This window comes from Oryx dammah, unplaced genomic scaffold, assembly GCF_014754425.2.
Source record: "Oryx dammah isolate SB20612 unplaced genomic scaffold, SCBI_Odam_1.1 HiC_scaffold_9, whole genome shotgun sequence".
Classification (NCBI taxonomy): domain Eukaryota; kingdom Metazoa; phylum Chordata; class Mammalia; order Artiodactyla; family Bovidae; genus Oryx; species Oryx dammah.
This window is the reverse complement of record NW_024070193.1, coordinates 54,431,758-54,503,846: the sequence shown is the minus strand read 5'-3', so window position 1 is coordinate 54,503,846 and position 72,089 is coordinate 54,431,758. Positions and strand designations below refer to the sequence as shown.

Here is a 72,089-nt window from a genome sequence, read left to right as displayed (position 1 = left end):
CATTGAAATAGGTTCTCAGGACACTATGGAATACGCAAGTGGACTGTAAAACAAGATGTATGGGCATATCAGGGGATTATATTGTTATTAAAATACTGATCAACAGGAGCATATGAACCCAGGTTCATATAAAGGTGTAGACATAGGTGGAGTCAGGTACAAAGACACTCAAAGATGTGGACACAGACCAAATGTTAAGAATGGTTACCTCTGTGTTGTGGAATTATACACTGTCATTATTTTTCTTTTTTCCTATCTCTATTTATTTTTACCAGAAACATAATTTTTTCAATAAGGAAGGATTAATTGTCGCCCAAATGTGTTGCCATGGAGCGCTGCACCTCTATGAGCGGATGCCCTGCTCACCTCTGATTGTCTGCTGAGCGGGCTCTCTCTGGACCAAGGTCCTGGGAGGCAGGTCCACCCTCTTCTCAGTGCAGACACAGTACCGCCTGCTGAGCTGTCAGTGAGGACATGTTTGCAGAGCTCAGCTGGATGCACTGGATTGTCAAAGGACAGACGCTGGGCAAACAGACATCTAGGCAGTTCCCCAGGAGAGAGAAAATGTAACTGATTCTAATTGACCTTAGTTGTTATGGGCTTCCTCAACGGCTCAGTGGTAAAGAATCCTCCTGCCAAAGCAGGAGACCCTGTTCGATCCCAGGGTTGGGAAGATCCCCTGGAGAAAAAAATGGCAACCCACTCTAGTATTCTTGCCTGGGAAATCCCATGGACAGAACAGCCAGACAAGCTACAGACCATGGGGTAGCAATGAGTCAGACACAACTAAGCACATATTCACATATAATTGACCAGGTTTCAATCTGACCAGAGGACAGAGACTTCAGGACTCATTTGCCCAATGAAGCAGGAATTGCGGGTGTTAAGGAAAAGATGAACAAACCCTTGAAAGCGTTCCTGAGGCTTGATGGCCACTTCTCCAGGCGGTCCTCCTAGCCTACTGGTGCAGGTGTAGCCCTGATGATTTATCCAGCTGGCATCAATTCCTTTCAGGCAATTCAGAGGGAGAGTTTTTCATGAAACTGTTTGGGGAATGGAGCAAGTCTCCAGATGGGCATATCAACAGAAATTATTTTTCACTTTATCCCCACATGTTCGTGTCTTTCTATAATAATACTACTCTCTGAAACGTATACGCTGGCTTTTCCCTGAAGACACATAGTTCTTTCACACATATTGAGCCTAGTTTTCCCATTTTTCAAGTTTCTCTCTGAGAGTGAGATCTTTGAAAGACATGTTCGTTCTGTAAAGCATCTAGACGTTTATTTACTTACAGATGGCTATTGCTGAAGGAACGAAGGCAGCTTAGCACCGTCTGACTGTTTGGGCTTCAAGAAGCACACAGCCTCCCTGTGACTCATATCATCCTTATAAAACATGTGCGAAAGAGCAAGTAGCAAGTGGAACATCACCCTGATGTCGAAACTGAGGGTTGTGAACTGCGATTCCTGCCTAGCGCCATGAGCCTACGTAGTGTGTTGAATGGTGACCTCCAAAACGTACCTCCACCCGAACCTCCCACGTGTCCTCACTAGGAATAAGGTCTTTGCCAATGGAATTCAGGTAAGAATTTCAAGACCAGACTGTCTTGGATTTGAGTGGGCACTAAATCCAATGACAAGCTTTTAGATGAGAAGGAAAAGGGAGACTGACCAAGAAACACACGGGAAGAAAGTCGTGGGAAGACAGAGGCAGAGACTGGAGATGCACTGCCACAAGCCAAGGGATGCAGGAGCCACCAGAAGCCAGAAGAGGCCAGGAAGAATTCTCCCCAGAGAACCCTGGACGGAACAGGGCCCTGCTGACAACTAGATTCTGGTCTCCAAAATTGCAAGAGAATCAATTCTGTTATTTTAAGCTACCAAGTTTATGGTAATTTGTTGCAGCAGCCCTGGGAAATGAGTATCTCCCTAAAATCACAATTCCAGAACACAGCAGACAGATTTGAACCAGTCATGGGAGCTGATGGGACTGTGTGTTTGTTCACAAGCAAGTATATGCTTAATTTTTCAGCCCTGACTTTTCCCTCTGTATGCCCCCAAATTGGTGACATGTGCAAGACAAGGCTGAAAATGTGAAAAGCAGGATTTAAGTTTGGAAAGCATGCTTCTTTCTCTTCTAACCCATCTCACCCTGAGACACTACCCAATGTTTAACCACATCACCAATCTTGGGAAATAGGAATGTATAAGAATTAAGAACATGTGCTACAGAGTTGACCAGACCTATCACTCCTAGAACTGTGTGACTTTGGCCAAGTTGCTTCACTTCCCTGAACTTCAGTTTGTCTGTAAATTTGAACAGTACATGCAATAAGCTTAGCAGAGGGCCAGGCACACAGTACTCAAGGTTGAAAGTGTTTAGTCAGCATTGAAATGGATATGTAAAGACCAAGAGGTAAATACAGGGATTGAAAGCAAGAAGAAGCAGATAGAAGAAAAGTACAATGCAACTCTGACCACCACTCTCCGTTTCCCGTTTGATTCATCACTGAGGCTGAAGGTGAGTGATCAAACTAGGGAAGATAAAAATCAGGACTTCCTTGACAATCCAGTGGTTAAGACTCTGTGCTTCCAACGCAGAGGGGGAGGGTTCGAGCCCTGATTGGAAGCTAAGATCCCACATGCCAGACAGTGGCAAAAAACATTTATGTAAAATTTTTTTAAAAAATTGGAAAGTTGGAAGAGTGGATAAATCTGATGGGAAAAGCAAGAAGAACCACTACCAAGAAAAGAATCCCAAGGAAAGGCACCTAATAATCCTTAGTTATTATCATTGGTGCTGTTCAATCAAGATATACCATTGCTGACCTTGGCTTCAACAAAGAAACTCTGGCACAACTCAATAAGAAGCTCGGTCCAGAGACAGAGCTATGAAAAGGGAGTAAATTGAAGAGCAAACGAAACTTATTTTTAACAGAGTATCTTGAAGATGATGACAGAAAGGACTAGGCTTCAAGGACCACCCTTGGTGCGAGGTAGTAATATGACCTTCGACAAAGTCCTAGCCCCTGGGTTAGTTCTCCCGTCTGTGAAAGGGGGGAATTTATTCTCTCCTTCCTCCTCTCCCAGGAGGGATGGGAGCAGATCCAAGATAGAATTTTGTGCGACAGGAGCTCTCTTTGAGAGGAAAATGCTCTCACAATGGTAGGTAATCTGCACCTTTCTGATGGCGCATCTTCTCCACAATGAGAAAGCCTCCTTCTAAAGTGCTGCTGGCTGTGGATTATCACAGAGCTGGGTTTTCAGGTCATTTCTCCCTCCTGGTATCAGGCGCTGATCAGCAAATGGGTTTATGAAGAGGGACTGCTTGCCTGCTACTGTTCATAATTTCCCAGGCAGGAACAGCAGCCAGAAGTGACAGCCAAGCCTCCCAGGAGAATTGCTGAATTTGCCAAGGAGCTAAAATGCACTTCGTAGTTTACGGATTAAACCATTATGTTCCCTGCTATCACTGTCTCCATTTACAGACCCTCAGAGCTGCTGAATGTTAAGACCTTCTGAGGATCCTGCAGGCTGTAAACCCTGAGCAGCCCCTCCCCTCCCTCCTTCCCCTCCACCCACAGTGTAACTACCATCAATACATGTGCTATACCCAGTCACGGAAAATTTACAGTGGGGCAGTCACCCCTTTCAAATGTGGACACCGGGGTCCGGAGACGTGAAAACCTCCAGCAAGATCACAGGGAAGATTAAAGGGCAAGGCCAAGGACCCCTCAGCCGATGCCTTCCCTTGGACACCCCCAGAAAATGACCTGTGTTCCTGAGTTTGATCTCCCATCCCCAGCCCCCTCACGCTCACAACCTGAATCACTGCAAGGAACTCCGAGCTCCAAGAAAGACCAAGACTTCACAGGCACCTGGGTGATCCCAAAGAGAGGCTGCCTTCCTGTGACTGATTATTCGGTTCTGGCTTCTGGTTGCGCAGCAAAATTCATCTTAATTACCTTCCCTTCAGCCTTCCCTCTCCCCTGGAGTCAAGGTGAACGTACAGACCTTCCATAGCTCTTTTCTCATGAAATATGCTCATGGGAAGCAAGAGTCCAATGATATACTCTGGTGAAGTATTATTTGTTGGAGAAATATCAAACTGAACTGGAAGAAATGAGGGCCATCTGTGACCCCAAACATTTTCCCCAGTGGGCTCTTCCACGAGAGTGGAGGTTTTGGTATCTTTCTGGAGTCTACTTCCCAGTAACCCTAGCAGTCACCACCATCCACCCTCTCTTCTAGCATCTGTCTTGTGTTCCATGGAGCTTAGTCCTTCACCTTGAAATGCCCAGGCCTGCCACCTGCTCTAAGGCTAACAAGAGGACTATGTCCTGTCTTGCTTTATCCACAGCCTCTCTTCTGGATTCTTCTGTCCTGTTCTTCCCAATCAGCCTCTCAACCTCCTCCTGCTCCCAAACCTCCTACCCCTCGGACACTAATGCCCAGTGCTGTGATTCACTCTGAGATTCACCTCAAACATCTTTTATTCAAGTAACCAAGAAACAGCGATCGTTTGCTATATTAAGTGTTCGACTAGACAGTATTCAAGGGCAAGCAAAATAGACATGGTCCCCATAATCTCTTTCTGTGCCTCCATTTCCTGATCTGTAAAACAGGGGTAGAAGACAATTACATCAACTTCGCCCAGACCCTGAGAGGATCAAATGAGTTAATTTGGCCTTAAAAGAGGGCCCGGCACAAAGAAAGTGTCTAATACATGTTAGCTGTCATTGTGATTGTTCTTATTGTTGTCTATAAGGACAGAGGTTTATCAAGGCATCATAGAAGCAAAGGTAAAATTCTAAGTGGTTCTATATCATGCTAGAAGGGTGTCTGCCAGGGGAGGTAAGCTGCTCAGGGAGATCAGAGTAGACTGTCTGGAGAAAGTGACCTGTAAGCTAAGATCAGAAGGAAGAGCGGAAAATGGTGAGCACAGAGAGGGGAGGAAAGGCCTCGAGACAATAGATGGTGCAAAGGTCCTGACATGGGAAAATACATGATGAGTTCAAAGCCCTCCAGGAAGGCATGTGGGGCTACTACAGAGACAGGATGCAATGTGAGACTGGGGAGTCACATAGGGTCAGAGCAAGCAGAGCCCCTTGGAACATCTTTGGGAGTTTTTTTACCCCAAGTAACACTAGGAAATACTGTGATATTTAAGGGGTAGAGGTGACACGGTCAGATTTGCACGTTGGAGAAAAATCAGTCTGTTCGGAATCTTTTCCAGCATTGATCTTAGAGGCTCTCCTCAGCTGTCACTTCTACTGGGCCAAGGCTGCTATGGACGATTATGCAGGCTGGCCACTGCGAGACACCACTCTCACAGACACTTCCGTAGACCTAGACGTGTGCAGTGTCTACTCTGCGCGTCACAGGCGGCAGCCTTCCATTTATGCTCTTGGATTTAGTTTCTCCCCAGAGCTCTAGTTACACCCTGCAGCCATCAGACCCGGAGTGGGAAACGCTGTTCAAAACCTGGGTGAGGAACTTTAAATGAAGGAGCTGTTTACAGGGGTGCTGGCAGGCTGGCAAGCCCGCATGTGGTGCTGCGGCGCTCAGAGACCAGCATCAGCTGGGTGGGGGGTGGTCATCGCACCAGCCTCGCTCTCAGGGCTCCAACACCCCGTGAGAAACTCTGCCTGCACACTACCTTCGTGCTCCCCTCCCCATCTCCTCCTCCCTACCAAGAGCCAGCATTTGGATCTCATTCACGAAGGCAAGATTCTCTGATGCCCTACCCCATATCCTTTCATACTCCAGTGTTAATTCTCAGATCTGAGTCCTCTGGCTCAAACTAAGCGTATTTCAAGCTGTGCCTTTTTGGAGACACAGAATAAAAGTCCTTTTTATCTCAAGTGCCTGGTTCACAGCAATCAAAATCAACTAGGCTTTCGGACTATTGTTGCAGGCGTGGACTCACAAAACCCTTAAAAGTCAGAAATAACAATGATCTCTTTGTTCTATCCTGTATCCAGCCGCCTTCCTAAAGCAAAGAAATACTATTCACTTGGATGGAGGGTGTGGGGAGAGGTGAAGGATAACCAGAAGCATCTGGGGATTCCTGAAGTGAAAATACATCCTTTAAAAAACCCCAACTTGAAAAAAAAAAAAAACCCCAACTTGCTCTGTTTGCAAGTCTGAAAGGCGCCACTTGATAGGGAAGCAGGAGGGGCTGAGGGGCTCACACTAACCCTCTTCCTGGGACTGTTTGCTTCTTAAGAAGGATAAGACACATGATCCTGTTTAAGCTCCCTTAAGAACAGTCCCAGTCTAGTCCTGCTTCCTAAAGAGGAACTATCAGCCATCACCTCGGCCCAATCGAAACATCCCCAGAACTTCTCAGCAAAAAGTTTTGCAAGTAGTGTCCTGAATTACTTTTAGAGCTGGGTAACTCCTCCAAGATTTTTTAATGTCACTTATTTATTTCACGGAGGGTCACTTTTCCTGGTCTGCTGGAAATCTGTGATGCAGATGGCCTCGAAGTTAGCCAGAGACATTCAGGGCCCGGGAAACAACCTGGTTACCCTTAATCCTGCAACCAGGGATGAGAACGCCACCTTCTGGGCCCTAGCCCTTTATGAAAGGCATGAGTCGTGTTCACTGGATGCAGAGAACAAGCGAGAAAGAACTAAAATTGCTCACCCCTATCCGTTTCTCATTTGCACCGCTGGCCACAGGGGAGAGAACCTCACCATTTGGGTCCAAGGTAGTGGACCTTGGGGACACATTTAATGAAGCATCTTGGGCAATGACCATGGTGTTGGCCCCCTTAGAAGGTTATTCTAACAATTCATGGTTCACAAAAGAGTCACACTGGTCCGCTTCCCCAAAGGCTGTTGTACCAGAATGAGACACTTTCTCATTGACTAATTAGCTCCTAAGACCCACTCTTCGGAAGCAGATGCCTAATTACCATTGGCTCAACTGTCTTACTCCAGTACTCTTGCCTGGAGATTCCCACGGACAGAGGAGCCCGGTGGGCTGCAGTCCATGGGGTCGCTAAGAGTTGGACGTGACTGAGCGACTTCACTTTCACTTTTCACTTTCATGCATTGGAGAAGGAAATGGCAACCCACTCCAGTATTCTTGCCTGGAGAATCCCAGGGACAGAGGAGCCTGTTGGGCTGCTGTCTATAGAGTTACACAGAGTTGGACACAACTGAGGCGACTTAGCAGCAGCAGCAGCAAACTGCCTTATCTTATTCAGGGAGGCACAGTGTAATAACTCCAGGAATTAAAAGGGTATCAGCCTCTCTCTTTGATGTCCATGGGGCTTTTGTGTATAGAAAGGAAAAGGCACTTGTATTTGTATTTTGTTTAATGCTCAATTCATTCAACTCATATACCTAATAAAGGACATTTTGAAAGCCTTTTATTCTTAAGCATTTATTCATTGATTACAAGTTTGATGAATTTAATTCCCTCATACAGTTTAAACTGCAATTACCAATGTTGTATGGGTGATTCTTCTAAAAGCTTTTAATGCATTGAAGAACAGAAAAAACAAAGTACACTGATTTCAAAACTATTTAAAACTCTTTCACCACAAAAAAAAAGCTCCCAAGTGCAAAACTCATGAATTTAATCTTTTTTTTCCCCTTGTAAATACTATCTTTTTCAGGGGTTTCAAATTCCATAGCTTCCTAGGGCTTCAGTAATCCTAACAGATACCATTTCAAAAGTTTCCTAGAGTTTTCATGATTTTACTGGACCCAGAAAGAAATGAACTCTATGTCAAATAAGCTTAGAAGGCAGGTGTTGGACTGATAACCTGGTGGCCTTTAGCCAGAACATAGGATTTGTCTGGCAGTCCTCTGATGATCAGGTCAGATACATTTTCCCCATTTTCACTTATGGGAAACTTACACCCATGCTTTTCATTTCTGAGGTTGAGTCCTCTCCCAAAATGAGAGTTTCTTTAAGTCTCGACATAACAGCCAACCATTCTCATTGCCTTATCATTATGAAATATTGACTGGGATTGTTTGTGATGTTGAAAATATATTTCCACCATTTTGGAAATTTAGTTGGGATTTCTCATAGAGTTAAACCCACACCCACAATGTGACTCTGAAATTCACACTCCTAATTATTTAGCCAAGAAAATAAAACCAGGTTCACAACAAAACTTGAATAAGCATGTCCACAGCAGTTTTATTTATGACAGCCAAAAACACTATCCATCAATAAGAAAATGGAATAGCAAATTGTGGTGTATTCATATAATAAACTATTACTCATAATTAGAAAGAATAAACTGCTATATATATATCAATCTGAATTAATCCTCCAAATACTATGTTTAAAAAAAAATAGGGGTATAGTTGCTTTACAACATTTAGTTTCTGCTGTACAGCAAAGTGAATCAGCCACTTAAAGTGAAAGTCGCTCAGTCGTGTCTGACTTTGCAACCCCCATGGACTGCAGCCCACCAGGCTCCTCTGTCCATGGGGATTCTAAAGAATCTGGAAGAATACTGGAAGAGATAGCCATTCCCTTCTCCAGGGGATCTTCCCAACCCAAGGATGGAACCCAGGTCTCCCGCATTGCAGGCGGATTCTTTGCTGTCTGAGCCCCCAGGGAAGCATATCACCCCCATCTTGGACCTCCTTCCCACCCACTCCCATCCCCTCTCCAGGTCCTCACAGAGCACTGATCTGAGCAGCGTGTTATACAGCAGGTTCTCACTAGCTACCGACTTCGGGAGCTCATCTTCTGGTGTCCTATCTTTTTGCCTTTCATACTGTTCATGGGGTTCTTGGGACAAGAATACCGTGGTGGTTTGCCGTTCCCTTCTCCAGTGGACCACGTTTTGTCAAACTCTCCACTGCAATCTGTCCATCTTGGGTGGTTCTGCATGGCGTGGCTCATAGCTTCACCGAGTTACACAAGACTGTGATCCATGTTATCACTTTGATTAGCTTTCTGTGACTGTGGTTTTCATCCTGGAGGCTGAGGAATTGTAGTTCTTGCTTCTTCTGTCTTCCCACTAGCTATCTGTTTTACACATTGTATTATGTATATGTCAATCCCAATCTTCCATTTCACCCCACTTCCCCATCACAGATCACCACACACTACACGCAAGAGACAGTGACATTTTTAGCCAGGGCTGAGTTTCCTGCCAAGGGATATAATGGTATTGTCTGGACACATGTTTGATTGTCACAGCTAAGTGGGAGCAGATCTGGGGGGTGGGAGTGAGGAGGAAGTGAGAGGGTGACAAGTAGGCTGCTGGCATCTTGAGGGGTGAGGTCAAGGATGCTGCTAAACATCATACAATACCCAGGACCACTCCCCACAAGTGGACGTTTGACCTCAAATGTCAGCAGTGTGGAGGTTGAGAAACTCTGATCTGAGACATATAATCAAAATCCAAAATTTAAAAAAAAAATGCAAAAGAACAAGATCTTTTGGAAGGTGTAAGAGTTTTAGCCCCTTCAAGGATCACAGTCTTGTCATGGCCAAGGGGGTTTATGTAACTCAGTGAAGCTATGAGCCAGGCAGGGCCACCCAAGATGGGTGGATCATAGCGGAGAATTCTAACAACACGTGGTCCACTGGAGGAGGGAATGTCAAACCACTCCAGTATTCTTGGCTCAAGAACCCCATGAACACAGGATCACAAAGAGTTGGAAATGACTCAGGGACTGAATAACAACAAAGAGTTTTCCAGCTGCCAGTGTGTGAGCACCCTACTGCCACTGCTCTGAGGCTGATACAAAAGAATAAGGTCAAGTTCAAATCTGTAGTATACAAGCTCTCTCACCATCTTGCCGTCCCTTTCTTATAATATGTGGTTTTCTGAACCACTGAGACTTTCTCCTACGTTGGCCGAAACATTTTTGTGTTCAAGTCAAGGGTGACCTCTTTGAGGTAGATTTCATGTAACAGTTCTAATGGTTCTCATGAAGACAACCTTTGTTCTCCTTCCGTTATCCTTCAGGGAAAAATAATTACAAAGAGAACTCAAAGAACTTTCAGAAAACTCTACTGATAATCTTTCCACAGATTAATCATACTGCTTAGATACCTGGTTTCTTGGTCAGCGGACAGCACTCTGGCTATTTCTTCAAGAAAATGTCACGTATGTATCGACAAATTCCTACCTTTCCAATTTTGACAAAAAGGAAAGAAATATGGCCTTTACTAGCCTTCTGAAAGACAGTTCTAACTGGGAGAATCAGGAAAGTTGAAAGCCTTTATTTGTGGTATAATAATCTTTCAGACAAACCAGTAAACTCAATCTCCACCCAAAATAAGTTTGCCTGCCTTTCTCAAAGTGCACAAATACATTCATTCACACCTGCAAACATCCCTCCCCATCTCAACCACACTTAGAGACACACGCAGGCACACACACATACACAGTCCACGTACATTTCCAGTCTTTAAAGTTTTTGAGTCAAACATTCTACAGAACAGATATATTTTCAGTCTTCCCTAAGTTAAAGGGTCAGCAAGGAACCCAGTTCGATTCAAATTCACTGTTGAAAACCTATTTCAAGCCAATTGACTTGGTAACCAAGCCACTGTTACAGTTTAGAGCTCTGCCCTGAAAAGATGAGTGGTTGGAATAAACCTCTCTGATAAGCATCAGGATTGTTCCTTTAGGCAGCAGGTTCCAATTTGAAGTATGAAGACTGTGTTCTTTTACTTCCTTCAGATTTGCATTTTTCCATCAGAAGACTGAAACCAGTGTTTATCAGCTGCACCTTCAGCATCTTAGATGGAAGAAACAAAGGCTGCAGATGAAAGCAACCTAGCATCCTGCCACAGATAAACATAACAGTCAATATTCACCCATGGAGACTTCCCTGGTGGTCTAGTGATTAAGGGACATGGGTTCAGTTCCTGGTCCAGGGTGGTCCCACATGACTCAGGGCAAGTAAGCCTGTGAGTGGCAACTACTGAGCCCACGTGTTGCAAGTGCTGAAGCCCTGGAGACTAGAACCTGTGCTTTGCAACAAGAGAAGCCACCTTGTTGAGAAGCCCATGCATCACAGCAAAGAACAGCTCCTGCTCACTGTAACTAGAGAACATTCACAGGTGGCAACAAAGATCCAGCACGGCCAAACTAAATAAAATGAAAAGAAATAAACAGAACCAGCAGCATTAAAAAGAAACAATATTGACCTATGACTTAGGGCCAAGATCACTTTTAAAAAGTATACCCACAGAATGGTAAAAAATATTAAGAGCAGGAAACAAATCTAAGCTACCCTTATTTTTTTTTTTTTTTTTTGGCCTCACAGCTTGTGGCATCTTAGTTTCCCAACCAGAGACTGAACCCACATCCACAGCAGTATGGAGTCTTAACCACTGGACTGCCAGGGAATTCCCAAACCTAAGCTACCCTTTGTCACTTACATATCATGGTGGAATGTACTCAGTCACATATCATGGTGGAATGTACTCAGTCACAACTGTTTGCACAGAAAACAACCTCAATTCAAAGTGTGAGTTAGATATTAGATAATTAGGATGAGAGGGATACATTTTCAAAGGTCATCAATTCCAACTATGGAAAGGACAGTGAAACCATTTATAAAGCAGTTACATACGTGCCCTGGAGGATGATGTCAAACTGTCTGATGGAGAGAATCTCATGGAATTCTTACAGCAACTGTGTAAGGTAAGTTTTGGTATGGGAAAACTGATACTAAGAATTAGGATAACTTGGCTCAGAGCTTAAATTCAAACCCCTATTACTCTGACTCTAAAGCCATAAGCCTATTACTGTGTCAGGAATCCACAGCAGAAATCTCAGTGGGCATGGGGAGTTCAACCTGGTGTTCTGTGATGATCTAGAAGGGTGGGATGGGGTAGGGTGTGGGAGAGAGGTTCAAGAGGGAGGGGACGTATGTGACCTTGTGGCTGATTCACGACGTTGTATGGCAGAAGCCAACACAATATTGGAAAGCAATTATTCTCCAATTAACAATAAATTTTAAAAAACCAATCCAGATGAAAAGTATACATTCTGGAGCAGATATGTGTATACTGACATGGACGTAACACATGAAAAGGCATAAGAGCCTGTGTTCATAAGGAAGATTCTTCCAAAGGGAAACAACATTGGCAAATACCACCTCTTTTTATTTACATAACTGAATTTTGAATATTAGAATTAATCAGAGTGAATAGAGAGAGGAAATGGTAGATTTCATATGGAAATGACGATAGACTTCATGTTGTAGAGATAATATAATTGCATAGAAACTGAACTAGTTCCTAATTTTAATGGAATAGGTTTCATCAATGCTCTAGAAATCCAAGTACTATATGAGAGTGACATTTGTGGGAAAAGACACTTTTAGTGTTAAATTTTAGTCACTGATAGCATATTTAGTCACTGACACCAACATTTTCCAAATTGTACTTCATGGACCTTTCCTCTTAAAATAGACTCCAGGATTCAAACCATTTGAAGAAACACTAGTTTAACAACACAGGGAATTTCTTGCTCTCCAAGAAAGAGGCAAAGTAGGCTAGGATGACCAAATGTCCTTGTCCATGGGAAGCTTGTTTCACTGAACACGTAGCAGAGCATGTTTTTTATAAGGAAAAATTTGGGAAATGTTTGTCTATACACACTTATGGGCTAAGAAAAAAGTTTGGAGGGAGTTGAGAATAAGAAAGTTGAATCATTTCACTGTTCAATAACCTTCACAAATCATTACCTTACTTTATTCTTCCACCTTCGGGCCTGAGAGGACCTGCCTCATCCTCAACAGCCATTAACATGAAATTCCCATTTCCTTCCACATCTGTGACTTTACTTCCTTGACCTTCATTAGAATGAAAAGCATTCAAACTCAGGACGATTGACCTTACAATTACACGTGGCTTAATGTTTCCTTTTCCCCTCAAATTAAAGTAGCAGGCCATTTCTTCTACCTGATTTCATTTTAACAACTTCCTATTGATCTTTGGGGAGGTCCGAGGAAATCATGGGGAAAGGATTTTGAAGCTCAGTTGGCAGAAGGGTAGATTTAAATCTGTTCATCATGATGGTTTGGGGGCAGGGTTTTTTAACATATATAAATTAATTAATGTATTTATTTTTGGCTGTGCTAGGTCTTCGTTGCTGCGCTGACATTTCTCTAGTTGCGGGGAATGCAGTCCACTCTCCAGTTGCTGTGCACTGGCTTCGCACTGTGGTGGCATCCCTTCTAGCAGAGCACGGGTTCTAGGGCGCGTGGACTTCAGTAGTTGAGGCATGTGGGCTCACTGGTTGTGGCTCCCGGTCTCTAGAGCACAGGCTCAAGAGTTGTGGCTCACGGGCTTGGTTGCTCTGCGGTTTGTGCAATCTTCCTAGATCAGAGATCGAACCCGGGTCTCCTGCAATAACAGGTGGATTCTTTACCATTGAGCCACCCGGGAAGCTCTGGGGGCATGTTTTATGCATGTGATTTGAGTTCATGGCTGCTGCTGCTGCTAAGTCACGTCAGTTGTGTCTGACTCTGTGCAACCCCATAGAAGGCAGCCCACCAGGCTCCCATCTCTGGGAGTCTCCAGGCAAGAATACTGGAGTGGACTGCCCCCCAAAGTGTCCAATAAATGATTTGGGGCGACATAAGGTGGACAGATAAAACATCGCTGAAGTAGTGCGTGCAGAGGTATGGAAAGATAGAATTTTGCCTTCAGATTTCTTTCCTCTCATCATAATCTTGAAAGGATTCTTTATCCTTCATGATGAATGTTGATAATTCTCAGAGAGCAGCTGGGAGTTGTTTTCTGCATTACACAGGCAAGATAATGAGCCTCATTTCAGAGTGGAAGTGTCCATACAATTGGGAGGTGGCCTATGAAGCTGCAGGGAAGCGCCACTTCCTGGAAATTCAGTCATGTCACCAAGCATGTTGATGCTGATTATGGAAACAAAATAGGTGAGAGAATCTGCACTGATTGCGCACCTACAGGATACTAGGCTCACTATGCCAACTGCCTCTCCAACATTAGAATTTTAATCCATGTTACAAGACTACAAAGTAAATAGCACTGACCTCACTTAGACCCAGAGGCAAAACAACGACCTGAGCTACAAAGCTGGGAGTGGCAGATTGCAATCTCTAAACTGTGTAATTCTGGAAGTCCACATTCCTCTAATGTAAAACACTGCCTTCAGTGAAAGGGGCAGGAGGTTTCACTCTCCATCTTAATTTATACATGATCAGACCAAGAGCATTTTGGGCAGCCCCATCCTTTTCTTGATGCTGTAAGAAGAACACGATTTGAGAAATAAAACTATTCATTTTCTAAAAAGAAGGAACATGGCAAAAGTCAACTTCTCTTCAGCCCAGGTACCCAACAAAAGCAGAAGTCAGGGCCTAATGTTTAGCCAAGGTCTTCAGTGGGCACATCACATGTTAAGATACTGAGGATTCAGACATGAAATTAAATACTCCCAGCCTCAAATGCTCATAGCACAATGGGACCACACAGGGAAGTCTCCTTTTCCCAGAAAACACCAGTAGACTCAATTTGCAGTCATCTAAAGCCAAATGGTTTTTTTTTTCTTTTTGATTGACAGTAAGCACAAATGTAAAGTATAAAACTTAATAACTCTTACATATGCTTACCCATGTGTAACCACCACTTCATTTGAGATGCAGATCCTTTCCAACATCCCAGAAGGCTCCCTCATGCCCCTCCCAATCAGTACCATTCCCCAAAGCAACCACTGGCCTTATTTCTAGCAGCGCAGATTCATTTTGCTTATTTCTGAACTTCATATAATGAAATCGCACTATACAAGCTCTCTTGAATCTGGCCGGCTTTACTCAGCATTCCATTTGATAGGGTCCTCCATACTGCTGCATACGCTGGTGCTTTGTTTATTCCTATCTTAGGTGGTATGTAAATGTATCGCAATTCATTGAACGCTTATACTGTGAATGGGCATTTGGGTTATTTCCTGTTCGGGCTGTTATGAGTAAAGATGATACGAACAGCCTTACACATGCTTTTAGTGGAATTGCTTAGGCCATAGGACAAGCCTGTATTTAACTTTAATACACCTAAAGGCGATATTCCAAGAACATCTGTACAAAGTCACTTTTAACCAGTGTGGACTCCTCTCAGCTCTGAAGGAGAGTTCCCATGGCTCCACATCCTCACTCACATTTGGCATGGTTAGTCCTTTTCATTTCAGCCATGCTAATGGGGAAGGAAATGGCAACCACTGCGGTGTTCTTGCAAGGGAAATCCCATGGACAGAGGAACCTGGGGGGCTGTAGTCCATGGGGTCACACAAGAGATGGACATATCTCAGCATCCAAACAGCAACAATAGGAATGAAAGAGTAGCTTTTGTCATTTAAATTTCCATTTCCCAGTGGTCTGATTATGGTAGGCACCTTTGCATAATCTTATTGTTTATTTGGAGTTCCTTTCTTGTGTAGTGCCTGCAGGAGTTTTTGGAAATGAGTTTGATGCAGCTTGTGAAGGGCCAACTTGATTTCCAACTGCACACTGCATAAGATTTACAAAAAGCAAGGCTTCCTTGGTGGTCCAGTGGCTAAGACTCCACGCTCCCAGTGCAAGGGGCTCAGGTTTGATCTCAGTCAGGGAACGAGATCCTACATACAACAATTAAGAGTTTGCAAGCCACATTGAAGATCAAAGATCCCACATGCTGCAGTCAGATAAATACATGAATAATTTTTTAAAATCTAATGTTAAAAAAAAAAAAGATTTACTAAAAAGCACTTTCTTCTCTCCAGCCCTTCCCCTCTCTCCAGTCCCCCCGCCCCCGCTTTCTCCTCCACACTTGCTCCCCCTCCCCACCCACCCACTGTGGAGAGCTTGTGTTAGCTAGAGATGGGAAATTGTATTTTAAGCTCAATGGGAAAACCCAATTTCATTTAGAAAGCTGAAAGAGATGATGACACTTTGGAAGTGTTCATCTCTGCCTGCTTGTTTTCTGCTCGGTGCCCATTTCACATCTCTATTACAGCTCTGTGATTTACCGTATTTCGTCAGGAAAGAGCCCAGCACACACTCTATCTCCCAGCATGCTAGAAATATGGCATTACATATATTTAAAAAACCTAAATCACTGTGAGGCCTACAAAAGATAACCCAGGTATTGATTTAAACATGTCTTTTTGCAACATGCCCCCTGCACACTCCAGGGAACATAAAGTGCCATAAAGCTTCCAGAAGGGCCACTCATCTTCTCTTCTGCTGTCACCCTCAGCCACAGAACCATTCCTTCCTGGGTGCTCCCTAGAGGTGAAATCAAGGGGCAGGTTGGCTGAGAGAAGAAAGCTCTGGCTGCAGTAGATTGCTGCAGGCCGTCTGCAGACAGTGCTGTCTGATCTCCCTTTAGGCTATTTCTAAAAATAATAAGCCATGGTTTCTCTTTCATATCACCTTTCTCCCACAGTGGAGAGTTCAAAGAGGTTCTAGCTTAATTCATTCACTCCTCAGCACCTTCCAAGGTAAGGAAAAATTTGCTCTCCCAGGTTTTGTAGAAGGATTTTAGGCTCTGGGTGTATGTATGTTCCAGGTTCTAGAGGAAAAACAAGCAAACACACAAACAAAAAACACAGATGGAGATTAGCTGCCTAAAATCCATCATCACTGACCTACAGAGCTAGGAGAGTTTGGAGCCCGAAGGAGCTTCTAATAGGAACAACTACGTTCAACCTTGCTCAGGGGCCATGCTAATCTCCATCATTCCAGTTTCAGTATATGTGCTGCTGGAGTGAGCACTAAAGGCTACTATTTTCAGATGAAGAAGCTCAGACTCAAGGGGCCTGGGGGCTGCCCGAGGTCACACAGAGAAGAGGTTGGAGGTCCCGCCCAAGATCATAGAAACGCTTCCTGACTGAGAAGGATAAGACCCAGTTTTCTGACTTTCAATCCAATGATCCAAGAGATTAAACATCAGCAACATCAAGAAGAATGAGCCTGAGGAAGAGAAGGGGAACCATTTTCATCCTCAAGATTCCAAAGGAGTGAAACCAAAGTTTAGCTCAAGATTTTAGAGGAAATTTGCCTCTGGTAGGGTCAAACAGGGAATAAGCAGCGGGTTAGAACCCAGATCTGACTGATGCCAAAGTCCTCTCTGAACCACTCTCTCCCTACTAGAAGGTAAATATTTGAAGTGCTTTATAACGTTCTAAGAAAGTACTCGGGAATTTTCTTTAAAAGATGCCAGAAAACTAGACAAGTGGTTTAAGGGCGAAGTGGAACAGAAAACCTTTTTCTTTTCATCTCATACCCTTTTTGCTGTTTGAATACTTGTTAACCATTATGCATTTATTACTGTCATTGTCTGAAAAATGAGAAGTGGTTGAGATATTTTTAAGGATTTTCCTGAACTATCACATATCATTTAATTAAACAAAAAGAAAATATTAAATTATTCTCCTTGCTCAGAATGTGTGCCCCCATTAGAGCATTATTTTATCTTCTTTCTACCCAGAGTCCTCTCACCCCATTTTCTCTGACTATATTTTTCATGTATCCTGTGGGTTTGTTACTTGACAATTACAGCTAAAAATATGCTTGCTTCTGCCCACTCCCAATTTATTATTTTTGTGAGCTCTCACTCCATACAATCTCTCATTATAAAGACTCAGCGTAGGGCTTTATAGTCCTTGTTAACTCAAGAGACACTTACTGGTCACTTTCTGTATGCTGAGCAGCTGTGACCCTGCCAACCAAGAAGTCTGATCCTTGAGCAAAGTGCTACCATGGCATCAGGAGAATACAGAGGCAAGCTAAGATAAGCTCAGCTAAATTAATCAGCTAAGATAAGCTTAGAGGACAGAGAAGAAAGGAAAGTGAGTCTGTGGAGAGAGGCAGGGAAGGGCAAATAGAGGAAGTGACCTCTGGGACTTTCCTGGTGGCCCAGGGGCTAAGACTCTATTCTCCCAATACAGGGGGCCCGGGTTCAATCCCTGGTCAGGGAACTAGGTTCCACATGTCACAACTAAAGATCCTGTGTGCTGTAACGAAGACTGAAGATCCCACATGCCAAAACTGAGGCTTGGTACAGCCAAGTTAATAAAAATAAATGTTAAAAAAAAAAAAAGTGACCTTGGACTTATGTCTTAAAGGAGGCAATGAATTTTCTAGAAATCAAAGAAGAAACAAGTTACTCCAGGTGTGTACAGGGGAAGGAGGTGGAGAAATTGACTCACCAGAATGTTCAGGGGCTGCTCCCTAGAAGGAACAAGGCAGTCAGGAATGAGAAAGCAGAGAATGCCAGCCAGGAGGCTGTGGGAGAAGGGGAATCATAGGGCAGCATATAGCATGAAAGCAGAAGCATAAAGAGGCCAGGCAAGGGGCAGGTGAGGACAGAGAAGGGAGGCAGGGCTGCAGGATGTATCCATGGGGGTCTGGATAAATCCCAGCACCATCCTCCAAAAGGGAAATCTGTTACCGGCCCAGGGACGCCCCCTTTGGTGACAAATCCATATAAAGTCACTCAAGGATGTGATGCATATAAGGGGGAGAGAGGACACTTTGGTGGCACGAGGGGTAGTGATGGATGAGGGGACGTGGGAGCCTCTGGGGTGGTCAGCCTGTCCTGTTGGTTGTCCTGGGCAGGGGTGTTTGTCCTTTTTAGGCTGTTTGGTAGCTTCCGTGTTTATGTTTATTTTACAGTGTGAAAGGTGACAGACAGCTGAATTAAAGACGTGTCTCCCTTCTCGTGGCCTCAGGATGGAATGTGGGTGCAGGGGAGGTGAGGGCAAGCCTTGGCGGGCCTGGCCACGCCCCAGTCACACGTGCGCATGGTCCTCAGAAAGGCACTGAGGTGGAGAGGGGGGAGGGGGCCACAAAGAGGCCCAGACTCGTGACACAGGAGGAGGAGGGGCCCGTGGGGAGCCTAGGGAGACCCAGGGAAAGTGGGTCTGTCCGAGCCAGCATCACAGCCTCCCGAAGCTCAGGTGACAGCGACGGCACCCTGTGCTCAGGGGCAAGGAATTCTGAACCACGGGAAAACTCAGCCCCCGCCCCTCTCCCTACTTCAGCATCACCCGGGGGGCACCTCCCCAACCCAGGGCTGGTTCTCTTTCCAAAAGGAAACAGGAGCCACCCCATCTGATCTTCCTTTGCGGCTGGGACAGGGCGTCCGTTCCAGCTCTCTGGCTCAGAACCCTGGAGCTGCTGGCTGGGGGAGGGAGGTACACACAGTCCTGTGTGGGGAGACACAGGACACCGCCATCCCCCAGCGGCCGCCCGAAGGGCACGGCTGGATTCAGAACACCCTTCCTGTTCTGCTCAGGATCCCATTTCCCTGCTTCATCCTGACCCTGCGGGGTCAGTACCACAGGGCAGGGAAATGAGCACTTGCATCTTGGCGTCACACTGAATGGACCCGAGGCGACCAGGGTCTCACCACTTAGGACTTCCCTCCGCAGCCTCCACCACACCCAGTCTCTCTGGTCTTCCCCTAGCGGTGAGGACACGCCTGGACCCAAGGGCTCATTTGTGGACTGAATGAAGTATTCTCTACCTGACTCAGGGTCTGGCACTTACTAGATACTCTGCTTATTGATTTTAGAGTTAGGTAGAATTCAAGAGCAATTTTTTTAAAAGCCAGAATGAGATAACCTCCAGAAGTGATCGGTAACATCAAAGGGTGGGAAGGATGGGGAGGATCCAGAACTGTTAGATGACCTGGTGGGAAGGTGAAGTGGTCCCATGACCCTGGGAAGCTGGTCACCAGAATTTACCAAGGGTAGAACTCAGCACTTCCACCCCTAAGTGTCTATACACCCAACACAACACAGAGTACACATCCTGAGAGATAAGATGGTCATTGTGGCGTCTTTCACAGCAGCCAGAAACTGGAAATTGCCCACATATGCAGCATCTGCAGAACAGATACATAAATAGTGGTGTACACCCACAATGGACTATTGCCCAGCTGTGAGGTTAAATAGATTCCGATTTGACTCAGCAACATTAATGAACCACCTTAGCCAAAGGTTGAGCTAAAGAAGCACACACACGAAGGGGCACGTCTCCAGTGTCCACTTATGTGTGTCTTTCAAGAAAACAGACAAAACTCACTTGAAGGTTAGGAGTCAAGAAAGCTGTTCACTCCTGGGGCTGACACAATGGGTTGGTGATGGGCATGGGCAGGCCAGACATCTCTGGAGTTCTGGAAGATTCCATTTCTTGACCTGGGTGGTGGTTCCTAGGTGGTCTCTGGGTGTGTTTACTTCATGATAATTCAAAAAGCTATACACCAGTTGCATGCGTGCATGTGAGCCAAGTTACTTCAATTGTGTCCAACTCTTTGCAACCCCATGGACTGTAACCCCCCAGGCTCCTCTGTCCATGGGATTCTCCAAGCAAGAATACTGGAGTGGGTTGCCATTTCCTCCTCCAGGGGATCTTCCTGACCCAGGGATTGAACCTGCCTCTCCTGTGGCTCCTGTATTGCAGGTGGATTCTTCACTGCTGAACCACCAGGGAAGCCCTATACACTCGTTATATGTATGTTTTTCTAAAGATGTTATATGTCAATTTTTTTAAAGGTTAAAAAGAAAAGAAGTGTAAAAAAATCAGGCCATTAAATCCTGGTGCACCCCAAGTTATAAACTCCATCCCATATAATCAACTATCCATCTTTTCTCAGAGTCTTCAGAAAGATTGCGTCTTATCAGGAATAGCTGGCCATCACTGAGCACTACCTCTGTGTCAGCATGCTTCTCAGGGAGTTACATGCATTCATTTCTTTAATATTCATTGGAAGGACTGATGCTGAAGCTGAAGCTCCAATACTTTGGCCACCTGATGTGAAGAACTGACTTATTGGAAAAGACCCTGGTGCTGGGAAAGATGAAGGCAAAAGGAGAATGTGGTGGCAGAAGATGAGATGGTTAGATAGCATCCAACTCAATGGACGTGAATCTGAGCAAACTCCAGGAGATAGTGGAGCACAGGGGAGCCTGGCGTGCTGCAGTCCGTGGGGTTTCAGAGTTGGACACGAATCAGCAACTGAACGACAATGTCTTTACCTCTTGTAATGCTTTATGAGTACAATGACCACACTTCTCTAGATTCTGGGTGGGGGCCCAGTTTATTCCTCTCACCCAAACAAAATTATTAACAGCACCCATCCCCTCTTTTACTACCCAAAATGCCTGGGTTTAAAGGGTAAATTGCATAGCCATCCTGCCCATGAAGTGGGTCACATTATTCTCATCTTTTGTTTGTTTGTTTTAGCAACACACAGATAAGTTTGGTAGTTTTCCCAAGGACACAGAACTAATAAGTAGTAAAGTCAGAACTGAACTCAGAGTCTGGCTCCTCATCACTAGGATATATTGTCTTTTTGGTTCAAATATCATTTTCCCTGAGATTCAGAAATTTCTTGATATCTACATTTTCTTCTGTTGCTACAGTTTTAACCTATTCTCTGTGGCCAGGGATTTCCTGAAAACAGGAGGAGAGCTGCCCATTTCCCACAGTGAGCCCCATGGCTGGTCCACCTCAAATACAGTGGCCTTTCCAGATGCCTGAAAAATGAGAGGAACTCATTTTCCTCCATTAAAAACTGTTTTTCATCTTTTTTTAAAAATGATATGAATATACTTCTTTTCACGTCTATATTTTGCCTCGCAAAATATATTTTCCAATGCGTTAGCTGTGTCTGTAAATCTGTTTCCCACTTTTCCATTCATTTATCCGGCAAATTACTCAATGAGCCCTGCTCTGTGTCAGGCGACTGCCAGCCTAACTGGCAACAAAATGGTCGTAAACAAGATAGGGGCAGCCTGTGTTCCAAGGAGCCTGTGGTCCAGTAGGGAAAATGCCACTAAAGAATTGATGGCAGGAACAGTTATCCACTAGAACCACAATAAGGGCAGGGAAGGGTGTTCTGGGGGATTTGACCTGACGGGGTTAAACAGCAGCAAAGGCTTCTAGAGGGAATAACATCTGGGTCAAGTCCTAAAGGCTAACTATGGGCCCTGGCCTGGGAAAGGAAGCAGGGAAAGGATTCCAGCCAAAGGGAAAAGGACAAGCAGAGACCCTTGAGGATGGAAGGAGTGTGGCCTGTTCAAGGAACCCAGGATCAGTCTGAGAGCCTGGAAAACCTTTAACATGTATTATCTGACCATTTGCCTTCATCTCCTCTGTCCTCATCTGTTCTTTGGAAAATGCAATAATCCGCACATGAAGTGGACAACTGGATAAGTACAGCCTACGTAACTGGCACCATACCTGTATCACAGCACAGAGGAGCATCGCCCCAGGGAGGCAGGTATAACCGGCAGGGGAAGCTGGATCTCACAGCACCTGAGACCAGCGAGTTCTCGCTCAGTGGGAAGCATTTGGACCCATTCAGCAGAGACGCCCATCCCCGCCTGCCCACGTGCTTCAGGTCCTGGCTTTCAAATCACTGCGCATTCCAGCTAAATGAGCAGGGAGGCCACCTGCACTCCCCCACGTATCCCGAGAGCAAAGACTATTTTTAGAATGTTTTTGAGGACAGTTTTACAAATGAAAAGCCTACCCCCAAATGCCCTTGGTTACCAGAAACTTTTTCAGAAACACACTGCCAACTGATCCACAGAGACTACGTGTGTCGGGAGCCCTGGATCACTGACCCCAGGGGCCTGATTCCCCTCTCCCTTCTGGTCTATGTTGTGCTCAAAGACCATGATCCCCACAAACAACGAGGGTAGAAGCCCCTGAGGTTGGGTGATGTGATTCAGCGTCTGTCTGATTCAGCGTCTGTCTCTAAGACATGGGTATCTACTTGTCTTCATATTTGCATGTTTATTTACGAGTCTGTGTGCCTACCTTATTCTAAAAATGATTTAAAGAGGCTTATAAGGATAGAGAAAATAGAACAAGATTACAGAAAGGGGACATAAATTCAAACAAGGAGGAAAATAAAAGGAAGAACTAGAGGAGGGCCATAGAAATGATTCAGGAATGAGATTATTACAAAAATGCATTCTTAGAGTTCTGCACATTTGCTGCTGAGCATTCTTTTTTTAAATCTTTTTCTTTTAATTTATCTACTTATTTATTTTTGGCTGCACTGGGTCTTGGATGTGGGGCATGAGTGCCTCATTGCTGTTCACAGGCTTTCTCAAGTCGCAAAGAGTGGGGGCTACTCTCTAGCTGTGGTGGCTTCCCTGGTTACAGGACACCGGCTTTAGCACAGGCAGTCTTCAGTAGCTGCAGCTCACGGGCTTTAGAGGAAGGGCTCAGTGGTTCTGGCATGCAGTCTTAGTTGCCCCATAGCATGTGAGATTCCCAGACCAGGGATTGAACCTGTATCCTCTGCATTAGCAGGTGAATTCTTAACTACTGGACCACCAGGGAAGTCCCAGCTCTTGAGTTTTCCAACAGCCAATATTGTTGGAATTTGAGGGCACTAATTAATCAGATCCTTCTTTAGAAGATTCAGAGCTAATTAAACAAATAGAGCTGGGAGACAAAGCACTGTTTCTGTTTTCATGCTGGAATACCTGGATTGGAAAGCTGGACTTGGGTCTGAGGTCCAAATAACCTTCCCCCGGAAGCATATTGACCAGGGTCCACTGCCCCAGATATAGTTGTGGACAAATGCTGACTTCCCCTCCCCAAGGAGCAGAACCTGCCTGGACCACCCGTGACCTGGAGAGGATGAGGACACCCTTGCCCTTGCCCTGAGGGTTGGCCCCAAGGGAGCGCTGAGAGATGTCAGCGGCAGCCGTGGTCCCAGCGCCACCAAATGGTTCAATTGTCTTCCATCGCAGGAAGGAGGTTATAAAAGGCAGAGAGAAGGATAAAAACAAATTTGCATCTAGACTTTTCAGTCCTGTTCAAGAACACAGCTCTCTGTTGCTTTGACATCACGAAACATCTGTTTTGCATGGCTTGTCAAGTTTCTGTGTGCACACAGATAGCTCAAAGATTTTTGTTGAACTGTGGATTCAGATTACGTGGGTCTGGGGTGGGGCTGAGATCCTGTATTTCAACAGCATCCAGGTGATGCCAATGCTGCCGGTCCACATCAAGAGCACCTAGAACCAGGGTCCCTGACCTGTGTCCACACAGAATTCTTCAGCTCATGGAGTCTGTGAATTTGGATGATAAAAAGTATGTACATCTGCGTTTTCACTATCTTTGAAACTTACCAATCCTGGGACTTCTGGTGGTCCTCTGAGCTTCCACTGCATTGGGTGTGGGTGGGATCTCTGGTTGGGGAACTAAGAGCCTGCACAACCAAACTAAGGTCCTGTGCCTGTGTGGCACAACCAAAAAAAAGAGAAATTTATCATTCCCTTCTGTTACGAACATAGATAACAACTAGAGCCGTAGGAGGAATACCTGTAATTTTGTCCCAAATAGAAACCTTAGGTCTCTTCAATATCCCTCCATCACTCCAAATTTCCCTTTATGATCTCTCCAAATACTACTGATGACTGGGAATTACAGTAGGATTAGGCCCACCCCTGGAGAAGGAAATGGCAACCCACTTCAGTATTCTTGCCTGGAGAATCCCATGGACAGAGGAGCTTGGTGGGCTACAGTCCATGGGTCGCAAAGAGTCAGACACGACTGAGCGACTTCACTCACTCACTCACTTAGGCCCACCGCTAGTTCTTATTGTTTCATAGGTTAATAAAGAGCCATGTACTTTATCATAACACAAATGAACACCCTAGGATAATTTTTAATATTCCAGTAGCCATATTTCAGTAAAATTGGTTTCCTTTGTAATCCTATGCATTTTTTTATGTGCAATTATTCCAGAAAACAAACAAGCAAACAAAAATTATCATGCCAGGAAAAAGTTCATAGACATCCCCAGAATTCTAGAGGCACATGGTAATGTAAGAATCCCAGATTTCAGGACTTCCCTGGCAGTTCAATGGTTATGATTCTGAGCTTCCACTGAAGAGGGCGTGGTTTCAATTCCTGGTCAGAGAACTAAGATTCCACATGCCCTGTGGCACAGCCAAAAAAAAAAAAAAAAATCCTTGATTTGGAAGGAAGGTTCTACCAGAAGGGCCCCTCTCCAATGGCGCGTGCCTGTGCTCGCAGTTGCTCAGTTTCGTCTGACTCTTTGCAACCCCAAGGACTATAGCCTGCGAGACTCCTCTGCCCATGGGATTCCAGGAAAGAATACTGGAGTGGGTAGCCATTCCCTTCTCCAGGGGATCTTCCTGACCCAGGGACTGAACCCACATCTCCTGGGTCTTCCGCATTGGCAGGCGGATTCTTTACGGCTGCACCCCCTGGGAAATCCCCTCCCCCAGTGGTGGTGGGGACATATTCTTAGGACCGATTCTGAGCTGATAGCACGGATCTGAATCCTCCCTCCTACGAGGTTTAAGATCCATTTGCCTTGAGAGCATGTAATTCAAAATAGGATGTCAAAGAATTAAAGGAGGGGGGAATGGAATGAATTGGGAGATTGAGATAGACATATATACACTATTGATACTCTGTATAAAATAGATAACTAACGAGAACCTACTGTATAACACAGGGAACTCTACTCAGTGCTCTGTGGTGACCTAAACGGGGAGGAAACCTAAAAAAGAGAAGATATACGTATATATATAACTGACTCACTTTGCTGTACAGCAGAAAGTAACACAACATTGTAAAGCAACTATACTCTAAAAATTTTTTTAAACAATAATTAAAGAAGTTACTGTTTTCAAGGTGTAGGAACAGTCCCTGGCTGAAAGTGGGTACCTTACAAGTGTTGGCTAAACAGAGCGTAGGAGTGCTATTTTCAGAATCTCAGCTGAACAAGCATCTCTCGAGCACTCACCAAGGAGACGGAAATGGAGACTGCAAACTCCCTGCTCGTGTAGCCCACGAGTTCAGGAGAGAGGCCAAGCCAGAACACTGCACACACAGCTCAGCGAGCAGCTCATGTCCAAGCAGAGCTGGAGGCTGTGCTTAACTGACATGCACCCCTCGACCCTCACCTCAACCTCCAGTCCCAGAAGCCCCAGTGACCCCGGGCTCCCCTCAAAACTCAGTTTAAAAACCACTGTTGCAAGCCATGCATAAGCTGGATTAATTCTGGATGGATCTGTTTTGTTGTTTAACAGCTTTACTGAAATATGAATGCAATGCGACAAACTGCACATCAAGTGCGCAACTGGATAAGCACACACCTGGGCAGCTAGCACCACACTTAGAGAAGAAATACAGCCCCCACACCCAGGGTTGCCTCGTCCCTTTGTAACCCTCTCTCATCCCTCTCTGGTCTTCCCCAGTTACCCACTCCTCCACCCCCATCCCCATCCCAGGGCAACCATTGTTTGGCTATTTAAATGAATTACAATGAAATAAAATTAAAGGTCACTTCTCCTGGAGCAAAAGCGCTAGTCATGCGCCAAGTGTTCAGTAGCCACGTGTGGTGCCATACTGGATGGTGCCGGTAGAGGACACTTCTGTCATCACGGTGTTCACTTGGACAGCACTGCTCTGAATACTGGAACTTTTCCCTTTCGGAGCACTGGATAAAAGTGATCCCGATTTCTTCCGAGGCTCCCGTTTCTTTTCTAAAGTGTATTTATTTACTTGTTGCTGCTCTGTGTCTTCCTTGCTGCGTGTGGGCTTTCTCTGGTTATGCGGAGCAGGAGCTACTGCCGTTTTGCAAAGCACAGGCTCTAGGGTGTGTGGGCTCAGCTGCCCTGTGGCATGTGGGAGCTCAGCTTCCATGTCCCCTGCACTGGCAGGCAGACTGTTACCCACCAGACCACCAGGGAAGTCCCCAGGCTCACATTTTAAAAGATTCACGCATGCTAAGTCCCTTCAGTCGTGTCCGACTCTTTGCGACCCTATGGACTGTAGCCCGCCAGGCTCTTCTGTCCATGGGAGTCTCCAGGCAAGAATAATACTGGAGTGGGTTGCTGTGTCCTCCTCCAGGGGATCTTCCTGACTCAGGGATAGAACCCAAGTCCCTTATGTCTCCTGCATGGACAGGAGGGTTCTTTACCACTAGTGCCATCTGGGAAGACCTTTTTAAAGATGTTTACAGCTAAAGATACATAGGACTATTGGGAGCTTATTTAATGAAATGAAATCACAGTGGCCCTATAAGGCACGAACAGTGAATGTGCCCATTCTCTAAACGGGAAAACCAAGGCTCAGTGAGGTTAAACGGATGGGACACCTGGGCCAGCCTCTACAATTTGCCCTTGCCCTTGCCCTTGCTTTATTTCTGAGCCAGCACACTTCAGTGATTAAGAGCACAGACTCAGGAGTCTGCCTGCACCGGATTCAGCCTGGCTCCACCACCAGCTGTGTGATCCTGGGCAAGTCATCAGTTAGCTTTGCTTCTGTGTCCTTCTCTGCAAAACAAAGATAAGGATAAAGCGTCCCCCTAGGGTTGTTGTGAGGATCAAATGAGTTAAAATATATAAAGCCTTTAGGAGGGTGCCTGGCACACAGGAGGGTCTCTATAAGTGTTTCCTATTTTAAACCCTGTTCCTCACTGCCATCCTGAACTCTTTTGTACAACACACCAGTTTCTCAGAAATAGAAGCACATACTCTGAATAACTGGCCATTTACTCATCCCGTTATTCCCTCGCTTGATGTCCCCACGAAATTAAGTCCCCACAAAGCTCAAGGCTCTCTGGGGTCTGCACTGTCACACATAATGATGAATGAGGTCCCTATGGCTTCAGACTTGATACTTCTGCTCAGACGTCCCCCCAGTGATCCGTAAGTCACTTTATTTCCTTTTAAAGTACACACAAGGTGATTTGAGGAAACACAAGCACAGAACCATTTTCCCACTTCACTGGTTTTTCGAAAGAGTTAAGTGGTGTTAGGTTCCTGATTTGTACCTATTCTTTTCCTACTTTTTTTTCTTCCCTTGGACTGCCTCACATTCCAGCCAGAGCAAGAACATAGGTGCTTTCTCAAGGAAACTCAAATAACACATTATCACCATAAGAATCCTCATGCAAGAATCATTGCAAGAATCATTCAGTCTCAGTATAGAAGTCCATTAAGGGAAACTTCATTTGGGAAACACAGACTTAAACAGAAATGCAGATTTTGCAAAGAGACTGCCTTTTCTAACAGACAAGCCAGAAACACCCATTCACAAGGTTTTTTCTCCTTTAGTGAACAATTCTCGTTTCAGTCTCTATTCTCAGCTCCCTGCCTGCATCCAACATTTGACTCCCAAGAAAAGACTTTCACTTGATGAAGATGGAAAACGGTGGTCCACCTCACTCCACTCTCCAGCAGTACCAGTGTCCCCAGACAAATGTCCACCGGTGATGGGACTGAACTAGGAGTCCTTCTGGACAGTTGACTGCAGCCATGAAATTAAAAGATGCTTGCTCCTTGGAAGAAAAGCTATGACAAACCTAGATGGTATATTAAAAAGCAGAGATATCACTTTGCTGACCAGAAAAAGCTCTAACAACATGCATACACGTGCACAAACACACACATATGCACACACACAAACATTTCTTCAGCTCACTTTCAGATGATGTCATTTACATTCTAAAGTGACAAAAGTTTTATCTGACCTAAAAGTGTTAAAAATTTCTTCCTAATTACTGAAACCAACATTTTTTAAATGGATAGAGTTTAGATTAGGAAACCATGAATCTATCCCATGAGCATGCAGAAGTTCTCCTTGGGTACATATTGATCCTTAGAAACACAATTTTATTTTCTTGGACAATTAAAGGGAGATTATACCACTGGGTCTAAGAAGATGCTATCACTTCTTATCTCCGGGCATCCAGCCGATTGCTATCTTAATTTAAAAAACCCTAAAGGTCAATGCTTATTTAGTTCCTTGCAATAATCTATTTTGCCATAATTTTGCTTTCCTATTTAATTCCCTTATCTAGAGCAGCATTTTCCAACTCTAGTTTTGCAGAACAAGAGATCCATGAGGTGTTAATAAGTATCCCTAATGAAAAATAAATGGTTGTATAAGCAAATACATTTGGCAAAAGCTGGGCTGAAAACTTAAGCAGGTTTCTTTCATGCAGGACTTCTCAGAGCCTTTAATATGCTAATGTGTAGAGTGAACAGGATCAAAGACAGCAGTTTGTAATCTGCAGGTAATTTAACAACAATCATGTTAGTTTTTATAATTATTAGCTATGACAAATTCGAGGCTTTCTAAACATACATGTTAAAAGTACCCTTCTTCCACAGACCAGCTCTCTGGATTTTTTTTTTCTTAAGTAAAAATTCAGTTTATTCACAAGTGGGACCTGATTAAACTTAAAAGCTTTTGCACAGCAAAGGAAACTATAAGCAAGGTGAAAAGACAACCCTCAGAATGGAAGAAAATAATAGCAAATGAAACAACTGACAAAGGATTAATTTCCAAAATATATAAGCAACTCATACAACTCAATACCAGAAAAACAAACAACCCAATTAAAAAGTGAGAAAAAGACCTAAACAGACACTTCTCCAAAGAAGACATACAGATGGCTAACAAACACATGAAAAGATGCTCAAAATCGCTCATTATCAGAGAAATGCAAATCAAAACTACAATGAGATTTCACCTCACACCAGTCAGAATGGCCATCATCAAAAAGTCTACAAACAATAAATGCTGGAGAGGGTGTGGAGAAAAGGGAACCCTCTTGCACTGTTGGTGGGAATGTAAACAGATACAGCCACTATGGATGACGGTATGGACATTCCTTAAAAAACTAGGAATAAAACCACCATATGACCCAGCAATCCCACTCCTAGGCATATACCCTCAGAAAACCAAAACTGAAAGACACATGTATCCCATCGTTCACTGCAGTGCTATTTACAATAGTCAGAACATGGAAGCAACAGATGTCCAGCGACAGATGAATGGATGGAGAAGTTGTGGTACATACACACAATGGAATACTACTAAGTCACTTCAGTCGTGTCCGACTCTGTGCGACCCCATCGACGGCAGCCCACCAGGCTCCCCCGTCCCTGGGATTCTCCAGGCAAGAACACTGGAGTGGGTTGCCATTTCCTTCTCCAGTGCATGAAAGTGAAAAGTGAAAGGGAAGTCACTCAGTCGTATCCAACTCTTAGCGACCCCACAGACTGCAACCCACCAGGCTCCTCCATCCATAGCATTTTCCAGGCAAGAGTACTGGAGTGGGGTGCCATTGCCTTCTCCGCAATGGAATACTACTCAGCCATAAAAAGAAATCCCTTTGAGTAAGTTCTAATGAGGTGGATGAACCTAGAGCCTATTATACAGAATCAAGTAAGTCAGAAAGAGAAAGATATCATATACTAATGCATATATACAGAATCTAGAAAACCGGTACTGAAGAATTTATCTGCAGGGCAGCAGTGGAGAAACAGACATAGAGAATAGACTTATGGTCATGGGGAGAAGGGAGGAGAGAGTGAGAAGTATGGAGAGAGTAACATGGAAGCTTACCATACATAAAACAGATAGCCAACAGGAATTTGCTGTATGTCTCAGGAAACTCAAACAGGGGCTCTGTATCAACCTAGAGGGGTGGGATTGGGAGGGAGATGGGAGGGAGGTTCAGAAGGGAGGGGAGATATGTGTCCCTGTGGCTGATTCATGTTCAGGTTTGACAGAAAACAACAAAATTCTATAAAGCAATTATCCTTCAACTAAAAAAAAAAAAAAAACTTTAAAAAATTCAGTTTATTTATCTCTTTACGACACAGTACTCAAGAGATAAAGTGTTTCACATCATAGATTTCACTTCCAAATCCTTGGAATGTTCATTTCTTTGGCTATAAAGAGGGACTAGATGGGAAGTCAGGTGATGTGTAGGCATCTAAACCAACAAAAGAGTGGGTGGGGTGGGCGGCGCTAACGCCATCCTCCCAAGGATGGGCACAGGGGGCTGTTAGTCCAAGCTGACTGTGTAGAACTGTTAGCTGGAGCATGGAGCAGCCATCCTGGATGTTTGGGCTGTTGTGGGGTTCAGTCACCCCCACCACGCAGGTACAGCAGCGCTTTCTGGTAGCCGCCCTTTGGTGTCTTGCTGAATGTAGTATTACAGGGACTTGCCGAACTTTACTTGAAGTCAGATCTTATTTTCAACATGTCCATGTCACTGCCGGGCATTCTAATCAGGACCTTACCACGAGTGCCCTAGCCATTCATGGAGATGTCCAGTCTGTCAGCAAAATACAGGGGCTTGTTGTGAATGCACTGGACCAGGTTCAGGAAAACATTTTCCAGGTCACCTTTGACCTCCTTTTTGATGCTCTCCAGCATGTCATAAGGGCTGTAGCTCTGGTACCTTTCGAATACTTTCAGGAAGTGACACCTGCTCCACTCAACCATGATGCTGGTACACTTGGGAACATTAGTTTCTTCCCTCTTCACACCAGCATCATAGAGATGGCGGGAGTCCTGGTCAGTCAGTTCATCATCAACAACAGAGCCATTCTCTGCCCTTCAACCCTTTGTGAGGGCAAACATCAGCCTGTGGAAGTCACCAGATGTGTTGGAAACGATGTCCCTCTCCAGACCGGTCTTGCAGACTTCCACGTAGACTCTGTTGATTTCCTGCAGCTCCGGGTTGGTCGTTGAGCAGATGATCTCAATGAGAGAGTCCTCATCAACCCCCAGTCCCTTCATGGATGCTTTCAGCTCAGGAGCATCCTACAGAGCAGGTGTTTTCAATAGGCCCAGAATCACTGCCTCCAGGTGGCAGAGACGAGGCTGACTTCAGCGCTGATGCCAGTTCCTTCTTGGCCCCTTGCTGGTAGGCGAAGGTGATATCCTGTCTCTGTTCATTGCTGCAGGTGGTCAGGATGTTGACAACGGTGACCTCATACACACCTTTGGTCTTGATGGTTGTCTCAATGTTCAGAGCATCCCACTCAGCACGAAAGTTGGTGTACGCTTTGACTAACCCATGTGCACTCGGAGGTGTGAAGTGATCACCCCACAAAGTGAGCTTGCGCAGAATTTCAAGAATTGTACACATTTTGAAAGAAACCGGGCTGGGGGCAATGCCCTCAGGGTCCCCAGATGCAGAGCGCACTCTCTAGATTTAACGTTCCATGAAGCATATTTTGGGGAAGGTTAACCCAGCTCACTCCCTATTGCAGTTTAATAAGTATTTTATTCATGTCTGTGAGCAAAGAATTAAGGTAAAATATAGTGCAGTGTAAAAAAACACAGTTATATGAAAGAACCTTACTCCAGGATTTACAATCTCCAAACAAAACTAGATCCTGAAAAAAATGAAAACAAAAACTAGATCCTGTTTGGATAGGAAGTCATTTATCCTGCCTCTTTCACCAGAACTAGTGATCCTATAGTTTTATATGGTCCCAATGACTTTCTATCTACCTAAAACAGGATGTATCCACGCATGTGCACCATTCATTAAGAGAAAAACTTATGGGACACAGAGAAAATCCACAGGTTACTTTGATCAGTCATGAATTCACCCACTCATTCACTGAAATACACACACGTGCGCACACACACACACACACACACACACACACACACACACACATTGGGTTGGCCAAAAAGTTCATTCATGTTTTTCTATAATATGGAAAATCCCAAATGAACTTTCTGTCCAACCCTATATATATTATAGATATATGTAGATATATATACATAGACACCCATATGTACTTATGTGTATATGGACTTGTTATGTATCAAATAACAGGTCCTGGAGATAAAATTTTAAATTTAATGTTCTAATTTAATTTTAAATTAAATGTTGTAGGTCCTGGAAGTAAAATTTTTAATCAAGTAGATTACTTCCTTGCCCTCCTGGAGTTTTACCTTCTAGTGGACAAGTGAGATAATCCATGGATAAATGAGGAAATATACAGTATGCTAGTATAAATGCACCGGAGAAAAATCCATCAGGATGAGAGGCTCAGAGCGTGACAGAGTAGTAGGGGGAAGGTGTTATTTTAGGTAAAGGAGTTGGGAAGGCGTCACTGATAAGGTGATATTTGGACAGAGACCTGAAAGTAGCAAAGGACAGATCTTGCAGAGGGTGGGAAGGGCTTGATTGGTGAGTCTGAGTAATGGTGAGTAGAATGTGGCCGCTGTGGAGCCAGTGGCGAGGAGAGTGATGAAGATGCAAGAGGAGTGGGTGGGTCTGTAGCAATACGATGGACCTAGAGATGACCACACTGAGCAAAGTCAGACAGAGAAAGACAAATATCATATGCTATCACTTATATGTAGACTCAAAAAAAAAAAAAAGACACAAATAAACAGAAAGAGATTCACAGACTTGGAAAAGAAACTTATGGTTACCACAGGGAAAAGGAGGGCTTCCCTGATGGCTCAGGCGGTAAAGAGTCTGCCTGCAATGCAAGAGACCCGGGTTTGATCTCTGGGTCAGGTAGGTCCCCTGTAGAAGGGAATGGTTACCCACTCCAGAATCCCATGGACAGAAGAAGAGCCTAGTGGTCTATAGTCCTTGGGTCTCAAAGAGTCGGACACGAATGAGTGATTAACACACAAAGGGAAAAGGTGGGGGGAATAAATTAGGAACTTGGGATTAACATATACACACCACTATATATAAAATAGGTAACCTACTGTACAGCACAGGGAACTATACTCAATATCTTGTAATAATCTATAACGGAAAAAAATCTGAAAAAAAAATCTCACCTGAATCACTTTGCTGTATAACTGAAACTAACACAATATTGTAAATCAACTATACTCCACTAAAAATAAAGTAAAATTTAAAAATCAAAAGGGAGGAATGAGTTGAAGAAGCTGTCAGATCATCTGGGCCTTATAGGTATTTGTCAAGACTTTGGCTTTTACTCTGGAGAACTGCCTCAGGATCTTGAGCAAAGATCAAGCTCCATTTTGATTTCAAAGGATCACATTCTCTGCTTGATTGAGATGAAATATGGTGGCCATGGAGGGCAGAGGTGGGAACCAGGGGCGCCATCTAGGTACAAAGGACCATGGTGCCTAGGACCTTAGAAGTAGTGATGGACAGAGCTCCAGGAGTGAAGCTCCTTATGGGAGAAGTAACACCTGTCAGATTGCTCGTCACTCAACAGACCCCTCAGGAGCTCAGCTGATGTGTGGAGCAAGGCTCTATGTCTTTCTGAGACTGGGGTGTCTAGCCACAGCGGTTAATCTTGCTCAGTGAGTAAATTAGCTTGTTAGAAACCTGTCATCTTCTTCCTCTCCCAGAGACTCTTACAATCAAGATCTAAATTGAGATGTCTGGCAGATTACCATAGCTACAGGTGCCTGGCAACCAGGACTAGACTGATGGCCATTGATCTATGGGTTCCAGATTCTTCCCAGGGGTGGAATGCACTGAAAAGGGCATCCAAGTTCCTGAAATAGTCCAAAGCAGAGAGAAAACCATGCAGTCGTTGCCTTGTTCTATCTGACTGGCCTTTGTCTCACAGCAGACAAGGGGGCCAGCTCCCACCCCATCATGGGTTCACTCCAGTAAGGGGCCATCCAAACTACTCCCACCAGAAGACGTGTAAGATCTAAAGGCAGAGAGAAAGACACTAGCCATGAGAACCGAGGAGATGAAGGCAGTCAAATACTTAACCGTCCAGTGTTGGAAGGGAGGGAGCAGAGAGGGAGCAGGATGGAGGGCAAGAGGGAGTCAAGGTTGGAGACCAGGAGCCTTGGGCCAGATTGGCCCACAGCCTATTATTATTATTTTTTTTGTAAATAATGTTTCATTGGAAAACAGCCATACTGTAATCATTTACATATTTTCTATGGCTGCTATCACGGTGTGTTGACAGAATTGATTAGTTATTATCCACAAAAACTTTTGGCTTCCCAGGTGGTGCCAAAGTGGTAAAGAACCCACCTGCCAATGCCAGAGACTCAAGAGACATGGGTTCTATCCCTGGGTCAGCAAGATCCCCTGCAGGAGCGCATGGCAACCAATTCCAATATTCGTGCCTGGAGAATCTCATGGGCAGAGGAGCCTGGTAGGGTACAGTCTATAGGACTGCAAAGAGTCAGACATGACTGAAGTGACTTAGTATGCACATATGCACACAAAATTTTTAATATGTATTACTTGACCATTTGCCAAGAAAAATTATTCTCTTCTGGTCCAGTGGTTCCTAAGATGGGTTGGAGGACCTGGTCATCTTGTTCACCAGAGAGATTGGCTTGGTTCAAGGCACAGAACCATGGTGGGCCATGAGGCATGCTAAAGAAATAGTAACAACTTACAAAATTAGAGCCAACATCACTTTTATGATGAGGAGATAAGCCACTGCTGCAGATTCTTGTCTCAGCTGGCAAGGTACAGAAGAGTATTTCCCCCTCAGGGCACATCCTGCACATGGGGAGTCAAGACATGGTGGGCATAGAGATGGGACAGGAGGAGGAGCAAGGCCCCGAAAGAAGAACGATTGATACATCAGGACTTCAACGCTGTTTTCATCAGCTTCACTGCTGTGGACCGTGAGATTGTGTCCCACCCCTGAAAAATTTCATGTTGAATTTGTGCTGAAGCCCTAACCCCCAGTGTGTTAGTATTTGGAGGTGGGGCTTAGGGAGGTAATTAGGTTAAATGAGGTCATGAGGGTGGGGCCTCATGATGGGATTAGTGCCCTTATAAGAAGAGACACATCAAGCCCACCCGCCCTCCCTCCCTCTCTCCCTCCCTCCCCTCCCCACTCTCCCGCTCTCTCTCTGTTTCTGTATCTCTCTCTCCCTTCCTCTCTCCTTCCTTTCCTCCTCTCCCTCACTCCTTCTCTTCCTCCCTCCCTCTCTCTGTCTCTGTCCATCTGTCTCTTTCTCTCTTTCCCCACCTCCCTCTCTCCCTCCATCTCTCCCCTCAACCTTTCTCTTCCAAGTGGGGACACAGTGAGAAGACGGCTATCCAACCCAAAAGGGGGCTCCCGAGGGAACCCAACCATGCTGGCACTCTGACCTTGGACTCCCAGCCTCCGTAATAGTGAGAAAATAAGTTCCTGTTGTTTAAGGGACAGTCCATGATGTTTGTTATAGCAGCCGCAATCAACAAAGACATTCACTAAACTGTTTGACCCAACACAGTGTGGCTTGGGGAGCAGCTGAACAGGCATGACTGCAGAGAGAAGATCACAGAAATACCCGATTCCTTCTTCCTTATGTGATAGGGACTCTCCTTCTCTAAGAAAACCAAATTTTAATTTTATCTCTTCCAAGCACCTAACCAGAAGTCAAGCAGAAAAATGTACCTGGTACAAGATGCTGGCTCCATTTTTCCAAGAAACTGTTCCTCGTTAATGGTCCATGGACATTGCCCAGTATACCCCATGTTTTCCTGCGGTACTTCCATTTGCTGCTAATTATTTTCTGGAACCAGAGCTCATGGAAACAGGCTCCAGAAAGCTTCTAAAATAGCCAAGGATTCTGGTTTTTGCAACCTTAATTTATTGGAGAGTACCAGTGCCTGGAAAATTCCATGGACAGAGGAGCCTGGCAGGCTACAGCCCACGGGAGCACAGAGTTGGACATGACTGAGTGACTAACACTGGCACTTCACTTCCACTTCACTAGTGCTCAACAAAGTGACCATCTATGTGGGGCTGGGAGAATTTTGAAAGATTTGGGAATTTCAAAGACTCTGTGCGACAAAAGGTAAAATAAGGACAATGGTGTGGCTTCTGCCCACCCCTCGTATCATATTGACTGAACCAAGGGAAGACAGTGAGTTAGGTTTTGTTCCCTTGACCTTCCATTGCATAAGCCTCAGAAATTTTCTGAAGGTGACAAATGGTGAGAGGAACAGACGTTTTGTTTTACAGGATTCTTCAAACCCTAGGTCTCCCTTGTAAAGCTCTGTAGCCACACAGCTCTTCTATCCTCTGTTGAGAGACGGAATTGAGTTTGCTTTGATGCCAAAACAATTTAAGGCCTTTCTCTAAAACTGTTGAGTCAGAACCTGAGAATGCTGTTGGCCATGGTGGAATTGTTTCCTGATGCCTTGTGCTGTGTGTGCTCAGGTGCTCAGTCACGTCTGACTCTGCGACCCCGTGGCCTGTAGCCTGCCAGGCTCCTCTGGCCATTGGGAGGCTCCAGGCAAGAACACTGGAGTGGGTTGCTTTCCTTCTCCAGGGGGATCTTCGCAACCCAGGGATCGAAGCCAGGTCTCCTGCATTGCATGCGGATTCTTTACCATCTAGGCCACCAGGGAAACTCCTTGATGCCTTGCTGGGGGAGAGGGGGTACAAATAGCTTACACTTAAAGGGCAGAAGCAATTGTCTCTGGGGTCCTACCCTTTCTGCAGAATGACAGGAATCCATCCCTTTCTGCTCCTGGAGCCACAAGGCAACAAGGCGGGCCAATCCTCCACGCAGCTCATTTTCCCTTCTTGAAGATCTGTGGTAGTTTTGCCTTTTTTCTTCAGCATTTTCTGTCCTTGACTGTTGATTTCTTCTACCTCCTGTTGTTTTGTTAAACCTGAAAAGAGTCTAGAGGGAGAGGAATGAACACAGGCTCTGATTTCCCTGTGGGAAGGGGAAGTGTGGGGCTCCCCAGGTTGCTTTTCTCCTGAGCTGGAAGTCAGTGCTGTTCTGAACTGTCTCTCCTTTTGAAGACTGGGGCACATTAAAACACACAGTTAAATTTAACTGGTCTGAGAGAGGCTAATGAAAAAATTGGAGACCATGAAAACGTCAAGACAAGGGAGAAATACAAATGGTCAATAAACATGCTAATAAATGTTACATTTTACAATAATCAAAGTTGCTAATGCAACTCAAATGACAAGATTTCATTTTCTGCCCATCACATTAGCAAACAGTATTAAAAATATATATGTAATGGACTCTGACCTGTATGTTTTCACCCATGAGGTTCTGAGGGAGGTGCACAGACACCTCAGCATGCTCTCCTGAGTAAGGGGCTCAGGTGGGGTTTGTGCCTCCTTGCAAGTCCTGCTTAGGTGGGCTTACTAGCGCCTCAGTCTGGGTTGCTGGAGTCACCGGCACCACCTCCGCCGAAGTGCTGACAAGACTTCTCGCTTGCACACTGTGTACCACCCCCAGTGCAAGAAGGTTGCGTCCCTGGTGCACAGAGGTTGAAAGTGAAGTCTTTGGTAGACGAATGGATAAAGAAGCTGTGGTACATTTACAAAATGGAATATTACTCAGCCATGAAAAGGAATGAGATGCTGCCATTTGTAGTAGCCAGGATGCACCTAGAGATTATCAAACTGAAGTAAGTGAAGTAAGTCAGATGGAGAAAGACAAACACCATATGACATCATTTATTTATGGAGTCTAAAAAGAATGATACAGACGAACTCACTTACAAAACAGAAAGAGATTCACAGACTTAGAAAACAAGCTTATGGTTATCAAAGAGGAAAGGGTAGGGGGAGATAAATTAGGAGTTTGGGATCAGCAGATACACACTAACTATATATAAAATAGGTAAATGACAGGACCTACTCTGTAGCACAGGGAACTATATTCAAGATCTTGTAATAACCTAGAATGGAAAAGAATCTGAAAAAGATATATATATATACACACATATATGCATACACACACATATGTGTGTGTGTGTGTGTATTGCATTGCTCTACACCTGAGCACCGGAAACTGATAGGGACAGAGTAAAGACACAAAGTAAGTGATTAAATAGCTAATTTCACTAGGGAATTGTAAGTAGAAAAAAAAGTATGGGAGAGCCCTCTAAGTTAAACATCACTCAAAGCAAGTTTGTTTAACCACAAAACCAAGCGCAACAAAGCCATGCAATGGAAGCATGAGACAGGCCTCCGAGACAATGGTACATCCTGCCCACTGATGTCAGTAAGTGACTGATTCCTAGGACATGCTCCTCTATGCACACTAAAAATATAGGCAAAAGTGACATTATACTAAAACCTGAGATGCTTTACCATATTTTAGTATACATTACTTCCCTTTGGGTTGTTTCCATTGTGCCATGACAATCCCAACCTGACCACCTGACATGGAGGAGGAGTTGATGATGGAAGCGTGACATCTACTCAAGAAGGAGGAAGAAGGTGTCTTCTTCCTCTCCTCATTTTTCCTTTGATTATAAAAGTGTAGCCCACTAAGTTCTTGGCAAGGTACTTCTTTGCCCACCTACTTGTAAGCCTCACAGCATCCTATTCTAATAAATCACTTCTTATCTATCACTTTGCCTCTTGGTCTGCTGAGATATAAACAACTGGATTCTCCCGAGATACATTTTTGAGATTTCACAACACAACACTACAAATCTATTGTAGATCATTTTTTTTTTTTTTAGTCTCCAGGAAACTTCTTACACGTTCTAAGATCACACAACCAGTCTACAGCAGAGTGTGGATCTGAACCAACAAATGTTTGACTCTAGGTCAAGGTCTTAGCCTTTCACTGTTTAATGAAAAGGCTTTCAAGAGGTTTGGCCTTAAAATGAACCCCATCACCTCCCAAGGTATTCCTTTAGGTAACTGATCCACAATATAGGGCTAGGTGTATTTCTCCCCCCACCCACCCCCATGAGCCACACCTCCCTGAGGTCGTGTTGCCTGGGCCTAGAAGGACATACTGTGTGCTCTGCAGGAATTTAGGGCCAGCAGATAGATCTCCAGCACACTCAGAACCCTGCACCTCAGCTGCTCCCCATCATCTCAAGAGTGGGGAACGGCAGAGTCCATATGCCTCACCCTCCTGATGGATGTAAGGAAAGCACATTGTAAGCACCAAACATCAGTCTGTGTCTGTAAAACTCATTATAAACATCACCAGGAATGAGAGAAAAACAAAGCATCTCTATTTACAGTGTGAGAAAGAGAAAAACAAACCTGCCAAGCATATGCTTAATCATATTTCTGTACTGGGAGGGGAAAATTACCTGTAAATCTTTCCTTTGTGGTTGATGCAAAGCTGATGGATCTTCCCTTTGGCGATAGATGTTTATGACTCCCTAATGGCTGGGGGAGAAAGCAGACCCCTCTTTCCCGTGCCAGCCCCCTGGGACCCACATCAAAGCTGTTTTGTTTAAACTGGGACACGCCTGCCCAACCGACCCCACCCCACGCCTTTTTGGATCTTCTTTCTGTCTTTGTGGAATCTGCAGTAAGCTCTGCAGCTGACCTCAGAGGTCACCCACAAGAGCTTTCCTGTTTGAAACTTGTTCCGCAGGCTGCGTTTCCACCGCCTTTGAGTCATTGTCCTCCAGCCCTGACATCCACACCCCCAAAAGATGAAAGAGCTCCACCATCTCCGCTGTCCTGAACACAAAGGCGGCAGGGCTTCTTGTTGTTGTTTAGATTTGCTCTGTTTTTAAAAATAAAAACCTATGTTGCACTTGTTCCTTACTACAAAAGCAATACCTATTTATCATAAAAATATTCAAACAATGCAGACAAGCAGAATGGAGAAATAAAAAGCACCCATTATTGCACCAAAGAGTAAGCACAGGGAGCATGTTGGAATACATCTTTCTGACTTTTCCCTTGGCAGAGATCTATCTATCTAGTGCTGTGAAAGGAGATCACACTGAAAATCCAGGAATGAACCTGCTTTTTCATGAGGCCCTATGTGGGGAACATCTTTCCATGTCATTAAATATTCCGTATGTTTTGTTATATTTTACAACATGAACCGGGTTTAGTAGTTTTCATCTGAATATAAAAGCAATTCACACTTAAAAATTTCATCTCCTTTGCTCAGGCCGTTGCTTTCCTGGGGCTGTTGAGGAAATACTGTAGGTTGATCAGAAGAAGACATGCAAGATTTTTTTTTTTTTTCCTTCTGAAAAATGAGGACATTGCTGATGTCCTCTTAACTCCTAGGGGCTTTGACTGCCTGCTTTGGGGAGCTTGACAACACTCTTGTGCCAAGATGTCCCCTCTCCCTTACATCCTCAGGTCAATTCAGAAGAGGCCCAGGCACTTGCCCCCCCCTTTCTGTTTCCTCCCCCCCTGCTGCCATATTAGAAGTGATACCGGTTATCCTCCCCCTGGGGAACCTGGCTCCCCAGGAACTATTACACAAAATGCAAACCTCAAAATCACAACCCTTAGGAGAAAAGAGTCAGCCCAACTTCCCCGTCGACTAGGAGGCCACTGGGATCTGCCCTGCCCTCTGGTACCACTGCCATCTTTGCTCCATTCGTGGCCTTCGGGTGCTCTGGAGCCAATGATGTTTCTGGGTCACTGGTGGTGATGCCAACCCCAGGCTCGGTCCAGCTCCGCACATGGCAGCCGCTGTGCTGGGAGACAGGATATCTCCACCCTTTGTACTGCAGGGCCAGCTCCAGGCGCCTCTCACTGAGTATCCAGGGCCCGATGCTCCTGGTCCTGTCCCTCCTACAAGAGCTATTTCTACTGGGACTCCAGCCAGGGGAATCAGATCAGAAATGGGTTCAGGAACCCAGGCCTTGCCAAGCAGAGCCACTATTTATTCCATTTTCCTCGTATGTGGATCCACAACCATCCACCTGGCATCGTCACCTTCCTTTTCAATACTGTATGTATTAAAGAGCTCCTTTATCCCCCTTTCTGGTCAGTAGGACACTGGGGCGGTGATGGAAGGATTCAGGCCCTCAAAACAGTGAGCCCCCCAGGCAGCTTCACCATGTTGACCCTAGATAGCAATGCTGGCTTTCTGCTTTCAAAACAATAGGAAATAGTAACATCAAAAGGGAGACCAGACCCCCACCAAGAGAAAGAGGACGTTTTATTTGTGATGGAGGAGGAATAGTTTCCCTTCCTCACCTTTTATTCTTTAACCCAAACATAAGCCAGGGAAACATTCAATGTGTCTTGCGGTAAAAAGTAAAATCCAAGCTAGGTTTTAAGTGGGTCACCCTGCTAAACAGCAAAATTAATCTTCAATGGATCATTACCTCTGTCTTTAAATGAACAATTATTGTTCCTAGAGAAATAGCGTGGCACCGTGAAAAACCCCTGGGGTTGGAGTCATGAAACCCAAGTTGTTCTACCCCTCCCTCTTACAACCTCGTGACTCTCAGTCAAGTATTAGGCTCCCTGAAGCCTTTCTGTCTTTGCCTAAGTTTCGACTTGACAGTGAAACCTTAATACCCAACGTCTATTAACCAAGAGTCTGTGCACCCTTGAGCAGTGCCGAACAGTTCATCATCAACATTTGCCAAGGCAGCTTCTTTTCCTGTGCATCTTGATTTTATGATTTCCAGGGGAAAAAACAAAAACCCTGAAAATCCAAATACTTTCTCAATATGTGGGAATCATTAAAGTATCCTAGCAAGGTCAGTTCAGTTCAGTTCATTTCAGTTCAGTCGCTCAGTCATGTCCGACTCTTTGCGACCCCATGAACTGCAGCATGCCAGGCCTCCCTGTCCATCACCAACTCCTGGAGTCTGCCCAAATCCATGTCCATCAAGTCGATGATGCCATCCAACCATCTCATCCTCTGCCGCCCCCTTCTCCTCCTGCCCTCAATCCTTCCCAGCTTCAGGGTCTTTTCCAATGAGTCAGCTCTTCACATCAGGTGGCCAAAGGACTAGAGTTTCAGCTTCAATATCAGTCCTTCCAATGAACACCCAGGACTGATCTCCTTTAGGATGGACTGGTTGGATCTCCTTGCAGTCCAAGGGACTCTCAAGAGTCTTCTACAACACCACAGTTCAAAAGCATCAATTTTTCGGCACTCAGCTTTCTTCACGGTCCAACTCTCACATCCATACATGACCACTGGAAAAACCATAGCCTTGACTAGACGGACCTTTGTTGGCAAAGTAATATCTCTGCTTTTTAATATGCTATCTAGGTTGGTTATAATTTTCCTTCCAAGGAGTAAGCGTCTTTTAATTTCATGGCTGCAATCACTATCTGCAGAAATCTTGAAGCCCAGAAAAATAAAGTCAGCCACTGTTTCCCCATCTATCTGCCATGAAGTGATGGGACCAGATGCCATGATCTTCGTTTTCTGAATATTGAGCTTTAAGCCAACTTTTTCACTCTCCTCTTTCACTTTCATCAAGAGGCTTTTTAGTTCTTCTTCACATTCTGCCATAAGGATGGTGTTATCTGAATATCTGAGGTTATTGATATTTCTCCCAGCAATCTTGGTTCCAGCTTGTGCTTCATCCAGCCCAGTATTTCTCATGATGTACTCTGCATATAAGTTGAATAAGCAGGGTGAGAATCTACAGCCTTGACGTACTCCTTTTCCTATTTGGAACCAGTCTCCTTTTCCTTTTGGAACCAGTCTGTTGTTCCATGTCCAGTTCTCACTGTTGCTTCCTGACCTGCATACAGCAAGGCAACATCGTTAATTTACTATAATTTATTACCCTCCCTGAAATTCAGCTTCCTCAACTACTATGATACCTAACATCAATTCTATAGGCCAGACACTAGTCTAAACGTTTAGGTATGTTAACTCATTATAATTTCACAGCTGCAACTCTATAAGGTAGATCCTATTATTATGATCATCCTTACAGGTGAGGAAACTGAGTCAAGAGCTTTTAAGTGATTTTCCCAAGGTCACAGCTCAGAAGTGGCAGAACCAGGATTTGAACCCAGCAGCCTGGCTCCAGTGTCCATAGTCTTCAGTGCATGTGATGACACGTCTAGCTCAGAGATGATGGAACGGTGAATCAGATTCACCTCCCAGGACTGCTGAAAGGACCAAATGTACTCAAGACACTGTACCTAGCACACAAAGTCCCCAAGATATGAACAAATATTACTATATTATTATTTTCTAAATAAATCGGATAAAGTATCCTGTTAGTAGTTGAAAATTACAAAACTTCATAACAACACAGAGAAACCCAGCTATCACATAATACATAACGAATTAAAGAGAAATACAGTTCTGGTTGTGCCTATGTACAAATTACATTCACATTGTATAAGTGCATCAGTCAGTTATTGCTGCATAACAAACAACAAGTACTTATTCCTCATATGTCTGCTAGTGACTTTGCTGTGGTTCAGCTGGGTTTTTGCCCCTGAAATGGGCTGAACTCGGGTCTGCTCCACACGTCTGCCCCGGGGCCCAGGCTGAAGGAGCTCTTTCCGTAGCAATGACAGTGATACAAGAGGGCAAGTCCAGCGGCACAAGTCTACGTTAAGCCTCTGCTCACGTCATCCCATTGTCAAAGCAAATCAGGGACTTCTCTGGAAGTCCAGTGGTTAAGACTCCATGCTGCCACGGGCGGGAGAAGGAGTTTGGTCTCTAGTTAGGGAACTAAGATCTCACACGGCATAGCCAAAACAAAAGCAAAGTAAATCACATGATTGAGCAAAATACGGGGGTAAGAAAGTACACTTCACACCCCATGAGACCAAAGGAAGTCACAGGGCCAAGCATACTTCTCCCCGTGGAAGTGGAGGTGAGCGGGGACGTGCTCTTGAATAATATAATCTACTATAAGAAGGACAGGATATAAATAGAAAAAAAAAACTGAGAAGCATGATAATCTGGTGAGACTGAGGGTGAGTATTTTTGTCTTCCTTTCTTCCCAAAATAACACTCACTATATTGTCTTTGAGATTGAAAGGAAAAAAACAAAATGAAAGGAAACCTCAAGAATCAGTCCTAAAAAAATAAGCTGGGGATTAGCAGATACACACTGCTACCTATAAAATAGATAAAACAACAAGGACCTACTGTATACCACAAGAAACTATCCAATATCTTATAATAACCTAAGTAGAAAAGAATAATCTATAGTAAAGAAAAGAATAACCTTTCAGTAAAAAGATCTGGAAAAGAATATTAATATAATATAATGTAACATATGTATATAACTGAATCACTTTGCTATACACCTGAACATTGTAAATCAACCAGACTTCAATTTTTTTTAACTTAAAAATAAATAAACATATACAAACAATTTTTTTTAAACAAATAATTTGAAAAGAAAGGTTGACACTGAAAAGTGTGAAAGTGTTAGTCGCTCAGTCACGTCCAACTCTTTGCAACACCATGGACTGTGTAGGCCACCAGGTTCCTCTGTCCACGAAATTCTCCAGGCAAGAACACTGGAGTGGGTTGCCATTTCCTTCTCCAATGCGTGAAAGTGAAAAGTGAAAGTGAAGTTGCTCAGTCGTGTCCGACTCTTCATGACCCGGTGGACTGCAGCCTTCCAGGCTCCTCCGTCCATGGATTTCCCAGGCAAGAGCACTGGAGTGGGCTGCCATTGCCTTTTCCGGCTGAGTCTTCCTATGCACAGGCAAATCTAGTCCCTGTCCTCAAGCAGCTCACAGTCTAGCGAACGAGCAGTCATGATCACAACAATGGTGATGTCGATGACAATGATCATGGTGAGAGCCGAAATTAAGTGGCCCATATCCAGGTGCTGTGTAAGCCATTTACATGGTATGATCTGTAATTCTATTTCAAAGCTCCATATAGGAGGTTCTATTACAATCCTATTTCATAGAAAAGAACCAGACTCAGCCCACACGTGGCAGAACTGGAGTTCCAGGCAGTCCAGCTTTAGACCCTGCACTCTTTAGCACTTCACTCCCCATACACTTGGACCCCTAACCTGTCCCACCCCTATATCTTCACAACAACCTCTCTCCATATACCTGAGTTAAAAGATTACTTACACAACATGCCCTCCTCTGGGAGGTTTCGCAAACACAAAGCCTGTGCATTTAACCAGTTAGATCCCATAGACAGGTGTGGGCAAAGAGTGCCAGCCTTCAGTAAAGAAACTGACTTTTTGATCAGCTTGGAGAAGACGTAAAGAAAGGGAAACACAATTGCGTTCATTTCCTAGGTTGATGGTGGCTGAGGATCCACTGAGGGTGGCAGCTGGCTTTTCTCCACCTCGTACAGAAGCAGTAAGCAGTAGGCCTTGCACACAGCATCAAGGGAAATGAGCAAGGCAAAAGGAAACATTTCCAGATTACAAGGACCTTTTTTTTAGAAAGAGACTCCCAAGCAGAGGGCAGATCCCTTTTCCAGAGGCAGAGTGGTGAAGCGGGTCAAGCAGGGAGCAAGGTACAGATGGACGAGATGGCCTCACAGGACACCCTAGAATTCAGCAATTCTTCCTTCAGTTTCTTTTTTCTACCTCCTTTTCTGTAGACAGTTGGTTTGTTTTTTTTTTTTTCAATGTGAACCATTTTTAAAGGCTTTATCAGGCTTGTTACAGTATTGCTTTTGTTTTATATTTCAGTTTTTTGGCTGGTAGGAATATGAGGCCTTAGCTCCCGAACTAGGGATCGAATCAGTACCCCCTGCGTTGGAAGGCAAAGTCTTAACCACTGGATCACCAGGGAAGTCCTCTACCTCTCTTTCTCAAGGCTGTTTTCAGAATGTGCCAAGCAGCAGAGGTCTAGTCAGATACCAAGGCCCAATTCCATCCCAATGATGGCAACCCACTCCAGTATTCTTGCCTGGAGAATTCCATGGACAGAGGAGGCTGGCAGGCTACAGTCCACAGGATCACAAAGAGTCGGACACGACTGAGTGACTACCTTACCTACCTGGATTTCCTCACCATCCCGACCACCCTGGGGTCTGCTCTTATGCACCCTTCCTCTGGTAGATCAGTGAAGGGAAAACTAGCCTCCCACTTACCCCCACCAAAAGACAACAAAACACGGGAGCTCTGGAAACACTGGCACAGAACTCAGCTCTTTCAGCTACAGTCACAGTATCTCATACTCAGTAGCTAACACTGAGAGTACCAATAAAAAACAACAGCCAACCCGAGGCCATTTGCTGAATTAAGTGGGAAAGAACTTATCTGTCTTTCCATGTCCGATCCAAGCCATCAGGAATGACCTGACAAAACGACTGAATGAAAGCTGCTGCGGTCCTGCCAGAGAAATCCCACACGGAGGCTGCCGGCAGCTCGCTTTTCTTAGAAATAACGGCCAGTCACCTTAAGTACAGTAACAGAAAAATCAGAATCCGACTCTCCCATTAAAACTGGGTCACCCCGCACCAGAGTGGGCCTGGGTTAATAGATATCTCCCAGCCAGCTCACCTGATTAACAAGCTGTGGGGTTTTCACCAATGGGTTTCCAGATTTATCAGCCCTCGCCTGACCGACAGGAAGGAAAGTAAGAGATTAAAGAGGCACTATTTTTAATAGGGTTTTATAACGTGTTCCTTCCAGCCAACTTCTACCGCTGTCCCAGCCATCGCGCTGCTGCTGCTGCTGCTGCTGCTTTTTCACGTAAAGATGTCAGGAAATGCACTGACATTTGTAGAGCCCCTGTCACCGCACTGCTCTGGTTCTGCTGTTCCATAATGTGGGACCCAGGACAATCCTCCAAAGCTGGGCAAGGAACAGTCTGGGTAGGGGAGCTGCCCCCGTCCTCACTCTCCTTCCCCTCCCCCAAAAGACTGTAGACAGGGGTGGTTTCCCGTGGCATCTGGCTTCGTTTAAGTCACGGGACACACTGTGAATGCATCCTCTCATCCCCTGGCCTCTTCTTTTATTGCTTCCTTGATTCTTTCTTGATAATCTTATCATAACTCCTGTCAGGAGGTGACCTTAAATAAATTCTCACAAAGATATCACTTTTATTTCATTTATTTATGTTTTATTGAAGTATAGTTGGCTTACACTATTCTGTTAGTTTCAGGTAAACAGCAAACTGACTCAGTTATACACACACACACACACACACACACACACATATATACTTACACACACAAATTCTTTTTCAGATTCTTTCCATTATAAGTTATTACAAAATACTGAATATAGTTTCCTTGTTGTTTACCTATTTTATATATAGTAATGTGTATCTATTAATTCCTAATTACCTAATTTATGCACCCCTGCCTTTCCTCTTTGGTAACCATAAGTTTGCTTTTTATACCTATGAATCTGTTTTACAAATATATTCGCTTGTATCATTTTTTAAAATTAGATTCCACCTGTGAGTGATATCATATGACATTTGTCTCTCTCTGTCTGACTTACTTCACTTAGTAAAATAATCTCTAGGTCCATTCGGATTTCTGCAAATGGCATGATTTTATTCCCTTTTGATGGCTGAGTCATATTTTATTGTATATACATATACCGTATCTTCTTTATCCACCCATCTGTTCATGGACATTTAGGCTGCCTCCATGTCTCGGCTGTTGTAAACAGTGCTGCTTTGAGCATGGAGGGTGTGTGTGTCATTTCAAATCATAGTTTTCTCCAGATATATGCCCCACAGTGAGATCACTGGAGCATAGGGCAATTCTACTTTTAGTTTTCAAAGGAATTTACATGCTATTTCTGAGGAACCTCCAAGCTATTAGTTTTCTGAGGAACCTCCATATCACACACAGAGACTGTACCAATTCACATTCCCACCAAGAGTATAAGAGGGCTCCCTTTTCTCTGCAGCAACATAGCCACTTTTACAGAATGTGATCTGGGCCCCTGCTGTAGGTGAAGTGCCTGGTGGAAGATGGAGGCCCTATTCTGTGCCTAGTTTAAGGATCAGAAGCGGGGCCCAAGAGAAAACAGGAACTAGGGCATGGGGCAGTGAGGAAGTGGTGAGGGGAGGAGACAGCACAGAGCCTGTGGGGAAGGGGACAAAAACTAAAGGCAGACAGGCTGCAGCATGGCTGAACCTTGAAAAGTGACGTGAGCCAGCTCTGAAAGGATCGTCTGTGCGGCCCTACTCATACGAGGCATGCAGGGGAGCCAGGTTCATAGAGGCAGAAAGTAGAATGTGGTTTCCAAGGCTGGGGTGGGGGTGGGGAGTTAACTGCTTTATGGATACAGAGCTTCGGTTTGGAAGATGAAAAGTTCTAGATGGTGGTGATGGTTGTGCAATTACGTCAATGCACTTAATGGAGTATATATTTAAAAGTGGTTTAAATGGTTCATTTTGTTATATATAGATATATATTTTCATGATAAAAAATGTTCAAGGCATGGGGCTGAGGTTAGTTTAGTTTTGTGTGGAAGACCTAGTCTGGTAAGAAGCAGGTTCACTGTCCCTCTGAAATTCAGGGGTGGAGGTCTAGTCAGGAGCAGGGGCAGTTGGACCGCTAGGCCTCTCCAGGAAATGCCCCTCTCAATAGCATCTGAACTTGGGAACCTGGGGTCTTTCCCCAATCCTTCACTGGGAATCATCTCAAATGTACAGCAGACATTCCTGACTCCTGCTTGCCCAGGAGGCAGCCCAGGGGTCTAGCAGTGAATGGTACTCCCCTCCCCTTCCTTAGGCCTCTCTGGGAAGGCTGAGGTATTAAAATGGAAAGGTGTGAAGGGTGACTTGTGTATAAACTCCGACTTTCAGATTGGGATGAAAACCCTAGCAAATCTGACCACATGGAGGTCACAGAACTCTGTGCAAGAAACTAGAAGAGACTGTAGTACCCAGTCTGGTGAATTAGGTCAGCATGTGCTTTGCACATTCACTGGGTCTGCCCCGAGTCTGGTCTCGTGCAAGAGGGGAGACTTTCTAGACAGTTTGGGAGCTTCTTTTGGGGGAGGCCCAGCCTCCCTAAAGAGTCTGGGCTGGCGGTCACCCTAGCATCCTGTTTTGCTGCAGGCAAGCATCTTTTTTCTCTGTTATTTTTATCTCTGGCCTTGGCTTGTTTTTCCCAGTGCCTCTCCTTGGCTCCTAACATTTCTTCCCTGGTTTATTAAGAACTGAGATAAATCACCTAATAAATCTTGGCTAAGCTTTTTTTTTTTTTTCCAAACCTCCTCGACAATTGCCAAAGTCACAAAGTTGCATCTTTCCCGCAGTGGGAGGCTAACAAAATAGCTGGTGTGCTCAGAAAAATGTATAGATCAAGAAAACAAAGGGAAAATCTTTAATTATTCAGAAGCCTCCCACTTCTGGTACTAAATTTACTCGCCAGGGTTTGATTTAAAGATGCAGAGCTGTACCTGAGCAGCAAGCAGGCAGCGCCACGCCCATCAGCAGAGGAAGCAGCCTGCCTCCCTCTGCAGTGGGAAGAAGACGTGCATAAATTAACTGTCTTTTCCTGTTGATGGGATGGTTCCTGAGAGTGATCCCAGCATTTAATTATTAAAGCTCTCCCTCCCCCACTCACATAGATGCAAACCTCTGCTCCTTTGATTTCTTAAAACCATTGAATCACACAGTTCTGGCATTTGAAAGGAATTCAGGCATCTTCTACTGTCACCTCTAATTGTCACAGAGCACAAGATTCTAAGGATATTAAAAGTTATCTATTCTGGACTTCCCTGGTGATCAGTGGTTAAGAATCCGCCTGTCAAGGGAGAGGACACAGGTTGGAGCCCTGCTCTGGGAAGATCCTACATGCCTCGGGGCAACTACTGAATCCCACATTCTCCAGAGCCTGTGCTCTGCAACAAGAGAAGCCCGAGCGCGGGGACTAGAGAGGAGTCCCCACTGACTGCAGCTAGAGAAAGCCCGCACGCACCAATGGAGACCCCGCACAGCCAAAAATAAACACATAAGTAAATGTTACCTATTCTGACACCAACTCTCCCTATGAGATGCTGACTGACTGAACTGATAATTAGAATACACAAATCTACTTAGCACCCCAATAGCACTTTATACAACACACACTTTCGTTCATACTTTGCTCATTCAATGTAACTACTTCTTTTTTAAAAGTTTAAGCTTTACTTTTTGAAAAGTAATATGTTCACACAATTGGTTATTGAAAGGTAAAAGAATATAAAACCCTAACCCTATAGACACCTAGTTCTCCTCCATAGAGGCAACTAACAACAATGCTTTCAGTGTCCTTTCTGAGATATTCTATGTCTATACACTTAACTATGTCATTTTCTTCCCTCCTTTTTACACAAATCTTTTCACACTTGTCTGCATTTATACTTTATTCTGGAGATTTTTCTGTTTCAAGCTTCATTCTTGTAGACAGTTCTGTGGCATTTCATTACATGGAGGGGCCATAATCTAGGAACATTATGGTTGCCTCCAATCTTTTGTTTTACAAATAATGCTACAATAACTAACCTCCTGCTTATGATATCTTCTACCATTATTTCCTTCAGAGAGAGTCCCTGGAGTGTAATCACTGGGTCCACAGGTGCGTACACTTGCAATTTTCATTGTTTTTGTTGTTCACTCAGTCGTGTCCAATTCTTTGTGACTCCATGAACTGTAGTCCGCCAAGCTCCTCTGTCCATGGGATTCTCCAGGCAAGAATTCTGCAGTGGGTTGCCGTTCCCTTCTCCAGGGGATCTTCCCTACCCAGGGATCAAACCTAAGTCTCCTGCAGACTCTTTACCACTGAGCCACCGAGGAAGTCCCACAATTTTGATAAATCTTGCCAAATGTCCTCCCCTAATTTCAGTTCTCACCAACAACAGATGGTGTGTGGCTTTACCAACAGTGTGTCATGAAACGTTTGACTTTTGCTATAATTAATCATTTACCTGCCTCTCCCCTTAGCCCCCTTCCCTCATTAGAATGTGAGCCCACCAAGTTTCGTCAGAAACTAACATGGTACCTGGTACATGACAGATTCCCAAGGAACACTAGAAAGCGCTTGTTTCACTGCCACATGTACTAAAGCTAGAACAACACGGAGAAGACAGCACAGCCCCTGCAAAAGGATGATACACAAATTCCCGAGGCGCACCATAATTTTAGAAAGTAGATCTTAAGTGTTCTCAACACACCAAAAAGTAATAGGCAAGGTGATCATTTCTCAATCTATACGTGCATTAAAGCAGCACACTGTACACATTAAACTTACATAATGTTATATGTCAATTGTATCTCAATAAAACTGGAACGGGAGATGGACAGGGAGGGAAGTGAATCTCTCCCCAAAATAAATTAATATACTTTAATAATGTACATAAATGGATGGATGAATCAATGAATTATAGGGTTCTTTAAATCAGAGCTAGAAATGATGACTCATTTTCTCCACTTTGTGAGTCTGGGTATGCTACATTTCATTTTATTTAAGTGCCATTCATTGGTATAAATGTACCAATGGTATAAATGGTATAATTTGAAACCAGGATGAACTGTCCTCCAAATTCAGACTCAGCCTGAATTTCCAATGTTATACTATTTCCAAACATCACATTTCCCTCTGAGGACTGCACATCATGATATTGGCATGTTAGAGCATAAGAATCTGTGGAAGAGACAGCAAATTGCCCCCATCCTTCCCTACTAATAGGACCCCAATTTTATTTGGGGTGACAATATGCTCAGGTAGAAAGGCAGTTTTAGCCCCCTCCATTAAGCAACGAGATGCAAGCAGAAGTCTCTAGAAAGTATTTTCTGAGAAAGTCTTTAAAGGGGAATCATTCAGCTGGTGAATACCCTCTCCTGCCTGAGATACAGACATAATGGCTGGTGCCTTGGCAGCTACTTTGAGTGGTTAGGAAGAAAAGGCTCACACTATACTACTCAGCCATAAATAATAATGAAATCATGCCATTTGCAACAACAGGGATGGGCTTAGAGATGATCATACTAAGTGAGGTAAGTCAGAAAGAGAAAGACAAAATCATATATTATAAGTTATAAGAAGAATCTTTAAAAAAATATACAAATGAACTTAGTTACAAAACTGAAAGAGACTCACAGACATAGAAAATAAATTCATGGTTACCAAATGGGAAGGGTGAAACTGAAAGTGAAGTCGCTCAGTCGTGTCGACTCTTTGCCACCCCGTGGACTGTAACCCACCAGGCTCCTCCCTCCATGGGATTCTCCAGGCAAGAGTACTGGAGTGGGGTGCCATTTCCCTCTCCAGGGGATCTTCCCGACCCAGGGATCAAACCCGGGTCTTCCGAATTCCAGAGACACTTTAACCTCTGAGCCACCAGGGAAGGTGGGGGAGGGATAAATTAGTGGCTTGGGATTAACCTATACACATGAATACACATAAAATCGACAAACAACAAGAACCTACTGTATAGCACAGGGGACTATACTGAATGCCTTGTAATAAATTATAATGAAAAATAATCTGAAAAATAATATATATATACACACATATAACTGAATCACTTGGCTGTGCACTAGAAACCAATACAATGTTGTAAATCAGCTATACTTCAATTTTTTAAGTTTACATAATAAATAAATAAAATGCAAAAAGAGTGTTCACACCATAAGAAGAGAGTGGATTTCTGGAAGCCTCAGTCTGTTCATGGAGCTACTACATCTGTCCTCAGTTGCCCACATTAGGACTTCTGTTTAGGTGAGAAAATAAAATCTTGAATAATGGTGTTAGCCACTACATTCTAGGTCCCTACTAGTCATGATCAAAATTGATTCTTCTCTGATACAAGCCCCTCTAACGCTCACTCCCCTACTAACCTTAGAGGACTCACTCTCTCCCAGTCTTCTTGCTTAAGCAGAATCAGAGCACCATGCTGGCTGGCGTTACCCTGCCCTGTGCCCTGACACACACCATAATGAAACCCCCTCACTCCTGTCTGCCAGCCTAGCATGGCCAGTCTGTGGCTTCTGGTTCCATACGAGGACTGGGAGTTTACCAGTAACTACCTGGACACTGACTCCAGACTCCTGGCCTGTACTGACTTCTCATCTCCTTGTGGCCTCTCCAGAGAAGTGAACCTGGGGTCAAGGGAGCCCAACAGTTAGCACTCATCATTATTCGTTTGCTCTTCAACAGTTTTTTTTTTTTTTTTTACAAAGCTTATTTGTGAGCTGTATGTCTTTTGATTGTCACAACTTTGACCAATGCACGGGGAGAGTATTGGTTTGTGCCCCCATTTTAAAGTTCAGGAACCTGGTTTCTGGAATGGTTGAATCGTTTTTCTAAGGCATACAGCCAGGATGCAAACTCAGCATTTTGGTGCCAAGGTCCTCACTCTTTTCAATATGCCAAAGGTCCCAATCCACTTCTTCAACTCTAATGTCACAACTCAGTTCAGACAACCTCCTTGGAAGCAAATTAGTCTGGCCAACAGCTTCCTGTCTCTGTCTAGTATTTGATTATTCATCATCACCGAAGGGCTGATCCACTCACCTGAATCAAGAGAATATCTACATGGTGTACAAAAAATTGGTTAAATCAACACCGTCTGCGTCCACTGCACAGTTATTCTCTATAATGGGCAATGATGACATGAACAATGATAATTCTGTAAACATCCAACAGATGAATCACTTCTCTGAGAACAATGGCAGTTTCTTCACGGTTGCTTTGAACATAGTGGGGGACAGTGACAAGTGAGGCTGAGAAGATGCTGGCTCTCAAAAAAGAGAAGATACAAGGACAGACTGGCACCTCCCAATTAGTCAAGGGAGGTTTCCTGGGGAAGACAGTGTGTCAGACGCTGTATCATTCAGGAAGGAAACAAGTTCAAGAAGATAAGTGCCAGTTCAAACAGAGGCAGAAATGGAAGAATAATAATAAGAGTCAGCATGATCTTTTCATAGTACTAGACAGAATTCTTCAGTGTGGGAAATAGAAATTGGCTCTGGCTGATGTAAGTACAAAGGGCATTTGCTGAAAAGATACTGGATCACTTGCGTTAATTGCCAAGAATTCGGGAGGACCAGGTTCTGAAAATGGACAGGAGCAAAGAGATGCTGGGCATCCAGGACCACTCTAAATCCCAGCACACTGTCTGGCAGTGGACACAAGCATCCATTAGCTGTTTCTGCAATAATGCTGTCTAATCAGTAGCAACAAACACATGGTGAGAGATGACAAGTGTTTTTAGCTTGTGTGTTTGGGTCACTCAGAGGCTAGGAGGCAGCTTTGGAGTCTTGACTGGACCCCTCATGAGACTCCAGCTTGGCTGCTATTAGCTGCTCTAGGCTGGCGTTGCCTTGGGTGGCCTGGCTCTGCCCACACGTCCAGACACCCCACACGGCAATGGAAGAGCAGCAGAGGAGCTACAAAGGCCCAGGGTGTCTCCTGAGGCTCAGAACTGGCAGCACCATCACCTGATTGGCCAAAGCAAGTCACGGACACGCCTGCTCTAAGGATTAGGGGAATAGAGTGTCTCTTTCCTTTGGGGGGGTGGGGGGGCGGCGGGGTGAGGGAAAAAGGTGGAGAGCAGTGAATATAGTTGCTGAACACTGTTGCGTTAGTTTCTGCTGTACAGCAAAGTGAATCAGCTGTTTATACGTAAGTTCTCTTGAAACTCTGCCCAGGCTACCCTGACAAAGAATGAGAGGTGTGCGGTTTGTCTCAGCCTAGATCAGCCCACCGACAGGTAGACGAGCCACAGACATATAAGCAAGCCCAGCCTAGATCTGCAGAACCATCTAGTCAACCCCCAGCAGACCCAAACACAAGAGCAATAAACACTTATTGTTATACGCCCTTGTGGTTTTGTGGTCATCTGTTACCAGAAATCCCTGGGACAACAGATAATTGGTATAGCCTGCCAGCAGGTTGCATATAAATAAACTCATCTCATTCCTAGCCTGCAAGGCAGTTATGAGAATTTTCATTTGCATGGAGAGATGAGGTAAGCTGTGTAGGGTTGCTTACACTGGATTTGATAGTAGTTTTCTCCCCATGGAAGACATGCTCCAGATAGTTATGGGAACATAATTAGAAAGACGTGGGTTCATGACCCTGACTGGCACTTCCGGAATGGAGCATTTCCTCACCTTATCTGGACCCACAGTGACTCTGAAATGAACCAGGAAGACTTGGGCAAAGACCAAGAAACTCTTCCAAGGCTAATCCCATCAGAATGGACCCTGGGAACAATGCAAGGTCACTCTCTGCCCTGGAAAGTTCTTGAAATCAGGGAACCACCAACAAGGACCTGGAACACCTCGTGGTTTCTCCTGGCAAGAGGCTTGGCTATGACAGGATTGGGTCTGTCCCCTGTTCTTAAAGGGCTGCTGCTGCTGCTGCTGCTAAGTCGCTTCAGTAGTGTCTGACTCTGTGTGACCCCATAGACAGCAGCCCACCAGGCTCCCCCGTCCCTGGGATTCTCCAGGCAAGAACACTGGAGTGGGTTGCCATTTCCTTCTCCAAGGCATAAAAGTGAAAAGTGAAAGTGAAGTTGCTCAGTCGTGTCTGACTCTTAGTGACCCCATGGACTGCAGCTTACCAGGCTCCTCCATCCATGGGCTTCTCCAGGCAAGAGTAATGGAGTGGGGTGCCATTGCCTTCTCCCTTAAAGGGCTAAGGGTACACTATCCGTACAGCTAATTCCAGAGAACTCAAGCGAGTACCATAGATGCTGCATGGTATGACGATCAGGATACCTAGCATGTAATAGGCACTCACCAGACATCAGGCCCCTCCTTTGCCCTTGCACACAGATTTACAAAATCCTATTGTGCATATGTGCTGAGTCACTTTAGTTGTGTCTGACTGTTCGAGACCCTGCAGACTATAGCCTGCTAGGCTCCTCTGTTCATGGGATTCTGCAGGCAAGAATACTGGAGTGGGCTGCCATGCCCTCCTCCAGGGGAATTCCTGACCCAGGGGTCAAACCTACATCTCCTGCATCGGCAGGCGGGTCCTTTACCACTCGCGCCACCTGGGAAGCGCACAGAATCTTATCACCAAGTCTTTTTATTTCCACAAATCACAGCTCTTGGGGCCTGACAAACTCAAAATTATGAGTTGGCTCCTATATATATATATATATACACTATAGGTCTACCATGTGCTAGGTGCCAAGAATACAGAGACCGAGAGCTGACCTGGAGCACATAGACTCTAGGGAGAAACAAAAGTTCTCACAATCAGACTTAATAACTAACCAAAGTTAATGTTTTACCATCATGCCATGCACCACACTGGGGAAGATACAATGAAAATGTTGGATTGTTATGTTAAAAGGTGATTTTATTCATTTAACCTCTATTAAAAAGTATCATGAATTTTTCAATTCTGGTTTCCTTGGTGTGTCTGCCCAGCAGTGGGATTGCTGGGTCATAAGGCAGCTCTATTTGCAATTTTTTAAGGAATCTCCACCCTGTTTTCCATAGTGGCTCTACTAGTTTGCATTCCCACCAACAGTGTAAGAGGGTTCCCTTTTCTCCACACCCTCTCCAGCACTTATTGCTTGTAGACTTTTGGATCTCAGCCATTCTGACTGGTGTGAAATGGTACCTCATTGTGGTCTTGATTTGCATTTCTCTGATAATGAGTGATGTTGAGCATCTTTTCCTGTGTTTGTTAGCCATCCGTATGTCTTCTTTGGAGAAATGCCTATTTAGTTCTTTGGCCCATTTTTTGATTGGGTCATTTATTTTTCTGGAGTTGAGCTGCATAAGTTGCTTGTATATTTTTGAGATTAGTTGTTTGTCAGTTGCTTCATTTGCTATTATTTTCTCCCATTCAGAAGGCTGTCTTTTCACCTTACTTATAGTTTCCTTTGTTGTGCAGAAGCTTTTAATTTTAATTAGATCCCATTTGTTTATTTTTGCTTTTATTTCCAGTATTCTGGGAGGTGGATCATAGAGGATCCTGCTGTGATTGAAAGAGACACATGTACCCCAATGTTCATCGCAGCACTGTTTATAATAGCCAGGACATGGAAACAACCTAGATGTCCATTAGCAGATGAATGGATAAGAAAGCTGTGGTACATATACACAATGAGTATTACTCAGCCATTAAAAAGAATACATTTGAATCAGTTCTAATGAGATGGATGAAACTGGAGCCAATTATACAGAGTGAAGTAAGCCAGAAAGAAAAACACCAATACAGTATACTAACACACATATATGGAATTTAGAAAGATGGTAATGATGACCCTGTATGCGAGACAGCAAAAGAGACACAAATGTATAGAATGGACGTTTGGACTCTGAGGGAGAAGGAGAGGGTGGGATGATTTGGGAGAATGGCATTGAAACATGTATACTATCATGTAAGAAACGAAGTGCCAGTCTATGTTCGATACAGGATACAGGATGCTTGAGGCTGGTGCACGGGGATGATCCAGAGAGATGATATGGGGTGGGAGGTGGGAGGAGGATTCAGGATTGGGAGCTTGTATACACCCGTGGTGGATTCATGTCAATGTATGGCAAAACCAATACAGTATTGTAAAGTAAAATAAAGTAAAAATAAAATTTTTTAAAAAAAGTATCATGACTGATTTTCAATTTTTATAAGGAAAAAGGCACAATATTAATTTCCTGCACTGATGAATATATTATACATTTAACACATAAAAGCTGAAATCTATATTAGCTTTGATACACATCTCTTCTTGCCTAAGTCCACAAAACTATAAAAATCCTACTTTACAGCTGAAAATAAAAACTTCATAATAAGATAAAAGCTAAATTTATGCATTCATTTAAACTCTAGTATAAAGATACCACAAATTATTGTTTTAGTGCCTTTGAAAATAAATATCATTAAAAGGTGAAGGATCTTTTTCCAAGGCAACTCCTATCTACAAAGCCACGTTCTGAGGGAAAATTGGCAGAAAGTTCAAGGAAAACACAAGAGGACCAACTTTAGAGAGTTTCTTTAATAACAAAGTGGAATTGCCAACAAGACCTTAACTTTACTGCATACATGCACCAACCAGCCATCAGCAGAAAGACCCAGTTGTATGACCCCTATTATTTCATTCCAGGGGTGATTTGGAAACCATTATGAGAGCTGTCCAACCTCATTTTTGCCCTCAAAGTCTTTTCTTGGAAGAGGACATTCGGACCATCCAGGCCATGTGCTTTCAACACAAGGCCTTCTGTAGAGATTCGTGGATTAGCATCCAAGGGGCTGATTCTTCATCAAAATGACCAGCAGTCATGCAGCAGGAATGGGAGTAGGGTTCGGAGCAAGGGAGACAGGAGATGCTGAGTCTGAATTTAGGAAAAGTTCTGAGGAAAAAGGATGGCAAGCACAGAGATAACTCAGCCGGTGATGCGGTTGGGGACGCTCCCACCGGCAGCAGGAAGAGCCACAGGGTCTGCCAAGTGGGAGCTGGGTGAGGAGGAGGCCTACCGAGAACAGCACATCACAGAGGCTCAATAAGCATCAGTGAAAGGCCCGTTCGACCAGAGCAGACCAACGGTTTGGCTGGAGTTATTCTGTCCATATGGTGAAATTCACAAAGTCAACATTACCCCTGAACATCCGTCAAATGGCCCATGCGTCTTTAAACAAATTATTTATTTATTTTTTGGACCACGCCTTCCTACATGTGGGTTCTTAGTTCCCTGACCAAGAATGGAACCAGCGCCCATTAGAAGTGCATATTGGAAGTGCGGAGTCTTAACCACTGACTGCCAGGGGAGTCCCTGTTACTTGCATCTTGACAGTTAAATTTGTTGCAGCCATATCTATATGCTCCAGATCAGAAGCCAACACAGCAACACACTGTTACCTCTCCCTGAGCTCATCACAAGCAGGTTTTTTCCCAGCAAGGGGACCCATGACTGTATCTTCAAATAAGGGCCAGATGAAGTATCTGGCTTGTGTTACAGATCATGTTGTAAGAAAGGACACACACCTTTAAACACCAAAAACACACTCAATGTAGCAAGAGGTACATGTGATAAGAGGCATGTGGCGACTCAGGCCAAATAAGAGAGCAAATTGACCTCTGTGACAACACTCAGTCCAGGACGGAAACTCACAGCAGTCCCATGGGGGCCCTGAGAACACTCCTTGTCCCAGTGAGCTAAGGGCTTGATGGGGGTCAAGCAGTCATTGTGTCCGGAAACATACAACAGATCAAGGTCAACAAAAATAAAAACAAAACCAGGTCTCCCTCTGACAGAAAATCCGCAAAGCTGGCCAGCACTGGCGATTTGAAGGTGCAGGATTTCAAACACGTCCTTGATTTTCTGGGAGAGTTCCAATTTAAATATTTTGACACCATGATAATCCTGACCCGAGCCTTGAAAGATAAGTAGCACTTAAATATTCTGCCAAGCAAGACAGCCAAACAAAAGACAAAATGAAGTGGGGAAGGGAGTAACAAAAAAAGCTCTCTCTTTTTCCTTTTTTTTTTTTTGCTCAAAATGTCAGAAGATACATGCTTTGTGAACATATCCAGCACAAAGTAGTCCCTGAACACACATTTATAAACACGCCTCAGCTCAATAATATGGCCTTAAAAATTCCATGTTACATGGTCTTTCCTTGGGTTAAGTGAACATGGTGGACACAGAGATGCACCACTCAGACGGCTTTCTAAGAAAGAACTCAAGGAGCATGGGAAGGGACTTCCCTGGTGGTCCAGTGGTTAAGACTCTGCTTCCAGTGCAGGTCCAATCCCTGGCTGGGGAACTAAGATCTGATGAGCTGTGCAACCAAAAGAAAAGGAGTATGAGCATCCAACAACCTCCGTTTTCAAGTCAAGTTCATGCTCTTCTCAAGAGGTTTCCAGCCAATGACTGAGCAGAGCAGTGATACAGGACCAAACCATCTCCACCCAGCACAAGGACCGTCTTGCTCTGAAGCTCTCCCTGGAGCTGGCCGAGGCTCCGTTCAACGTGCACCCTGGTCTGACAGCTCCCACTGTGCCGTCCTGCTCCATACTCTTTTGCTTCCCTGGGTGTGACTCCCCAGTAAGTGTTTTACCCTCCTGAATTCATCTCAGCATCTGCTTCCCGGAGAGCCCAACCTGTGATCAGCAGTATCCTCAGAGGTTCTCCAGGAAAAGGCCAATATCATGGGACACAGTGAGCCCCGCCCAGCCATGCACACCTTAAATGAGACGGGAGTGGAAGCCTGCACAGGCACACTTTAATGAAGGCAGAAAATGGATAGGACAAGCCTGGGATGTTTCCATGGTATTATGTTGCCTTCAGTTCAGTTCAGTTCAGTCGCTCAGTCGTGTCCGACTCTTTGCGACCCCATGAATCGCAGCACGCCAGGCCTCCCTGTCCATCACCATCTCCCAGAGTTCACTCAGACTCATGTCCATCGAGTCCGTGATGCCATCCAGCCATCTCATCCTCGGTCGTCCCCTTCTCCTCCTGCCCCTAATCCCTCCCAGCATCAGAGTCTTTTCCAATGAGTCAACTCTTCGCATGAGGTGGCCAAATGGCCAAGAAAGGATAGAACAGTTGACAAAGCTTGTAAGATGCTGTCATTACATTAATTTTCAGGGCAATCTCTTTAGGGGTCCTGAGTAACTCCCACATCTGCCAAACAAATATCACTTTGGAACAAGACTTTCTTTAGATCCCAAACTTTCCCCTAAACTGGTTGAAATTTGTAGATGTTAAATATAAAGATGATTATTGCATTTTTAAAAATTTGTTTATTTTTTTTATTGTGCATTTTTCTTAAATTTATATTTATTTATTTTAATTGGAGGCTAATTACTCTACAATATTGTATTGGTTTTGCCATACATCAACATGAATCTGCCACGGGTGTACACGTGTTCCCCATCCTGAACCCCCTTCCCACCTCCCTCCCCATACCACCCCTCTGGGTCATCTCAGTGCACCAGCCCCAAACATCCTGTATCATGCATCGAACCTGGACTGGCGATTCGTTTCACATATGATATTATACATGTTTCAATGCCATTCTCCCAAATCATCCCACCCTTGCCCTCTCCCACAGAGTCCAAAAGACTGTTCTATACATCTGTGTCTCTTTTGCTGTCTCGCATACAGGGTTATCGTTACCATCTTTCTAAATTCCATATATATGCATTAGTATACTGTATTGGTGTTTTTCTTTCTGGCTTACTTCACTCTGTATAATAGGTTCCAGTTTCATCCACCTCATTAGAACTGATTCAAATGTATTCTTTTTAATGGCTGAGTAATACTCCATTGTGTATATGTACCACAGCTTTCTTATCCATTCATCTGCTGATGGACATCTAGGTTGCTTCCATGTCCTGGCTATTATAAACAGTGCTGCGATGAAAATTGGGGTACACGTGTCTCTTTCAATTCTAGTTTCCTCAGTGTGTATGCCCAGCAGTGGGATTGCTGGGTCATAAGGCAGTTCTATTTCTAGTTTTTTAAGGAATCTCCACACTGTTCTCCATAGTGGCTGTACTAGTTTGCATTCCCACCAACAGTGTAAGAGGGTTCCCTTTTCTCCACACCCTCTCTAGCATTTGTTGCTTGTAGACTTTTGGATAGCAGCCTTGATAAATGTAAAGCTTCACATTTAGGGACTAATTCTATTAATACATTTGCACTGTAGGGATGTGGCTGGGTTTTAACTAGGCATTTTTAAAGGATGATCAGTGACTTAAGTGCACCTGGGATGTTTGGGTCCTGAACACCCGGTCATCCTTGATAAGAGTGAGACCTACGTCCACCTGACCCCAGAGATAGCAAGGACCCGACAGCCGGGTCTTGGGGCAGCCAAGCAGTAGGACCCACGGGGCTACCCCTGCACCTGCTGAGACCCGTGGAGGAAAGGCTGCTCCCCCCTCTCAGCGAAGGCAGGACCCCAGTTGTGCAAGAGCCGCCGCCTGTGCACCTGTGAGCCACACCCTGCAGCTGTGGAGCAGGCCCACGGAGAACCTGGAACCTCACAACCCCTTCCTGAGCCAGAGCCTTCCTTTTTCTTCCCCCGTTGTGTCTCAGAACCCTAGAAGGCAGTCTTAATGCTTGCTTGTGTTTTCCAAGTGTCCTGAAAATGTGCATGAACATCCATTCATTTAGGGGCAAAAACCCACTTCTAGTTTCAATCTTGTCCCTGAAACTGAGGACTTAATCTCTAATCAGTACAGTAAAGAGCCACAGAGAAATGTTACTCACTAAAAAGCATGGACATGCTTTTATGTCCATTATATGCTTGTCTTGCAAGGTGGGGGATGGAAAAGGAAAGACGTGCCAGTGTCCCAGCAGAATTTGCCTGTCCCTGTCACCCATTAAATTTTCCCATGACCAAACCAGCTACTCAATATATGTGTTTTCTATCTTCATCTCTCCTTCCACTTCTCAGCCTCTGCTTACTCACAGTATCTCAATATTTTCCGCTTCCTGTTCTTCCATGTCTTCTCAATTCCTACTCCTGTCTCTCTCCTTATAAGTCTCTGCAGATACTTTCAAGGCCCCTTTGCCTGCCCCTAAGGCCACCGCAGCTGTGGTAGAATTTCCAGCAGGTTGAGCTGCCCTTTTGACTTCACCAGAGGTCCCATGGGTCCTTGCTCAGCTGCAGCAAGTACAATCCAGAAAAGTAAAGGAATTAAGCCCTCAATTGGTAGAGTTCTTATTGCTCATTGTCATGGGGGAGAGGGGTATTACTTATTGGGATGGGCACTCCATGAATGAGTGAGTCAGTGTCTTACTCACCCATCCTCCAGAGGGACGAATCCATATGAGTCCACACAGTTTCTGAAAGGGTCCCCAGTAGAGGTGAGCTCCAGTTATTGCCCAGAATAACCCCTCACTCACTTCATAGTTTTTTCCTCCTACGCATCCCATTTTCCTATCATAGTCTCCATTTATAATTCCTGGAATCACCTCTGATGTTAGTTCTCCAGAGAGAAAGAACCAATAAGATGGATGGACAGATGGATTGATAGGAAACTTATTATAGGATTGGTTCAGTAGTTATGGAGGCTAAGAAATCCCACAGCTGGCCATCTACAAGCTGGTGAGTTAACAAAGCCAGGGGGGTAATTCAATCAAATTACGAAGACCTGAGAACCAGGGGCCCACAAGTGTAAGCCTCAGAGTCCAAAGGCCTGAGAACTAGGAGCTCTGATCTCAAAGGGAAGGAGAAAAGAGACAAGAGAGAGAGAAAATTTGAACTTCCCTGGTGGTCCAGATGTTAATAATCCAGCTGCGAATGCAGGGGACACAGGTTTGATCCCTGGTCTGGGAAAATCCCGCGTGCCACGGAGCAACTAAGACATACACCCCAACTGCCGAGCTCCTGTGCTGCAACCACTGAAGCCTGCACTCCTAGACCCTGAGCTCTGCAACAAGAGGAGACCCCACAGTGGGAAGCCCAGGCACTGCAAAGGGGAGTAGTCCCTGCCCCCACTCACCACAACTAGAGAAAGCCAACTTGCAGCCAATTAATTCAATTTAAAAGAGAGAGAGAATTTGTCCTTGTTTCTTCCATTCAGGTCTTTCCCTGGTGGCTCAAGAGGTTAAAGCGTCTGCCTCCAATGCGGGAGACCCGGGTTCGATTCCTGGGTCGGGAAGATCCCCTGGAGAAGGAAATGGTAACCCACTCCAGTATTCTTTCCTGGAGAATCCCATGGATGGAGAAGCCTGGTAGGCTACAGTCCACGGGGTCGCAAAGGGTTGGACACGACTGAACAACCTCACTTCTTCCATTCAGGCGGTTGGACGATGCCCACCCACGCTAGTGAGGGTGGATCTCTGTACTGAGTCAGCCGAACCTTGTTGATCAGGGTGTTTGATCCAGAAACACTCTCACAGACATGCCTAGAAATAAGGCCTTACCAGCTATCTAGGCATCCCTTAGGCCGGTCAAGTTGATACATAAAGTTAACCATTACACTTTCCAAATAAACTTTCTACGCCCACATTATCCTCTCAGAATCTTCTCCTGAAAGAACCTACACTTTAAAAAAAAAGGTCCCAGTTCAAATTCCAAGAGAACTGTATTGAGACAGAGCTCTTCACACATCACTGCCCAGACCAGCTATTACTGGCTGCTCTTGGGTTCAGGTCTTGGGTCTAAACAACCACATGGTATATTGCATGGCTGTAAGAGCTGCCTCCCTCGCACGAGGCCATGAGTGGGACCATCTTCCTTAGGAGGACTCTGAGCCGGACAGGTACTCTGACCAATCTTTCAGTACAGAACAGTATCTGTGTCTATATCTAGCCATCCTGACATTACAGGCCCCATGGCCCCCCTGCTAGGACATACACACTGTTCCAGACGCCCATGTGCATTTGTAAGTATAGTGACTCAAACACCTCCAGAGACTCATCAGCCACTCAGCTTTGTTTCTGCTTCCTCCTGAATTCCTTCTTGCCATAGAACACTTTGTGATGGACTCTACCAAGAAAGGCCTGAACATCCAAGGACTTGACAGGCAAATGTGTGTGTGAATGGAAATAGGGGGTGAGCTGGAGCCAGCTGGGAGAGTCAACAGATGATGGCACCTGTGTGACCCCAAGGAAGGAAGCCGAAGAGGAGCTTTCGTGGAGGCATTCGAGATCCCTGTGCAGCCAGAGGAAGGTTTGGCAAAGCCCTGTGGGTGTCCTTGAGCCATGTTGATAGCAAAGGATTCCCCTGCCTTCCTGGACTAGGCCCCCACCACACAAGTCTTTGGTGGGGAGCAGCACAGAGGGAGTATGGCCTTGGCACAAACGCAAGCCAGATTTCAAAGTGCAACAGCTGCCATCAATTAATGCCCCACTCGGCCACTCACGGACTATATAACTGTCCCCCTGTTAGGGACGCTGTCTGCTGGAGGACCACACATCTTACTATCTCTGGGCTTGCCAAACGATTTGCTTTGACCAATGGAATGTGAACAGAAGAGAAATGTATCACTTCTGTGTGTGCTCAGTCACTCAGTCGTGTCCCACTCTTTGTGACCCCATAGACTGTAGCCCGCCAGGCTCCTCTGTCCATGGGATTCTCCAGATAAGAGTACTGGAATGGGATGCTCTTTCCTTCTCCCGTATCCCTTCCAGAGAGCAGCTTTAAGGCCCAGCATAGGGTTCACCATGCTCAACAAACCGCAGAGTCCCAGATAGAAGCTACTTCATCAACCTGAGTCCTGAGTCAAGGATGACAAGGCACAGAGCCACAGTCGACCATGGTCACACAGTGCAAACAAGAAAGAAATCTTGGTTGTTGTCAGTCACTGAGAGGCTATGTTCTTAGCTACCACAGCATAACCTACCCACTCTCACTAATACACAACTTCAGCCACCTCTACTGGTCCTGTTCTCCATCCATATAAAAAAGCCAGATGATCCTAACATAGGATTAGAGAAATCATTTGTTTTCTCCATCTGCCTTTCTCCCCACTCCCATTGCCACAGGCAAAAAGTTAATGTTTGTTAATTTGTATTGTCAGTTTTCTCAAAGACTTTTTTGATGTGGATCATTTTTAAAATCTCTACTGAATTTGTTAAAATATTGCTTCTGTTTTATGTTTTGGTTTTTTGGACACAAAAAAACCATGTGAAAGGGCACCTGCCAATTTGGGAGTCACAGGAGACACAGGTTCAATCCCTGGGTCAGGAAGATCCCCTGGAGTAGGAAATAGCAACCCACTCTAGTATTCTTGCCTGGAAAACTCCACGAACAGAGGAGACTGGTGGGCTATAGTCCATGGAGTCACAGAGAGTTATACACGAGCGAGCACGCACAGGCATATGGATCTTAGCTCCCTGATTAGAGATCAAACCCACAACCCCTGTGTTGGAAAGTGAAGCTCCAACCACCAGACCACCAGGGAAGTCCCTGGAGAAAAGAATAGGTATCTTGATTTTACAGTCTGAACTTCGGTGATAGAGTTCATACTTTACAGCACTGCTCTGCTGGATTCCTCTTTGGAAACCTTTTCTCAAAACATATACCCTGTGTGGCTCTTTGTTTCATCGATCGTTCCCCATTATGTACCATAAGTCTCCTTTTTTCCCCTCTTTTGCAAATCCTTTACAGTGGATTCAAGGGAATACAACTACATTTAAGAACTTAATGTTCTGGCTGAATTTATACAACTTCCAGTGAACAGGAAAATAATCCTGACACCCTGACAAAAGATTCATAAATACAAATCCATTTTGGCATCTGTTTCCTCGATTATAAAATAAAAAGAGGGAAAGGGAAGCACCTAGCAGCTGCTGGTTCAGAGCGGCTCGTTTGGTCACCAGCTTCCTTGCTGACTGGTGCTGAGGGCTGGTACTAAGGGCATGTCTGGATTTGATGTCTAACCTTCTTCACGTGCCAGGGCTGCAAGGGGCCTGGGAAGCATGTGGGAGATCCCCTTTGATTTAATCATGGATTAAGACGGACTTTGCAAACTCTTGGCAAGAAAGAGCACACAGAAATCTGGTCTTCAGATAAAAATAGAAACAAGGCAGAATGCTAACAAATTAACATACCTAATTATAGGGATTTCTTACAGACAAATGCTCATGTCAGCCTTTTGCTTGTCGTAATGGTCACTGGTGGTTTCCCAGTCAGAACAAAATGAAAAATCATGCGTGGGAAGGCTGTGAATTTTTGGCCAAAGAGAAGAGCTGGGGATGTGTCTGGAGATTTCTTGTGCTGGGGTAACAGTCCTACGATTTCAGGCTGGGGTTCACCCACTCTGTCCCCTGAGTCTCCTCAAATCTGGAGACAGATTCTCTGGTTCCTCTGGATACCAAATACATTTGGTTTCTAATAGAATCAGTGAAGTATGTTCCATTTCGGGCTTCCAGCTATGGTAAGATATTCCGACTGGTGGAAATCAATCCAATTGAAGTACCCTTGAGCACAAATCACATGAGAGAGACTGTAATTGAGGGAAATTATAGTCATAACTTTGCTTTAGAAGCTAAGTCACTTTCTCTCTGCATGATCTCTGAAATGGTACGGATGCTCTCAGCTCTCAGCACTGACGCAGGTGCCAGAACACATTTTTGCTAAAGAGAGTTATTAAAATGTCTTTATCTGTCTGGGGTGTGTCATCATTATTAAAAACAAAAGCAGAGAGGAAAATAATACAAGTTGAATCGTGTTCAAGGGGTTCCCAGCCCTACACGTGCTGGCAATACGATTAATGACAGCGTTTAGCGGGCTCCTGAAGCATTCCGTCAATCAGCACAAACATGCCACAGTGCAGAAGAGCTAAAAAGATGACTTCTCATAAGCAAGCTCTCCAACAGCATTTCCACCGTCAGTTTCTATAGTTTACGGTCCTGTAATTGTGCACTTCACCCAAGGTTTCTGACATGTCCACACTCGCAGGATCACAGAATGTGGTTCAAGAGGGAACCTTGGTCTCCACGTCATAAATATCTATCCACTCACACCGGCCCCCATTCCGACACACTCAGTACTCCATTCCACAGATGAGAAAAACCGAGGCCCACGGAGGTCAAATGAGTTGCCCAAGGTCACACAGCAAGTCAGAGACAACCAGAATTAAAATCCAGGACCAGAACAGTTTCTTCTCTAGAATTCTGTCTCATCGTTCATCAACAGCTTCAAGTTGCTGTTTTTATTTTTCCAGAAGGAATTAGGCTATGAATTATAAATAAATCAATAGTACTACACACTGAGTCCCCCAGAGGTAACTGGGTACAGGATGCCTCCGCTTTTAAGATGCAATTAAAATGCGGTACATTCCTGGGAACAGATGTTATGGAGCTAACCATCCTCAGGCAGACCCGGGCAATGCTCCACCCACGTGGGCAGAAACCATCACACAGACCAAAGACTGTAGAACAAAGGACCAAGAAGGCGAGATGGAAAGCCTAGGGGTCCATTGCTGCTGCCGCTGCTGCTGCTAAGTCACTTCAGTCATGTCTGACTCTGTGCGACCCCATAGACGGCAGCCCACCAGGCTCCCCCGTCCCTGGGATTCTCCAGGCAAGAACACTGGAGTGGGTTGCCACTGCCTTCTGCAATGTGTGAAAAGTGAAAGTGAAGTCGCTCAGTCATGTCCACCTCTTAGCGACCTCATGGACTCTAGCCTACCAGCTCCTCCGTCCATGGGATTTCCCAGGCAAGAGTACTGGAGTGGGGTGCCATTGCCTTCTCCAAGGGGTCCACTAGGAAAGAGCAAATAAAGAAGACAAATGTGGCAGGTTGAAAAGTAGACCCTGCCTGGGCATACAAATGGAGCCCATTCATCTTTGAGGACAGCAGACCCTAAATGGCTGGTGCTCCAAGCTCTGCTTCCTGTCATCTGAATTCAGCTCACCGAACCTTCACAGAAACCCCTGCCATGCGCCAGGCTCCAAAGGAGGCATGGAAATATTTACAGCAGTGGACCAAACAGCCCCTGCCCTCAATGAGCTCACAGTCTTATAGCAAAGGCAGAGCAGAAAGAGGTTTTTCAGTAAAAGTCTTAGGTCTTAACGCACACTGCCTCCGGGAGCACACAGCCCAGTCATTCAGGGGAGGAACAGAGAGAGAGACGTAGGGAACAGATATGTGGACACAATGGGGGAAGGGGAGAGTGGGATGTATCGGAAGATCGGGATTGACATATATACGCTACCATGTGTGAAAGAGATAACTAGTGGAAAGCTGCTGTATAGCACAGGGAGCTAAGCTCAGTGCTCTGTGATGACCTAGAGAGATGGGATGAGGGCATGGTGGGAGACTCAAGAGGGAGGGGATATATGTATGCATATAGCTGATTCATGCTGTTGTACAGCAGAAACTAACACAACATTGTAAAGCAATTATACTCCATTTAAGGGCTTCCCTAGAAGCTAAAGGCAAAGGAGAAAAGGAAAGATATACCCATCTGAATGCAGAGTTCCAAAGAATAGCAAGGAGAGAGAAGAAAGCCTTCCTCAGTGATCAGTGCAAAGAAATAGAGGAAAACAATAGAATGGGAAAGACTAGAGATCTCTTCAAGAAAATTAGAGATACCAAGGGAATATTTCATGCAAAGATGGGCTCAATAAAGGACAGAAATGGTATGGACCAAATAGAAACAGAAGGTATTAAGATGAGGTGGCAAGAATACACAGAAGAACCATACAAAAAATATCTTCATGACCCAGATAATCACGACGGTGTGAGCCCTCTCCTAGAACCAGACATCCTGGAGTCTGAAGTCAGGTGGGCCTTAGGAAGTATCACCATGAACAAAGCTAGTGAAGGTGATGGAATTCCAGCTGAGCTATTTCAAATCCTAAAAGATGATGCTGTGAAAGTGCTGCACCCAATATGCTAGGAAATTTGGAGAACTTGGCAATGGCCACAGGACTGGAAAAGGTCTGTTTTCATTTCAATCCCAAAGAAAGGCAGTGCCAAAGAATGCTAAAACTTCCACACAATTGCACTCATCTCACATGATAGCAAAGTAATGATCAAAATTCTCCAAGCCAGGCTTCAACAGTACATGAACTAAGAACTTTCGGATGTTCAAGCTGGATTTAGAAAAGGCAGAGGAGCCAGAGATCAAATTGCCAACATCCACTGGATCATCAAAAAAGCAAGAGAATTCCAAAAAAACATCTACCTCTGTTTTATTGATTATGCCAAAGCATTTGGCTATGTGGATCACAACAAACTGGAAAATTCTTCAAGAGATGGGAATACCAGACCATCTTACCTGCTTCCTGAGAAATCTGTGTGCAGGTCAAGAAGCAACAGTTAGAAGTGAACATGAAACAACAGACTGGTTTCAAATTGGGAGAGGAGTACTTCAATATACAAGGCTGTATATTGTCACTCTGCTTATTTAACTTATATGCAGAAAACATGATGCAAAATGCCAGGCTGGATGAAACACAAGCTGGAATCAAGATTGTGGGGAGAAATATCAATAACCTCAGAGATGCAGATGACACCACCCTTATGGCAGAAAGCAAAGAGGAACCGTAGAGCTTCTTGAGAAAGTGAAAGAGGAGAATGGAAAAGCTGGTTTAAAACCCAACATTCAAAAACTAAGATCATGGCATCTGGTCCCATCACTTCATGGCAAATAGATGGGGAAACAGTGGAAACGGTGGCTGACTTTCTTTTTCTGGGCTCCAAAATCACTGCAGATGGTGACTGCAGCAATGAAATTAAAAGACACTTACTCCTTGAAAGGAAAGTTATGACCAACCTAGACAGCATATTAAAAAGCAGAGACATTACTCTGTCAACAAAGGTCCTTCTAGTCAAAGCTATGGTTTTTCCAGCAGTCATGTATGGATGTGAGAGTTGGACTATAAAGAAAGCTGAGCACCAAAAAATTGGTGCTTTTGTGTTTGTTTGTTTGTTTTTTAAGTCTCAATAGATTTTATTTTATTTTTTAATTTAAATTTATTTATTTTAATTGGAGGCTATTTACTTTACAATATTGTATTGGTTTTGCCATACAAACTGTGGTGTTGGAGAAGACTCTTGAGAGTCCCTTGGACTGCAAGGAGATCAAACGAATCAATCCTGAAGAAAATCAGTCCTGAATATTCATTGGAAGGACTGATGTTGAAGCTGAAACTCCAATACTTTGGCCACCTGATATGAAGAACTGAGTCTCATTGCAAAAGACCCTCATGCTGAGAATGACTGAAGGCAGGAGAAGGAGACAACAGAGGATGAGATGGTTGGATGACGTAACCGACCTGATCGACATGAATTTGAGCAAGCTCTGGGAGTTGGTGATGGACAGGGAGGCCTGGCGTGCTGCAGTCCATGGGGTTGCAAAGAGTCAGACAGGACTGAGCGACTGAACTGAACTGAATTGGTAGCTCAGTGGCAAGAAAACCACCTGCCGATGCAGGAGATGCAGGTTTGATTCCTGGTCTGGGAAGATCCTCTGGAGAAGGAAATGGCACCCCACTCCAGTGTTCTTGCCAGGGAAATCCCATGGACAGAGGAGTCTGGTGGACTACAGTCCATGGGGTCGCAAAGAGTCAAACATGACCTAGCAACTAAACAACAATGACAATAAAATGTGCAAAAAAGAATAATCTCATCCCAGCTCCAGGGTGAGCCCCATAGACTTAAGCTCATCAGTGTATGATATTTCTGCAGCCCTGTGATTGGCTCCAGGTGGGCACCTGGCCTGAGTTTGTTCACTTAGAGTGAAGCTGCCTTTCCTCAGTGTTTGGCGCCCTCCTTTGTACAGTGTGGAGGATGGATGAGAGGCCAGCACAGCTGTTTATGGCTGTAGCCAGGTGTTAAGTGGGAAGCTTCTTATGGCCCCAGAGTTGAGATCCAGGATAAAACTGGAAAGAAAGAAAAGTAAGAACTCCGTTCCTTGGCAAAATTCTACAAAGAGCAGGAAACTCTGCAAGTTTCGATTAAGAGGCCCTTGAACTGGTTCCCCTTGTGCCCCAAGTCGCACGAGGACCCTGGAGAGCCCCATGCGGTGAAGTGGGGCCTCAGGCGCACACTACACTCCTTGGCTGGATGCCCACTGGGCTGTAGACACCCACATCTACCTTGGACCCCTGATGCGAAAGCAAAGGGAGGGCAGGAATTCCCAGGTGATGTTGGCAGGGTCCCCAACGGATGGGCCGAGTGTGGAGTTCTCAGGTTGGGGGTGAAGTGTGGAGAGTAGGGGCCTGGTGTGGTGTGTCTGGACAAGGTGTGAGCCATGTTCATCCCACCCCCACTGTTCCTCAAGGCCATTGGATGGCGTGGAAGAGGCTGTGGAAGTTTGTGACTTCACATGAACGTCACAGAGGTGTGAAAAGGAGATCCAGAGGCTGTGTGGGCATTTTCAGTTGCC

At 44.7% G+C, this 72,089-nt stretch overlaps 1 non-coding gene and 1 pseudogene across 1 annotated transcript; one reads left to right on the top strand and one right to left on the bottom strand.

Moving 5' to 3' along the window:
- Positions 1-30,844: 30,844 nt before the first annotated feature.
- On the bottom strand, positions 30,845-31,922 carry LOC120867876 (annotated as a pseudogene).
- A 19,444-nt stretch (positions 31,923-51,366) lies between these two features.
- Positions 51,367-51,472, top strand: LOC120868504. The gene has a single exon (XR_005722246.1). It is a non-coding gene; the product is annotated as a U6 spliceosomal RNA (small nuclear RNA).
- The last annotated feature ends 20,617 nt before the right edge of the window (positions 51,473-72,089 follow it).